The 72,089-nt window shown below is 32.3% G+C and overlaps 1 protein-coding gene, 1 long non-coding RNA gene, 1 other non-coding gene and 1 pseudogene across 3 annotated transcripts in view; all 4 read right to left on the bottom strand.

Annotated features, from left to right (window-relative positions):
- Positions 1-1,384: 1,384 nt before the first annotated feature.
- Positions 1,385-1,456, bottom strand: trnaq-uug (transfer RNA glutamine (anticodon UUG)). Its single transcript has one exon. It is a non-coding gene; the product is annotated as a tRNA-Gln (tRNA).
- A 36,563-nt stretch (positions 1,457-38,019) lies between these two features.
- LOC134327224 (5S ribosomal RNA) lies at positions 38,020-38,128 on the bottom strand (annotated as a pseudogene).
- Positions 38,129-52,571: 14,443 nt separating this feature from the next.
- LOC134326958 (uncharacterized) lies at positions 52,572-58,503 on the bottom strand. Its single transcript, XR_010014658.1, has 3 exons — positions 58,414-58,503; positions 53,152-53,378; positions 52,572-52,979 (listed from the first exon to the last, which is right to left on the bottom strand). It is a non-coding gene; the product is annotated as an uncharacterized LOC134326958 (long non-coding RNA).
- Positions 58,504-71,602: 13,099 nt separating this feature from the next.
- The window catches only part of LOC134326738 (zinc finger protein 300-like), a gene marked incomplete at its 5' end in the record, with an annotated part of 1,034 nt that continues 547 nt past the window's right edge, over positions 71,603-72,089 (bottom strand). The window contains one exon of the mRNA XM_063008911.1: positions 71,603-72,089. This exon is cut by the window's right edge and continues 547 nt beyond it. Coding sequence (XP_062864981.1) covers positions 71,668-72,089 — 422 coding nt within the window.

Below are 72,089 nucleotides of genomic sequence, written 5' to 3'. Positions count from 1 at the left end.
AACGGATATGAGACACAACAACAACGTGTAGTCCCACAGAATAGTGGAAATAAGTAACTGAAAACATCCAGTAAACAACAGTCCTACAGGCACAAACAACCACCTGATAAGTCACCGGAGACCGGCTGTCCAAAGTGGAAGAACGTTCTTTTGGTTTCAGTAGATGATAAATGAAGATACTCACCCCACGTGGGGCTTGAACCCACAACCCTGAGATTAAGAGTCTCATGCTTTACCGACTGAGCTAGCCGGGCTTAAACAGCTGGTCAGAACAGACAGCTCATCGGTCAGACCATCAGAGAGATGTCGGTTTAATTCACTAACATCACGACCAGATTAAGAACTAATTCACAGTTTACAAACAAACAGAATTCAGAATAAGAAACAGACACAGACTTACTGTCGCTGTATTGTATTGTATTATAGTGTTAAATTGTAGCCTATTTTATTGAGATTATGCTTTAATGCTGTATTTTCTTAAATTTATTTAATCCACAATGGTTAAACTGCACAACCCAACAAGTTAAAATAACCCATTATGTGTTTTGTCCAATATTTACACAGTGCTGGTTGCCAAATAACACATTTTCACCTGCATTCGGCATTTCTTTCCTGTATACCAAAATCAGTCACCATTGCAGGTCTACAACACATTACAAAAACACTTGGGACACTTTATTTTTGCTTTCTTTATCTTGCCGGTGTCACGTTGTATTGAAACTAAAATAAATAAATAAAAACTTAACATTTAAAAGCAAGTGTTTAGGTTCATTCATCATCTTAAGACATATTACAAACTAATCAGGCTCATGAAATTTCAGACATTGTTCACGTAAACAAAAATCTCAAGTGGAAGCACAAGGTGATTCATTTATTTCTAGACGGTGCTGTTTATGGTTTTACACTTAAAAACATGAACAGTTAAAAAATAACAACAAACACGACAACAACAATTAAATAATAATGTCACAAATCTGTACTCAAGCAACAAGCTGTAATTTACCTAGCACCACTAGATGGGAACGATCTCTGTACAACATTTTGAACTTCACTTTAAAAGTCAGTTCAGTGTGTTTTACTGTAGTAAGAATAGCTCCACATGTTTTGTATGTAGTGTTTATGGTACTTAAGATGGATGGATAGATGGAAGTTAACATGTAAGCTAACTAATCTAATCTAACATTGCCACCCAGGTATCAAAATCATAACACCACGCCCCACTGTTAATAATTGCACTGAGGTAAGTTTAGGACCCAGTTGGCCGGTAGATGGTGCTGTAAACAATGATTTGCCTTTTGGTGTTAAAATTCGGCATAGAGCAGTCATATGTGGAACACTATTCTCTACTCTGCATTGATAACAGTGGTTTTACCTAAATAAAACCAGGTTCCACCGAGATTTGAACTCAGATTGCTGGATTCAAAGTCCAGAGTGCTAACCATTACACCATGGAACCACACAGTAAGGTCTTACTTAAGCCCAAAAGTGAATAATTAGTCATTTAAGAGCAGGTTGGCTGTTAGATGGCGCTGTAAACAATGATTTGCGATTATATTTGGGATGGAGCAGTCACATGTGGAACACTATAACTACTAGTGCTATTATGATATTCAAGCTGGATGAATGAATGGAAATTAACATGTAATTTAAGGTTACTCTAAACTCTCTGTTGTACTGCACATGCGCTGAATGCTACCATCCTGATACTGCTAATGTTTCTCAATCTTGGACCTCACACCGGGCCCCAAATAAAAGCTGTAAGCTCCCACCGAGATTTGAACTCCGATCGCTGGATTCAGAGTCCAGAGTGCTAACCATTACACCATGGAACCCTGATACCACAAAAACTAAACGTAATGATTCACCATTTGCTAAGTAAATAAAGCCAAAATACACAACTCCAGACTTTACTTTTACATGTCCAGTTATTTAAACTTACGTGATTCATTTAATTGACTGAAATCAATTGAAAAAACTGAGGTAATTTAGAAGTTTTAAAGTTTAGAAGTTAGAAGTTTTTAGAAGTTTTTTTACAGTTAAATAAGGACAAAACAGAGATTGTTGTGTTTGGTAGCAAAGAAAAGAGGACCAGTGTCAGTGAACACCTCAGTTCCCGGGCTCTAAAAACCAAAGACCAAGTCTGAAATCTTGGCGTTCTAATAGACTCAGATCTCACATTCACCAGCCATATAAAAACCATCACCAAAACAGCCTTCTACCATCTTAGAAATATAGCCAAAATCAAGGGTCTAGTGTGCCAACAAGACCTAGAGAAGCTGATCCATGCTTTTATCTCCAGTAGGGTGGACTATTGTAATGGTCTCTTAACTGGACTTCCCAAAAAGACCATTAAACAGTTACAGCTCATTCAGAACGCTGCTGCTAGAGTTTTAACTAAGACGAAGAGAACTGAGCACATCACTCCAGTTCTAAAATCTCTACACTGGCTTCCAGTTAGTTACAGAATAGAATTTAAAGTGCTGCTACTGGTCTATAAATCACTGAATGGGTTCGGCCCAGAATACATCTCAGAAATGTTTAGAGAATATAAACCCAGTAGATCTCTTAGATCCATGGACTCAGGTCAGCTAGTTGAGCCCAGAGTCCAAACTAAACATGGTGAAGCAGCATTTAGCTGTTGGGCTGCATATAACTGGAACAGACTGCCAGGAGATATTAGATGTTCCTCAAATGTAGAAATCTTTAAATCCAGGTTAAAAACATTTCTTTTTTCTTGTGCCTATGATTGAGCTCGAAATTTTTGCCATTACCCTCATTTTACCATATTTCTTTTAGTTTTTCATGCTCTTCTAAATTGTAGTGTATATTTTACTATATTTTCTTTTAGTTTTCATGTTCTTAATTTTTTATCTCTCTTGTTTTAATTTCATATTCCCTAAATTGTAGGTTATACTTTACAATAATTTCTTTTAATTTTTCATGTCCTTAATTTTTTTTTATCTCTCTTGTTTGAATTTCATGTTCTTAATTGTAACTAAATGTTTGCAAGAAGTCTTTCTGAGGTTTTAGATCTCAGGAATGTTTTAATGCTTTTAATTAATTTTTTTTTCCTTATGTAAAGCACTTTGAATTGCCACTGTGTATGAAAGGTGCTATACAAATAAACTTGCCTTGTCTTGCCTTAAATACTAAATAAAAGTAATTTTAGTTAAACATTGCTACCCAAGTATCAAAATCACAACAAAACGTTCCACTGTTGGAAAATTGCACGTCCAAGTTCAGGACGCAGTTGGCCGGTTCCTCCTTGTTGCTCTGAAGCAGATGATTTGATGTTTGTGCACCTGTTCAGGAGATCACAAGTCACTAATGATCACACAGAAGTCACTTAATTTTAATACTGTTTGTTTTTGAAATGAGATCCAACAAGCTCATGGTCAGGTGTCCAAATATTTTTTGCCACATAATGTATCATTACTATTGCTAAGGAGTTAATATGTGTGTCTACATCACTTCATGTATCTATACGTGTCTAACATACTTATCAATTCTGTTAATATTCATAAGTATGCACACACACACACATACACAATACACACACATGCTTCCACATTCACATGTTTTTGCTGTATGTGTTATGTAGATACTATTTGATGTATTTTTAACATTTTATTATTATTTAAGTGAAGCATTTTACAAGTTCACCGGTTTTGTGTTTTGCTTCACGGTATGTATGGTGCATCATTAAACTGTTATACATTATTTATTCTATTTTGTATTAGATGAGATGGTATTTTTAAATGACAGCTAATGATAGTGATCCGACTCTTTTAAGTATTTTGTATAACATATAAAATGTTAACTTCATTAAAAAGAATCGACTCCTTCAGCTTCTAACTGCTCATTGCTGAGTATGATCAACATAGTGAATCGACTCTTTCGAGTCTATTCCTGTCGTTCGACTTAAAGAACCGGGTGAAAGAATCGACTCATTTGATTCATTTGAACGCGCAGATTCTCAAACTGAACTGCGTCTTTCTGCACATGAGGAAGAAATCTATGGAGAGATCTCAAATAACATGAACCTGAAGGTGTGAACTTACATTGTAGAAAAGAAAAACAAGCCAGTAGCAGCAGTGTGCACATTAAACCATTTACAGAAGGATAATTAAGTTTGGCAAACTGAAATAATGGCATGTTTCTGACTAGAATGAGAGGGGCATTAAAATATCTCACACTTCTCATAGAGAACCACAAAGTTGAATCAGTTCATCTGGACACAAGTTTGTTGTAGAGATACGTTTCGTCACTCAATCCGAATGACTTCTTCTTCAGACTGAAGAAGTCATTCGGATTGAGCGACGAAACGTATCTCTACAACAAACTTGTGTCCAGATGAACTGATTCAACTTTGTGCATTTGTGTACCTGGATTATTGAGCATGCATCAACAGTCTCATATGAACGTTTGATGCCCAGGTCAATAGGACCTGCTAGTTAGAGAACGATCACTTGTTTGTTAGTTTAAGTCCAAAAGTGGGTGTGGCCCGCACGGGGATCGAACCCGCGACCTTGGCGTTATTAGCACCACGCTCTAACCAACTGAGCTAACACTTTAGCTAAACACTTTAAGCAAACATTAAGAAAATGTATTCAATTTAATATACTCCATTGTCATTTTATTTATCACTGTCATTTATCAAACTCACATTTCATTGCAGACTTGGCAACCCTGAATATTTGGAGACACTCCCACATGCAGTGACAATGAGCTACTATTGGATATATTTAAACAGACTCATTTGAATGCAATTTTAACTAGTAAAAATTTAATTCTTACTAGTAAGAATTTATTTTCTGATATCAAAAAATACAATTCTTGATATCAAGAATTCAATTTTTGATATCAAGAATTCAATTCTTACTAGTAAAAATTCAATTCTTACTGGTAAGAATTTAATTGTTGATATCAAGAATTCAATTCTTACTAGTAAAAATTCAATTCTTACTAGTAAGAATTTAATTTTTGATATCAAGAATTAAATTCTTACTAGTAAAAATTGAATTCTTACTAGTAAAAATTGAATTCTTACTAGTAAAAATTAAATTTTTGATATCAAGAATTAAATTCTTACTAGTAAAAATTTATTTTCCGACATCAAGAATTAAATTCTTACTAGTAAGAATTGAATTATTACATGTTCTAATGATAATTAGTTGATTTGCATGTGGATTCAAAGGCGGGGCTAACTTGGGTTGTGCTTTTCTTAAAGAGACAACATACCACATGTACTGCAAGCCATTGTACACAAAATAGTAAAGGTTGTACATTACAGATTTTGCAGCATACTCAAGCATTTACATTAAAAAATAAACATGTTTAAAAACTGCAGACTGAAAATACATTTAACCCTTAAATCTATGCTCTACCACGTAATCTACATATCAGTATTAAACCACATTTCTTTTGTAAAGTCCAGGTTTAGTAGATGGCGCTTGGAAACAGATTTAAAAATAAATCTTTTGAAACCAGAGACTGAACGGTCTACTAAATAAATACACATTTATTTGATTCCTCTTTTAATTATAATTATTTTAGAAAAAAAAACCCGGATCTTAGATGTCAATACTGTGAAATAAACATATGGGAGATTTTTTTTCATTAAAGTCAATTATTGATAATTACATTTGATTTCCGATCACCTGCAATGCCTGTTTAAGACAAAGCTCCTGATTCTCAGTGTTTCACATGACCGTGATTTATATACAGTGTAAGAGACGAAAATCTTTAAAAAAAAAAAAAGTGTACAGATTTTTAATTGTGTCCATGCGATATAGCCGCCACAGTAAATATAATGGTGCTTTATGGTAAATGTCTCAAGTCATCTCATGAATTTGACAAAATACAGATTACAGACAGTATAACTGGCATTCTATATCCCCAATAACATGACATTTTACTGTATTTATTTTATGATAAATCACTGTCAGATGTGTGTAATGCCAGGTCTATGGTCAGTGTAATGGGAGTATGGTTGCCAGACACCTGTGTAAGTCATCTCACAGATGGCAACAACAAAGCGCTACAATAACCAAAACTAACAAATTAACTACTTTAGGATTAGCTAAACACTTTAAGCAAACATTAAGAAAATGTATTCAATTTAATATAATCCATTGTCATTTTATTTATCACTGTCATTTATCAAACTCACATTTTATTGCAGACTTGGCAACCCTGAATATTTGGAGACACTCCCACATGCAGTGACAATGAGCTACTATTGGATATATTTAAACAGACTCATTTGAATACAATTTTAACTAGTCAAAATGTAATTCTTACTAGTAAAAATTTATTTTCTGATATCAAAAATTAAATTCTTGATATCAAGAATTGAATTCTTGATATCAAGAATTAAATTCTTGATATAAAAAATTTAATTGTAACTAGTAAGAATTTAATTCTTGATATCAAAAATTTAACTATGAATTGTTGATATCAAGAATTTAATTCTTACTAGTTACAATTAAATTTTTGATATCAGGAATTGAATTCTTGATATCAAAAATACAATTCTTGATATCAAAAAACAAAATTCTTGATATCAAGAATTCAATTCTTGATATCAAGAATTTAATTTTAACTAGTAAGAATTCAATTCTTGATATCAAGAATTTAATTTTTGATATCAGAAAATAAATTGTTACTAGTAAGAATTACATTTTTACTAGTTAAAATTGTATTCAAATGAGTCTGTTTAAATATATCCAATAGTAGCTCATTGTCACTGCATGTGGGAGTGTCTCCAAATATTCAGGGTTGCCAAGTCTAAATAAAATGACAATGGAGTATATTAAATTGAATACATTTTCTTAATGTTTGCTTAAAGTGTTTACCTACTCCCAAAGTAGTTAATATTTTTTAGTTTTGGTTATTGTAGCGCTTTGTTGTTGCCATCTGTAAGATGACATACATTGGTGTCTGGCAACCATACTCCCATTACACTGACCATAGACCTGGCAATACACACATCTGACAGTGATTTTCGTCTCTTACACTGTATATAAATCACTGTCATGTGAAACACTGAGAATCAAAAGCTTTGACTTAAAGAGACATTGCAAGTGATTGGAAATCAAATGTAATTATCAATAATTGACTTTAATTAAAAAAATCTAAGATCTGTCTTTTCCCCCCTAAAATAATCATAATTAATAGAGAAATCAAATAAATGTGTATTTATTTAGTAGACCGTTCAATCTCTGGTTTCCAAGTGCCATCTACTGGACTGTTGCACATTTTAAGTTGGACCAGAGAAACCCCATTAGAAAGTTGTTCATCAGTGTAGTTGACTTTGTAAAGTGTAGATGTGAGAGAGTTGGGATGCAGTAATGAAGTGTTGTTACATTTTACAGCTTTCATACACGTCATTCCATACATTATTAAGACGTCTGCGTTACAAAAGAAATGTGGTTTAATACTGTAACAGTATGTGTTTATGTATGGAACGTATGACGGTTTTATGTTTCAGTACGGAACAGTTAGAGCGACGCACACACATATGTATGCGGGGTTTATACATGTGATAGTTAAAGTTCGTTACTGTTGTACATTTAATGAATATAAAATAAGCTAGTACAACGCTTTAACCGTCCATTCTGTATATTGACACGATAGTTAAGAAAGGGAACAGAGTGAAACAAACACTGATATGTAGATTACGCGATAGAGCATAGATTTAGGGGTTAGATGTGTTTTCAGTGTGCAGTTTTTATACCGTTTTTGAAAATGTTTATTTTTTTAATGTAAATGCTTGAGTATGCTGCAAAATCTGTAATGTACAACCTTTATAATTTGTTTACAATGGCTTGTACATGTGGTTCATGATGTTGTCTTTTTAAGAAAAGCACAACCCAAGTTAGCCCCGCCTTTAAATCCACATGCAAATCAACTCATTATCATTAGAACCTGTAATAATTCAATTCTTGATATCAAAAATTCAATTTTTACTAGTAAGAATTCATTTTTTACTAGTAAGAATTTAATTCTTGATATCAAAAATTTAATTCTTACTAGTAAGAATTCATTTTTTACTAGTAACAATTTAATTCTTGATATCAAAAATTACATTTTTACTAGTGAGAATTCAATTTTTACTAGTAAGAATTTAATTGTTGATATCAAGAATTTAATTCCTGATATCAAGAAAAGGAGGATTAAAAGCTAAAACGGCTTGCCATATTTTTGACATTAAGAAGTGAATTCTTACTAGTTAAAATTAAATTTTTGATATCAAGAATTGAATTCTCACTAGTAAATAGTACTTAATTTTTGATAGCAAGAATTAAATTTTTAATATTGCAAAATCATTTTTTACTAGTAAGAATAAAATTTTTACTAGTTAAAATTGTATTCAAATGAGTCTGTTTAAATATATCCAATAGTAGCTCATTGTCACTGCATGTGGGAGTGTCTCCAAATGTTCAGGGTTGCCAAGTCTGCAATGAAATGTGAGTTTGATAAAAGTAGTCAATATTTTTTAGTTTTGGTTATTGAAGCGCATTTGTTGTTACCTTCTGTGAGATGACTTACATAGATGTCTGGCAACCATACTCCCATTACACTAACCATAGACCTGGCACTACACACATCTGACAGTAATTTTCGTCTCTTACACTGTATATAAATCACTGTCATGTGAAACACTGAGAATCAGGAGCTTTGACTTAAACAGGCACTGCAAGTGATTAGAAATCAAATGTAATTATCAATAATTGACTTAAAAAAGATCTGTTTTTTTTCCCTAAAATAATCATAATTAATAGAGAAATCAAATAAATGTGTATTTATTTAGTAGACCGTTCAGTCTCTGGTTTCCAAGTGCCATCTACTGGACCTAGACTGTTGCACATTCTAAGTTGGACCAGAGAAACTCCATTAGAAAGTAGTTCATCAGTGTAGTTGACTTTGTAAAGTGTAGATGTGAGAGAGGTGGGATGCAGTAATGAAGTGATGTTACATTTTACAGCTTTCTTACACGTCATTCCATACATTATTAACATGTCTGCGTTACAAAAGAAATGTGGTTTAATACTGATATGTAGATTACGTGATAGAGCGTAGATTTAAGGGTTAGATGTATTTTCAGTCTGCAGTTTTAAAACATGTTTATTTTTTTATGTAAATGCTCGGGGATGCTGCAAAATCTGTAATGTACAACCTTTACTATTTTGTTTACAATGGCTTGCAGTACATGTGGTTCATGATGTCTCTTTAAGAAAAGCACAACCCAAGTTAGCCCCGCCTTTAAATCCATATGCAAAGCTACTAAATATCATTAGAACATGTAATAATTCAATTCTTACTAGTAAGAATGTAATTCTTGATATCATAAAATCAATTTTAACTAGTAAGAATTTAATTCTGGATATCAAAAAATACATTTTTACTAGTAAGAATTAAATTTTTACTAGTAAGAATTTAATTCTCGATATCAAAAATTGAATTCCTGATATCAAGAAAAAGAGGATTAAAAGAGGGCTTGCCATACAACATGTTACAAAAACACTTGGGACAGAAGAGCCATAAACACTCTAATTTTTATATATTATAAAATCTGTACCCCAGCAACAAGCTGTAATTTATTTCTATCACCACTAGATGGTGACGATGTCTGTACAACATTTTGAACTTCACTTTAAAAGTCAGTTTAATGTGTTTTACTGTAGTAAGAATGAAAGTATGAGCTGATCTTTAACCAAAACCAAACCATCAGGAATTTGTTGTTAGGAGCTGGAAAAAGGGAGCAGTCTATGTCTTCTAAGGCTTTTATTTATTTATTTTGGATTTATTACAACATCACATCGGCTAGAAAAGTTGTTTTGCAAGGTGTTGCAGGCAGCAATGACGACTTTTCTGGTACATAGGAAAGAACAAATAAATATGACATAATATTAAAAAAAAAAAATCATCAAATAACTCAAAGTTAAATCAGAGGTCTCCTTGTACTGCATTTATTATTAACTAAACTGAAAAAAAAAAACCAAATTAAAATCTTTACCGTTTAACTGACTTTTAAAGTGGAGTTTATAATCATGTGGAGTTCTTCATCCTCATGTAGTGGTGCTACAAATACATTACATCTTGTTCAATAGGTACAGATTTGTTTTATTTATTATTATTATTATTATTATTAATTTGTTGCTGTTTTTTTTTTTTTAACTGTTCATGTTTAAAATGTAAAACCATAAACAGCATCTTGTGCTTCCACTTGAGATTTTTGTTTACGTAAACAATGTCTGAAATGTGACGAGCTTGATTAGTTTGTAATATGTGTTAAGATGATGAATGAACCTAAACACTTGCCTTTTATGCTGTTAATTACTTATTTATAAAATCAAATAAAAGTAAGAGAGATTTTCTGTATAAAGTGTTTGTGGCCGCAGTGAGCGACTTTTCTGGTACATGGTTAAGAAAAGGTTGAATACAGATGATTTGTTGTGGTGTTTTTGTACCAAATGCAGGTGAAAGAGGATCAGCAGCAGCAGCTGGGCGGTGTGTGTGGTTCTCTGTGTGTTTTGTCACTGTTTCAGCCAGTTCATCTAGTCTCTTTGGATCTTTGTACATAATTCTACACATAACTCAATTCAAGCAGCTACATGGCAGCATAAAAACCATTTGAGAGTCTGCACACTTTCATTGAAGTGTGTCTCAGTTTGTTCATGCTCTGTAAAAGCCTTTACGCAGCGTTGATATGAGTTGTTTCTGCTGCTAAATTATTTAAATTGAATTAAGGTGGTGAAGTTGTTACCCAGCAATAAAAATTTATATTTAACCTAACTGTTCAGTACAATGTTTAAGTAGTGCCCTAAGTAGGGAGTTGGTGTCATTTGAGACACGGCCGATAGTCTCTACTCAAAACTGCAGACTGAACGAACTGGCAAAGTTAGCTAAAGAAAGAAATGCTCTGAACAAACCTTTTCTGCATTTTGGACATGCTGTTTCTCACATGTATTTCTCACACGCTTTTTTATCCCCTCATTTGTGTTTTTTAAAGCTTTCTCCATTTTGAACGTAATGCTAAACTAATGTTTTTATTTGATCGGTTGTTGTGATTAGCATTTATTTTAAGGTGAACTATAGGGCACTAGGACCCAGCAGCACTGTTAGTAACAGAGCGATGATTCTTTATATTTCTGAGCGGTACCGCATGTAAACTCTAGATGTCGCTTTTGCACCACTTTCTAAAATACTCCACCCGGACAAACCTGTACTGTAAGTGTCAGGACCCTCCCAGGTGTAGTAAATCAACTATTTAAACAAAGCGCAACAGTTTAGGGAAGGTCCTTTCCTGTTTTACATGAAGAAAGGTTGATTGAAATGAACTCCAGTGTCACAGAGCCCTGACCTCAACTTAACTTGGGATAAAACCTGGGCATCTTTGTCACATCTGGACGTGCACAAATTCCCACATATACACTCCAGAATCTTAATAGTTGTAGCCAAGTGGAGCTTAATGATCCAGTGACACTGACACACTGATATGCAGGCCCAGTTCTGGCTGTGTTAGAGGGAGCAATGCCCACCCCAGTTGCTTTAGTTTAGCCCTAAGCTGGACTCGAATCTAGGGCAGAAAAAGACGCGCTCTGCCCGCCGCGCTACTCAAACAGTGGAGTAATAAACAGGTTGTTATGCTGATAAACCTGCGCACAAACGGCGTCACCAAGGTTAAAAGTGAACACTACTTAAAATAATAACTAAACACTTTCTAATTCCCACAGTAGCAGCAGTTTTCTTCTGTTTCATACACATCACCCTGTCTCAGTCTAATCTGCAACATTTCTCTCCCACTGATAAAATTACGGAACAAAACGTGTCCCGTAACAGTTAAATTGCGACTACGACTAGAATGGTACAAGTACAAGTAGGTTTGATGTTGACTTTTTTATTGTTTTTTTTTTAACTCAGTAACGAAAGTTACTTAAAATGTAGCGAATTACAAATCTTAATACAAAACATACTTAAGTAAAAGTAAAATTACACAAGTACACAAAAAAAACTACTCAACTACAGTAACATCACTAAATGTAATTTGTTACTTTCCACCTCTGTATAAGCCAAACTATGAAAATGTGTGAAAAACAAGTATAAGTAACATCTGTGCCAACATATAAAAATGATAATAATAATACAATTTATTTAAGATAAGATAAGATTCCTTTATTGATCCCCATGAGGGAAATTCGAGTGATACAGCAGCTCCAGTACAGTGTAGAGTAGAGTAAATAAAAATAGAATAAAAAAGAAAAAATAAGGAAAGAAATTTGCTATGCAATGCAATTACTATTATACATCAGTATGGCAATTACTACAATATAATACAAACACTATATATTCTAATATATACATATGTGTAAATAATGGAAACAGAGTCCAGTGCTGGGCAAAAGAGTAGGGGGGATCTTGAGTTATTGTATGGGGGGAGCTGGCTCATTAGTGTGGGGACAGTCTGTGTATTCTGCTATTGTTATGCAGTCTGATGGCGGTTGGCACAAAAGAACGTCTGAAGTGCTCCATCTTGCTTTTTGGTGGAATTAGTCTATGACTAAAAGAACTACCCAGCCGCCGTAGTTCCTCATTGAGAGGGTGAGAAGGGTTATTCAGGATGGCCCTGATTTTGTCCTTTGTTCTTTTCTCACATACCACCTCCAGACTGTCCAGCTGTAGACCCACAACAGAACCGGCTTTCCTGACCAGCTTATTGAGTTTGTTGGCATCTCCAGCCTTGATGCCACCACCCCAGCACACCACAGCAAAAAAGAGGGCGCTGGCAATCACAGACTGATAGAAAGCTTTCAGCAGTCTGTTGCACACATTGAAGGACCTCAGCCTCCTCAGAAAAAAACAGTCTACTTTGTCCTTTCCTATAGATGGCATCAGTGTTATGTGTCCAGTCCAGTTTGTTATTTATATGTACCCCAAGGTACTTGTAGGAGTCCACCCTCTCCACCTCCTTTCCCTGTATGAAAACAGGGACAGGGGGGCTTCTGTTCCTCTGGTAATCTACCACAATCTCTTTAGTCTTGCTGATATTGAGCTTCAGGTGATTTTCACTGCACCATGTAGTGAAGCTCTCAATCAGTCCTCTGTATTCCTCCTCGTTGTCCCTGGTGATACATCCAACAATGGAGGAGTCGTCGGAGAACTTCTGGAGGTGGCAGGAACCAGAGTTTTTAACCAGAGTTAAATCGAAAATCCGAGGTGTAGACCGTGAAGAGGAATGGTGCTAGTACAGTTCCTTGGGGTGCACCAGTGTTGCAGATCACAGACTCAGACCCTGTTGAGAAGGTTTTTAATTTCTTTACTTATCCACGGCTTGTTCTGGTAGCAACAAACCTTCTTGGTGGGTACAATGGTGTCCTCACAGAAGCGGATATAGTCCGTGATGCAGTGAGAGAGGCCCTCGATGTCCTCCCCATAGTCATTCTGGAATAGCTCCCAGTCTGTGTTCTGGAAACACTCCTGGAGAGTCTCCTCAGCTTCTCTGGACCAAACCTTTACAGTCTTTGTGTTTGGCATCTGTTGCATAACCAGTGGCTTGTAGGTGGCCACAAGGTGTACAAGGTTATGGTCAGATTCTCCAAGTGGGGGAAGAGTAGAGGAACTGTATGCCCTTTCCACATTGACGTAAAAGAGGTCCAGGATCTTGTTCTCTCTTGTTGCACAGTTGACATACTGTTTAAAGTTGGTCAGTACAGAAGAGAGGGGGGCATGGTTAAAATCCCCGCAGATCACTGTGAGGGCGCTGGGATGTTGTGTCTGCAGTCCAGCAGTGATTGAGTGAATTATGTCTCTGGCGTTCTTTGCTGCAGCCGATGGAGGGATGTAAACAACAATAGCAATGGCGTGTGAGAACTCACGTGGTAAATAGTACGGTCTTAAACCTACCGCCAGAAGTTCAATGTCCGGAGTACAGATATGTTTCTTCACAGTCACATGTCCGGGATGACACCATTTAGAGTTCACAAATACAGCAAGACCTCCTCCTCTCTTCTTACTGCTTTGCTTTCCTCTGTCTGCTCGAACTAGCGAGAAACCAGCTAGCTCAATATGACTATCCGGTACATTCTCATGCAGCCAGGTTTCCGTGAAGCACATTAAGCTACATTCCTTGTAGGTACGCTGGCTGTTCACCAAAGCTGATAGTTCCTCCGACTTGTTAGTGAGAGACCTTACATTTCCAAAGATGACCAAAGGAAGAAAAGGTTTAGTTCTCCTGTTCTTCTCAATCCTCTCCCGTACCTTCACTCCAGCTCTTTTTCCACGACGGGGTTGTCTCCATATCTCCTCAGGTATGTGAGCAGAGGGGACACCGGCTCCCTTCCGGTACTGCAGAAGCTCGTCGCGGGTGTAGGTTGTCATGTTTTCTTTTTAGAAATAAATACTAATCACTAAAATTAAATTAAAAGTGTACAAAAAGAACAAAAGATATAACAGAAAGAAAGAGCAAAAAGAGCAAAAAAAGCCAAGTATGTAGGAGCTGCTGCACCAGGCTGCTGATCCCTCCAGCGCCAAGGTGTGAATTATGGGCACTTTTGAAAACACTCAAGGACACCTTACAATACCAAACATCAGTACATAATTAATTACACAGATTAAGGGTAGGCGAGTTTAAAGAAATACGTTTTAATATGTTTTGAAACTAGGGATTGAAACAATGGTGCAAATGTCAGGAGCGAGAGAGTTCCAGAGATGTGGGGTAGAGTAGCTAAAAGCTCTAGCTCCCATATGAGGTAGACCAAAAAGGAGAGAGTTACGATAATCAATTTGAGATGTGACCAGGGCATGAACAAGAACATCAGCACTTCTAGGAGAACGGAATGGACGTAGACGATTTATGTTACGTAAATGGAAATTATCAGATCGTGTGATATTGTTAATATGTGCATGAAATGAAAGATTGTGAACCATGTTCTTAATTCTATTAGACAATCAGAGAGAGATGGAGGAGGAAGAGTAGCCGTGGGCACAGTGGACAGGTATAGCTCGGTGTCGTCCACATAACAATAAAATTAAATGTTGTATTTCCTAAAGATACGTCCAATGGGAAGCAGGTAAAATATAAATAGTAGAGGCCCCAAGACAGAGCCCTGAGGGACACCACTAGTAACAGGAGTTACTGTGAACATACTGTACACGTCTAGAAATGTATGAAGAAAAACAGTCAAGCACAGTATCACTAGGACCAATATATGCTAGCCGATCCAATACCTTTTATTTTCAATTCACTTCCACTATTAACTGATAGCATTCACTTACATCAGGCTCTAAACCTCCTGGTTCTACCCACCATTCACTCCACTATGGATAATCACATTAATTCCCAGTAACAGTTTAACCTAAAGATTTATACTTTTATTATTACTATTAACTTATTAATGTTTACTGTGTAATTAATGACCTATTAATTACACAGTATAATTCATTCGTTGTTAACCATTTCTCCCCAACACTCACTCTATATTTTTATATTTTAGCTTGTTTGGTACAATCTGATGAGTCACACTTGTGTCTAAGTGCTGATAAATGAGCAAAGCAGCTCCAACACTTGTGAGCATCATTTCTGTAAAATGTGAATGCGCTGGTGTTTTTTGAGATAACTCTGTTGATTAAAACTCTTTCCACACTGTGAACACTGATACGGTTTCTCTCCAGTGTGAATGCGCTGGTGTTTTTTCAGATTACTCTGTGTAATAAAACTCTTTCCACACTGTGAGCACTGATATGGTTTCTCTCCACTGTGAATGCGCTGGTGTATTTTGAGATTACTCTGCTGATTAAACCTCTTCCTACACTGTGAGCACTGATACGGTTTCTCTCCAGTGTGAATGCGCTGGTGGATTTTGAGCTGACTCTGTGTAGAAAAACTCTTCCCACACTGTGAGCACTGATACGGGTTCTCTCCACTGTGAATGTGCTGGTGTATTTTAAACTCACTCATTGTATTAAAACTCTTCCCACACTGTGAGCACTGATACGGTTTCTCTCCACTGTGAATGTGCTGGTGGATTTTGAGAGATTCCTGTCTGTTAAAACTCTTCTCACACTGTGAGCACTGATACGGTTTCACTCCAGCGTGAATGCGCTGGTGTTTCTTAAGATATTCCTTTCCGTTAAAACTCTTCTCACACTGTGAGCACTGATACGGTTTCTCTCCAGTGTGAATGCGCTGGTGTCTTTTCAGATCACTCTGACGTTTAAAACTCTTCCCACACTGTGAGCACTGATAACGTTTCACTCCAGTGTGAATGCGCTGGTGTATTTTGAGATTACCCTGTGTAATAAAACTCTTTCCACACTGTGAGCACTGATACGGTTTCTCTCCAGTGTGAATGCGCTGGTGTATTTTGAGATTACCCTGTGTATTAAAACTCTTCCCACACTGTGAGCACTGATATGGTTTCTCTCCAGTGTGAATGCGCTGGTGAGTTTTGAGAGCACCCCGGGTACTGAAGCTCTTCCCACACTGTGAGCAGACGTTTCCTTCTTCCTGTGTGGGACTGAGAGAGGTGTTAATGCTGACAGTACCAGAGGATGTTTGCTGATTACTGGAGCTTCTGGTGGGCGTCCGATCCTCATGTTCAGTCTTAATCTTCACCAGAGTCTCATATTTATCATGGTTGCAGCTCTTGATGTGATTGTGGAGCTGATTTTGGGTTGTAGAGGAACGTGGACACGAGGAGCAACAGAAATCCTTGTTCAGTTCTGAAGCAGAAAATAATCAAATACATTTATAACATTATAAATAATCATATACATTTATAACATTATAACTAATCAAATACATTTATAAGATTACAACTAATCATATAAATTTATAACATTATAAATAATCAAATACATTTATAACATAAAAAATCATATACATTTATAACATAAATAATCGAATACATTTATAACATAAATAATCAAATACATTTATAACATTATAAATAATCAAATACATTTATAACATTATAAATAATCAAATACATTTATAACATTATAAAAAATATATACATTTATAATATTATAAATAATCAAATACATTTATAAAATTATAAATAATATATTCATTTATAACATTATAAATAATCAAATACATTTATAAAATTATAAATAATATATTCATTTATAACATTATAAATAATCAAATACATTTATAACACTATAAATAATGAAATAAATTCATACCATTACAAATAATAAATAAATGTATAACATTATAAATAATAAATACATTTATAACATTATAAATAATCAAATACATCTATAACATTATAAATAATGTATTCATTTATAACATAATAAATAATCATATACATTTATGACATTATAAATAAACAAATACATCTATAAAATTATAAATAATCACATACATTTATAACATTAAAAAAAAATCAAATACATTTATAACAGTATTAATAATCATATACATTTATAACATTATAAATAATCAAATACATTAATAACATTATAAATAATCATATACATTTATAACATTATAAAGAATCAAATACATTTATAACATTATAAATAATAAACACATTTATAACATTATAAATAATGAACACATTTATAACATTATAAATAATCATATACATTTATAACATTATAAATAATAAAAACATTTATAACATTATAAAAAAGCAAATACATTTATAACATTATAAATAATCAAACACATTTATAACATTATAAATAATACAATATTGTTATACCATTATAAATAATCAAACACATTTATAACATTATAAATAATCAAATACATTTATAAAATCATAAATAATAAATACATTTATAACATTATAAATAATCAAATACATTCATAACATTATAGTAAAACATATACATTTATAACATTATAAAGAATCAAATACATTTATAACATTGTAAATAATAAACACATTTATAACATTATAAATAATAAACACATTCATAACATTATAAATAATACTGTATATTCATTTATAACATTATAAATAATCAAATACATTTATAACATTATAAAAAAATAAACACATTTATAACATTATAAATAATCAAATACATCTATAACATTATAAATAATCATATACATTTATAACATTATAAATAATAAAAACATTTATAACATTATAAAAAAGCAAATACATTTATAACATTATAAATAATGAAACACATTTATAACATTATAAATAATCAAATACATTTATAACATTATAAATAATCAAACACATTTATAACATTATAAATAATCAAATAAATTTTTTACCATTATAAATAATCAAATACATCTATAACATTATAAATAATCATATACATTTATAACATTATAAATAATCAAATACATTAATAACATTATAAATAATAAATACATTTATAACATAAATAATCAAATACATTTATAATATTATAAATAACAATATACATTTGTAACATAATCAAATACATTTATAACATTATAAATACTCATATACTGTACATTTATAACATTATAAAAAATCAAATAAATTAATAACATTATAAATAATCAAATAAATTAATAACATTATAAATAATTAAATACATTTATAAAATTATAAATAATCAAATACTGTACATTTATAACATTATAAATAATCAAATACTGTACATTTATAACGTTATAAATAATTAAATACATTTATAACATTATAAATAATAAAATACATTTATAACATTATAAATAAATCAAATAAATTAAAAACATTATAAATAATTAAATACATTTATAACATTATAAATAATAAAATACTGTACATTTATAACATTATAAATAATGAAATACTGTACATACAACTCATCTCTTCTCACAACATTTTCATTCTACTTCTTGAACTTATATCTCTAACCTATCCTTACACACTGTTGTTTTTGTTTTGTCTTGTTTTGCGTGTTGTCGTTTGTTTTCACTTTTTATACTGTACAGCGACCTTGAGCTTGGTGAAAGGCGCTATATAAGTTGAACTTATTATTATAATTATTATTATTATAACGTTATAAATAATCAAATACATTTATAACATTATAAATAATCAAATACTGTACATTTATAACGTTATAAATAATTAAATACATTTATAACATTATAAATAATAAAATACATTTATAACATTATAAATAATCAAAAACATTTATAACGTTATAAATAATCAAAAACATTCATAAAATTATAAATAATCAAATACATTTATAACGTTATAAATAATCAAATACATTCATAACATTATAAATAATTAAATACACTTATAACATTATAAATAATAAAATACATTTATAACATTATGAATAATCAAATACATTTATAACATTATTAATAATAAATACATTTATAACATTATAAATAATCAAAAACATTTATAACATTATAAATAATAAAATACATTTATAATGTTATAAATAATCAAATACATTTATAAAATTATAAATAATTAAATACACTTATAACATTATAAATAATAAAATACATTTATAACATTATAAATAATCAAATACATTTATAACATTATCAATAATCAAATACATTTATAACATAACATTATAAATAATCAAATACATTTATAACATTATTAATAATCAAATACATTTATAACATTATAAATAATCAAATACATTTATAACATAACATTATAAATAATCAAATACATTTATAACATTATAAATAATCAAATACATTTATAACATTATAAATAATCAAATACATTTATAACATTATAAACAATCAAATACATTTATAACATAAATAATCAAATACATTTATAACATTATAAATAATCAAATACATTTAAAACATAACATAATAAATAATGAAATACATTTATACCATTATAAATAATCAAATACATTTATAACATTATAAATAATCAAATACATTTATAACATTATAAATAATCAAATACATTTATAACATTATAAATAATCAAATACATTTATAACATTATAAACAATCAAATACATTTACAACCTAAATAATCAAATACATTTATAACATTATAAATAATCAAATACATTTAAAACATAACATAATAAATAATCAAATACATTTATAACATTATAAATAATCAAATACATTTATAACATTATAAATAATCAAAAACATTTATAACATAACATTATAAATAATCAAATACATTTATACCATTATCAATAATGAAATACATTTATAACATTATAAATAATCAAATACATTTATAACATAACATTATAAATAATCAAAAACATTTATAACATTATCAATAATGAAATACATTAATAACATTATAAATAATCAAATACATTTATAACATAACATTATAAATAATCAAATACATTTATAACATTATCAATAATCAAATACATTTATAACATTATAAATAATCAAATACATTTATAACATTATAAATAATAAAAACATTTATAACATTATAAAAAAGCAAATACATTTATAACATTATAAATAATGAAACACATTTATAACATTATAAATAATCAAATACATTTATAACATTATAAATAATCAAACACATTTATAACATTATAAATAATCAAATAAATTTTTTACCATTATAAATAATCAAATACATCTATAACATTATAAATAATCATATACATTTATAACATTATAAATAATCAAATACATTAATAACATTATAAATAATAAATACATTTATAACATAAATAATCAAATACATTTATAATATTATAAATAACAATATACATTTGTAACATAATCAAATACATTTATAACATTATAAATACTCATATACTGTACATTTATAACATTATAAAAAATCAAATAAATTAATAACATTATAAATAATCAAATAAATTAATAACATTATAAATAATTAAATACATTTATAAAATTATAAATAATCAAATACTGTACATTTATAACATTATAAATAATCAAATACTGTACATTTATAACGTTATAAATAATTAAATACATTTATAACATTATAAATAATAAAATACATTTATAACATTATAAATAAATCAAATAAATTAAAAACATTATAAATAATTAAATACATTTATAACATTATAAATAATAAAATACTGTACATTTATAACATTATAAATAATGAAATACTGTACATACAACTCATCTCTTCTCACAACATTTTCATTCTACTTCTTGAACTTATATCTCTAACCTATCCTTACACACTGTTGTTTTTGTTTTGTCTTGTTTTGCGTGTTGTCGTTTGTTTTCACTTTTTATACTGTACAGCGACCTTGAGCTTGGTGAAAGGCGCTATATAAGTTGAACTTATTATTATAATTATTATTATTATAACGTTATAAATAATCAAATACATTTATAACATTATAAATAATCAAATACTGTACATTTATAACGTTATAAATAATTAAATACATTTATAACATTATAAATAATAAAATACATTTATAACATTATAAATAATCAAAAACATTTATAACGTTATAAATAATCAAAAACATTCATAAAATTATAAATAATCAAATACATTTATAACGTTATAAATAATCAAATACATTCATAACATTATAAATAATTAAATACACTTATAACATTATAAATAATAAAATACATTTATAACATTATGAATAATCAAATACATTTATAACATTATTAATAATAAATACATTTATAACATTATAAATAATCAAAAACATTTATAACATTATAAATAATAAAATACATTTATAATGTTATAAATAATCAAATACATTTATAAAATTATAAATAATTAAATACACTTATAACATTATAAATAATAAAATACATTTATAACATTATAAATAATCAAATACATTTATAACATTATCAATAATCAAATACATTTATAACATAACATTATAAATAATCAAATACATTTATAACATTATTAATAATCAAATACATTTATAACATTATAAATAATCAAATACATTTATAACATAACATTATAAATAATCAAATACATTTATAACATTATAAATAATCAAATACATTTATAACATTATAAATAATCAAATACATTTATAACATTATAAACAATCAAATACATTTATAACATAAATAATCAAATACATTTATAACATTATAAATAATCAAATACATTTAAAACATAACATAATAAATAATGAAATACATTTATACCATTATAAATAATCAAATACATTTATAACATTATAAATAATCAAATACATTTATAACATTATAAATAATCAAATACATTTATAACATTATAAATAATCAAATACATTTATAACATTATAAACAATCAAATACATTTACAACCTAAATAATCAAATACATTTATAACATTATAAATAATCAAATACATTTAAAACATAACATAATAAATAATCAAATACATTTATAACATTATAAATAATCAAATACATTTATAACATTATAAATAATCAAAAACATTTATAACATAACATTATAAATAATCAAATACATTTATACCATTATCAATAATGAAATACATTTATAACATTATAAATAATCAAATACATTTATAACATAACATTATAAATAATCAAAAACATTTATAACATTATCAATAATGAAATACATTAATAACATTATAAATAATCAAATACATTTATAACATAACATTATAAATAATCAAATACATTTATAACATTATCAATAATCAAATACATTTATAACATTATAAATAATCAAATACATTTATAACATTATAAATAATAAAAACATTTATAACATTATAAAAAAGCAAATACATTTATAACATTATAAATAATGAAACACATTTATAACATTATAAATAATCAAATACATTTATAACATTATAAATAATCAAACACATTTATAACATTATAAATAATCAAATAAATTTTTTACCATTATAAATAATCAAATACATCTATAACATTATAAATAATCATATACATTTATAACATTATAAATAATCAAATACATTAATAACATTATAAATAATAAATACATTTATAACATAAATAATCAAATACATTTATAATATTATAAATAACAATATACATTTGTAACATAATCAAATACATTTATAACATTATAAATACTCATATACTGTACATTTATAACATTATAAAAAATCAAATAAATTAATAACATTATAAATAATCAAATAAATTAATAACATTATAAATAATTAAATACATTTATAAAATTATAAATAATCAAATACTGTACATTTATAACATTATAAATAATCAAATACTGTACATTTATAACGTTATAAATAATTAAATACATTTATAACATTATAAATAATAAAATACATTTATAACATTATAAATAAATCAAATAAATTAAAAACATTATAAATAATTAAATACATTTATAACATTATAAATAATAAAATACTGTACATTTATAACATTATAAATAATGAAATACTGTACATACAACTCATCTCTTCTCACAACATTTTCATTCTACTTCTTGAACTTATATCTCTAACCTATCCTTACACACTGTTGTTTTTGTTTTGTCTTGTTTTGCGTGTTGTCGTTTGTTTTCACTTTTTATACTGTACAGCGACCTTGAGCTTGGTGAAAGGCGCTATATAAGTTGAACTTATTATTATAATTATTATTATTATAACGTTATAAATAATCAAATACATTTATAACATTATAAATAATCAAATACTGTACATTTATAACGTTATAAATAATTAAATACATTTATAACATTATAAATAATAAAATACATTTATAACATTATAAATAATCAAAAACATTTATAACGTTATAAATAATCAAAAACATTCATAAAATTATAAATAATCAAATACATTTATAACGTTATAAATAATCAAATACATTCATAACATTATAAATAATTAAATACACTTATAACATTATAAATAATAAAATACATTTATAACATTATGAATAATCAAATACATTTATAACATTATTAATAATAAATACATTTATAACATTATAAATAATCAAAAACATTTATAACATTATAAATAATAAAATACATTTATAATGTTATAAATAATCAAATACATTTATAAAATTATAAATAATTAAATACACTTATAACATTATAAATAATAAAATACATTTATAACATTATAAATAATCAAATACATTTATAACATTATCAATAATCAAATACATTTATAACATAACATTATAAATAATCAAATACATTTATAACATTATTAATAATCAAATACATTTATAACATTATAAATAATCAAATACATTTATAACATAACATTATAAATAATCAAATACATTTATAACATTATAAATAATCAAATACATTTATAACATTATAAATAATCAAATACATTTATAACATTATAAACAATCAAATACATTTATAACATAAATAATCAAATACATTTATAACATTATAAATAATCAAATACATTTAAAACATAACATAATAAATAATGAAATACATTTATACCATTATAAATAATCAAATACATTTATAACATTATAAATAATCAAATACATTTATAACATTATAAATAATCAAATACATTTATAACATTATAAATAATCAAATACATTTATAACATTATAAACAATCAAATACATTTACAACCTAAATAATCAAATACATTTAAACATTATAAATAATCAAATACATTTAAAACATAACATAATAAATAATCAAATACATTTATAACATTATAAATAATCAAATACATTTATAACATTATAAATAATCAAAAACATTTATAACATAACATTATAAATAATCAAATACATTTATACCATTATCAATAATGAAATACATTTATAACATTATAAATAATCAAATACATTTATAACATAACATTATAAATAATCAAAAACATTTATAACATTATCAATAATGAAATACATTAATAACATTATAAATAATCAAATACATTTATAACATAACATTATAAATAATCAAATACATTTATAACATTATCAATAATCAAATACATTTATAACATTATAAATAATCAAATACATTTATAACATTATAAATAATAAAATACATTTATAACATTATAAATAATCAAAAACATTTATAACGTTATAAATAATCAAAAACATTCATGAAATTATAAATATTAAAATACATTTATAACGTTATAAATAATCAAATACTGTACATTTATAACGTTATAAATTATTAAATACATTTATAACATTATAAATAATCAAAAACATTCAAAAAATTATAAATAATAAAATACATTTATAAAGTTATAAAAAATCAAATACATTCATAACATTATAAATAATTAAATACACTTATAACATTATAAATAATAAAATACATTTATAACATTATGAATAATCAAATACATGTATAACATTATAAATATTTCAAAAACATTTATAACGTTATAAATAATCAAAAACATTCATAAAATTATAAATAATAAAATACATTTATAACGTTATAAATAATCAAATACTGTACATTTATAACGTTATAAATAATTAAATACATTTATAACATTATGAATAATAAAATACATTTATAACATTATAAATAATCAAAAACATTTATAACGTTATAAATAATCAAAAACATTCATAAAATTATAAATAATAAAATACATTTATAACGTCATAAATAATCAAATACATTCATAACATTATAAATAATTAAATACACTTATAACATAAATAATAAAATACATTTATAACATTATGAATAATCAAATACATTTATAACATTATAAATAATTAAATACATTTATAACATTATAAGTAATAAAATACATTGATAACATTATAAATAATCAAATACATTTATAACATTATCAATAATCAAATACATTTATAACATACCATTATAAATAAACAAATACATTTATAACATTATCAATAATCAAATACATTTATAACATTATAAATAATCAAATACATTTATAACATAACATTATAAATAATCAAATACGTTTATAACATTATAAATAATCAAATACATTTATAACATTATAAATAATCAAATACATTTATAACATTATAAACAATCAAATACATTTATAACAGAAATAATCAAATACATTCATAACATTATAAATAATCAAATACATTTAAAACATAACATAATAAATAATGAAATACATTCATACCAATATAAATAATCAAATACATTTAAAACATTATAAATAATCAAATACATTTATAACATTATAAATAATCAAATACATTTATAACATTATAAATAATCAAATACATTTATAACATTATAAACAATCAAATACATTTATAACATAAATAATCAAATACATTTATAACATTATAAATAATCAATTACATTTAAAACATAACATAATAAATAATCAAATACATTTATACCATTATAAATAATCAAATACATTTATAACATTATAAATAATCAAATACATTTATAACATTATAAATAATCAAATACATTTATAACATAACATTATAAATAATCAAATACATTTATAACGTTATCAACTAATCAAATACATTTATAACATTATAAATAATCAAATACATTTATAACATAACATTATAAATAATCAAAAACATTTATAACATTATCAATAATGAAAAACATTAAAAATTATAAATAATCAAATACATTTATAACATAACATTATCAATAATCAAATACATTTATAACATTATCAATAATCAAATACATTTATAACATTATAAATAATCAAATACATTTATAAAATAACATTATAAATAATCAAATACATTTATTACATTATAAATAATCAAATACATTTATAACATTATAAATAATCAAATACATTTATAACATTATAAACAATCAAATACATTTATAACATAAATAATCAAATACATTTATAACATTATAAATAATCAAATACATTTATACCATTATAAATAATCAAATACATTTATAACATTATAAATAATCAAATAAATTAATAACATTATAAATAATTAAATACATTTATGAAATTATAAATAATCAAATACTGTACATTTATAACATTATAAATAATCAAATACTGTACATTTATAACGTTATAAATAATCAAATACATTTATAACATTATAAATAATCAAATACTGTACATTTATAACGTTATAAATAATTAAATACATTTATAACATTATAAATAATAAAATACATTTATAACATTATAAATAAATCAAATAAATTAAAAACATTATAAATAATTAAATACATTTATAACATTATAAATAATAAAATACTGTACATTTATAACATTATAAATAATGAAATACTGTACATTTGTAACGTTATAAATATTCAAATACATTTATAACATTATAAATAATCAAATACTGTACATTTATAACGTTATAAATAATTAAATACATTTATAACATTATAAATAATAAAATACATTTATAACATTATAAATAATCAAAAACATTTATAACGTTATAAATAATCAAAAACATTCATAAAATTATAAATAATCAAATACATTTATAACGTTACAAATAATCAAATACATTCATAACATTATAAATAATTAAATACACTTATAACATTATAAATAATCAAATACATTTATAACATTATGAATAATCAAATACATTTATAACATTATAAATTATCAAATACATTTATAACATTATAAACAATCAAATACATTTATAACATAAATAATCAAATACATTTATAACATTATAAAAAATCAAATACATTTATAACATTATAAATAATCAAATACATTTATAACATTATAAACAATCAAATACATTTATAACATAATTAATCAAATACATTTATAACATTATAAATAATCAAATACATTTAAAACATAACATAATAAATAATGAAATACATTTATACCATTATAAATAATCAAATACATTTATAACATTATAAATAATCAAATACATTTATAACATTATAAATAATCAAATACATTTATAACATTATAAATAATCAAATACATTTATAACATTATAAACAATCAAATACATTTATAACCTAAATAATCAAATACATTTATAACATTATAAATAATAAAATACATTTATAACATTATAAATAATCAAAAACATTTATAACGTTATAAATAATCAAAAACATTCATGAAATTATAAATATTAAAATACATTTATAACGTTATAAATAATCAAATACTGTACATTTATAACGTTATAAATTATTAAATACATTTATAACATTATAAATAATCAAAAACATTCAAAAAATTATAAATAATAAAATACATTTATAAAGTTATAAAAAATCAAATACATTCATAACATTATAAATAATTAAATACACTTATAACATTATAAATAATAAAATACATTTATAACATTATGAATAATCAAATACATGTATAACATTATAAATATTTCAAAAACATTTATAACGTTATAAATAATCAAAAACATTCATAAAATTATAAATAATAAAATACATTTATAACGTTATAAATAATCAAATACTGTACATTTATAACGTTATAAATAATTAAATACATTTATAACATTATGAATAATAAAATACATTTATAACATTATAAATAATCAAAAACATTTATAACGTTATAAATAATCAAAAACATTCATAAAATTATAAATAATAAAATACATTTATAACGTCATAAATAATCAAATACATTCATAACATTATAAATAATTAAATACACTTATAACATAAATAATAAAATACATTTATAACATTATGAATAATCAAATACATTTATAACATTATAAATAATTAAATACATTTATAACATTATAAGTAATAAAATACATTGATAACATTATAAATAATCAAATACATTTATAACATTATCAATAATCAAATACATTTATAACATACCATTATAAATAAACAAATACATTTATAACATTATCAATAATCAAATACATTTATAACATTATAAATAATCAAATACATTTATAACATAACATTATAAATAATCAAATACATTTATAACATTATAAATAATCAAATACATTTATAACATTATAAATAATCAAATACATTTATAACATTATAAACAATCAAATACATTTATAACAGAAATAATCAAATACATTCATAACATTATAAATAATCAAATACATTTAAAACATAACATAATAAATAATGAAATACATTCATACCAATATAAATAATCAAATACATTTAAAACATTATAAATAATCAAATACATTTATAACATTATAAATAATCAAATACATTTATAACATTATAAATAATCAAATACATTTATAACATTATAAACAATCAAATACATTTATAACATAAATAATCAAATACATTTATAACATTATAAATAATCAATTACATTTAAAACATAACATAATAAATAATCAAATACATTTATACCATTATAAATAATCAAATACATTTATAACATTATAAATAATCAAATACATTTATAACATTATAAATAATCAAATACATTTATAACATAACATTATAAATAATCAAATACATTTATAACGTTATCAACTAATCAAATACATTTATAACATTATAAATAATCAAATACATTTATAACATAACATTATAAATAATCAAAAACATTTATAACATTATCAATAATGAAAAACATTAAAAATTATAAATAATCAAATACATTTATAACATAACATTATCAATAATCAAATACATTTATAACATTATCAATAATCAAATACATTTATAACATTATAAATAATCAAATACATTTATAAAATAACATTATAAATAATCAAATACATTTATTACATTATAAATAATCAAATACATTTATAACATTATAAATAATCAAATACATTTATAACATTATAAACAATCAAATACATTTATAACATAAATAATCAAATACATTTATAACATTATAAATAATCAAATACATTTATACCATTATAAATAATCAAATACATTTATAACATAAATAATCAAATAAATTAATAACATTATAAATAATTAAATACATTTATGAAATTATAAATAATCAAATACTGTACATTTATAACATTATAAATAATCAAATACTGTACATTTATAACGTTATAAATAATCAAATACATTTATAACATTATAAATAATCAAATACTGTACATTTATAACGTTATAAATAATTAAATACATTTATAACATTATAAATAATAAAATACATTTATAACATTATAAATAAATCAAATAAATTAAAAACATTATAAATAATTAAATACATTTATAACATTATAAATAATAAAATACTGTACATTTATAACATTATAAATAATGAAATACTGTACATTTGTAACGTTATAAATATTCAAATACATTTATAACATTATAAATAATCAAATACTGTACATTTATAACGTTATAAATAATTAAATACATTTATAACATTATAAATAATAAAATACATTTATAACATTATAAATAATCAAAAACATTTATAACGTTATAAATAATCAAAAACATTCATAAAATTATAAATAATCAAATACATTTATAACGTTACAAATAATCAAATACATTCATAACATTATAAATAATTAAATACACTTATAACATTATAAATAATCAAATACATTTATAACATTATGAATAATCAAATACATTTATAACATTATAAATTATCAAATACATTTATAACATTATAAACAATCAAATACATTTATAACATAAATAATCAAATACATTTATAACATTATAAAAAATCAAATACATTTATAACATTATAAATAATCAAATACATTTATAACATTATAAACAATCAAATACATTTATAACATAATTAATCAAATACATTTATAACATTATAAATAATCAAATACATTTAAAACATAACATAATAAATAATGAAATACATTTATACCATTATAAATAATCAAATACATTTATAACATTATAAATAATCAAATACATTTATAACATTATAAATAATCAAATACATTTATAACATTATAAATAATCAAATACATTTATAACATTATAAACAATCAAATACATTTATAACCTAAATAATCAAATACATTTATAACATTATAAATAATCAAATACATTTAAAACATAACATAATAAATAATCAAATACATTTATAACATTATAAATAATCAAATACATTTATAACATTATAAATAATCAAATACATTTATAACATAACATTATAAATAATCAAATACATTTATACCATTATCAATAATGAAATACATTTATAACATTATAAATAATCAAATACATTTATAACATAACATTATAAATAATCAAATACATTTATAACATTATAAATAATAAAATACATTTATAACATTATAAATAATCAAAAACATTTATAACGTTATAAATAATCAAAAACATTCATAAAATTATAAATAATAAAATACATTTATAACGTTATAAATAATCAAATACTGTACATTTATAACGTTATAAATAATTAAATACATTTATAACATTATAAATAATAAAATACATTTCTAACATTATAAATAATCAAAAACATTCAAAAAATTATAAATAATAAAATACATTTATAACGTTATAAACAATCAAATACATTCATAACATTATAAATAATTAAATACACTTATAACATTATAAATAATAAAATACATTTATAACATTATAAATAATAAAATACATTTATAACATTATAAATAATCAAATACATTTATAACATTATAAATAATCAAATACATTTATAACATAACATTATAAATAATCAAATACATTTATAACGTTATAAATAATCAAATACATTTATAACATTATAAATAATCAAATACATTTATAACATTATAAACAATCAAATACATTTATACCATTATAAATAATCAAATACATTTATAACATTATAAACAATCAAATACATTTATAACATAAATAATCAAATACATTTATAACATTATAAATAATCAAATACATTTATAACATAACATTATAAATAATCAAATACATTTATACCATTATAAATAATCAAATACATTTATAACATTATAAATAATCAAATACATTTATAACATTATAAATAATCAAATACATTTATAACATTATAAACAATCAAATACATTTATAACATAAATAATCAAATACATTGATAACATTATAAATAATCAAATACATTTAAAACATAACATAATAAATAATCAAATACATTTATACCATTATAAATAATCAAATACATTTATAACATTATAAATAATCAAATACATTTATAACATTATAAATAATCAAATACATTTATAACATAACATTATAAATAATCAAATACATTTATAACATTATCAATAATCAAATACATTTATAACATTATAAATAATCAAATACATTTATAACATAACATTATAAATAATCAAAAACATTTATAACATAACATAACAATATACCATTATCAATAATCAAATACATTTATGACATTATAAATAATCAAATACATTTATAACATTATAAATAATCAAATACATTTATATTAATATATTATATTAATATAATAATATATAATATAAATAATATATAATATATTATAATATTAATATATTATATTAATATTAATATACATTTATAACATTATAAATAATAATATACATTTATAACATTATAAATAATAAAAAACATTTATAACATTATAAAAAATTAAATACATTTATAACATTATAAAACATTATGTATTTGTAACATTATAAATAATTAAATACATTTATAACATTATAAATAATCAAATACATTTATTACATTATAAATAATCAAATACATTTATATTATTAAAAATAAATACATTTATAACATTATAAATAATAATATACATTTATAACATTATAAATAATTAAATACATTTATAAAATTATAAATAATCAAATACTGTACATTTATAACATTATAAATAATCAAATACTGTACATTTATAACGTTATAAATAATCAAATACATTTATAACATTATCAATAATCAAATACTGTACATTTATAACGTTATAAATAATTAAATACATTTATAACATTATAAATAATCAAATAATGTACATTTATAACATTATAAATAATCAAATACTGTACATTTATAACGTTATAAATAATCAAATACATTTATAACATTATAAATAATCAAATACTGTACATTTATAACATTATAAATAATCAAATACATTTATAACATTATAAATAATCAAAAACATTTATAACGTTATAAATAATCAAAAACATTCATAAAATTATAAATAATCAAATACATTTATAACGTTATAAATAATCAAATACATTCATAACATTATAAATAATTAAATACACTTATAACATTATAAATAATAAAATACATTTATAACATTATAAATAATCAAATACATTTATACCATTATAAATAATAAATACATTTTTAACATTATAAATAATCAAATACATTTATAACATTATAAATAATCAAATACATTTATAACATTATAAATAATAAATACATTTATAACATTATAAATAATCAAATACATTTATAACATTATAAATAATCAAATACATTTATAACATTATAAATAATAAAAAACCTTTATAACATTATAAATAATCAAATACATTTATAACATTATAAATAATCAAATACATTTATAACATTAGAAATAATCAAATACATTTATAACATTATAAATAATCAAATACATTTATAACATTATAAATAATCAAATACATTTATAACATTAGAAATAATAAATACTGTTAGTAATTGTTAAACTGAGATCTGATGCTAAAGTCCTGTAACGTGATTCATCCTGCATTCATCATTTCCTGCTCACACTGATCTGCATGAGCACAATACAAGCTTTCACTGTATGATGCTTCATCCCAGGTTCCTCTGATTCTATTCAATCCAAATCTTATTTTACTCAAGATAAAAAATATCTTACTGAGTTCATATTTATCTTCAGGTTCTTCCTTCTTCACAGGCTTCATCTGGAAACCTCCACACTGTTGGTCCTCTGGGGTGAGGTGTTCCTCAGAGGTGACGTGTTCCACAGGGATTAAAGATCCTTCACCTGAAATTCATCAATATGTGAAGAAGAAACTCAACAACTGGAGGAAACTGAAGGTTGTGGGTTTAGTTTAGGGATGCACCGATCCGATATTAAGGTCGGATATCGGTCCCGATATTACCAAAATGAGATGGATCGGATATCGGATAATCAGGCCGATCCATGGGTCCGATATTTTCACTCTAGTTCGTTTGCGACGCATGCTAAGCCCATACAGGACGCGCTGCTGACGTATGGTGTATAACACAAACAAAAACAACAACATGGAGCGAGCCAAAGAGTCAGCTGCATGGAGGTATTTCACGCTTGCTATGCTGCTAAGTCAGGTTATTCGAACGCGTTACATAGCGATTCCATCGGGTTTAGCATTTAGCATCTTGCCATTAAAAACAATGAACTGAGGTAGCACAGCGCTAACGCTAACATCAATATAACATTTCATGTACCGATAACGGTTACATTTCCTGACAAGCTCGAACTTGCAAATAAAAACACTCGGTACAAGTTTATACAAGTTAAAAATCAGTAATATTTTATTTACGTTTGATAATAACTCCATTCGTTTCTCCGCCCCGTCAGCCATGTTTATTTTATTGTAAGAAAAGCGCACCCGACCCACAATTAATGCTGGGATTGCTTTGGTCACCAAGGCAGCGCCGGATGCTTACTCGATGAGTGAAAATAACACTGAAATATTAAGATGCCTCAGTAGTGAGGATATTGTTTATTATTTTATTGACAAATAAATAGCAGTTCAGTACATCTATATCTGTGTTAATTATATTTTGTTTTGCAAACTTAGTAATGTTTAAGTCGATCCTGACGCCTTAAATCTTTCCCACATAATAAAGTATGCGGTTTATTAATTCAACAATGGTATCGGATCGGTATCGGGTATCGGCCGATATGCAAAGTATATGTATCGGATCGGTATCGGAACTGAAAAAGTTGGATCGGTGCATCCATAGTTAAGTTACCACAAATAAATACTACTTAGATCCAGACTGGAAGCACATGACAGTACGGTACAGTACAGGTTCTAATCCCACTATCCACATGTTCTTATTATTTCTACTATACTAACCATACTGTACTGTACTAACATGGCAAACTGCTCCACATTTACTTACAGAAGTAACTTCCATCTTCTTCCTCCTCCTTTTTTATTAGTTTCTCTTGGAATCCTTCATCTTGTAGATCTATGGGGGTGACGTGTCCCTCTTCTGCTGACTGCATTATTAAAAAATCTGACAGGCAGACGGACAGATAGACAAATGTACTTTATTCCCTATTAAAGAGAAATCCAGGAAAATTATTTTAGACTCTTTAACTGTTTATTTTTAATGCTGTGAGGCTGTAAACAGAGTGAAAATGTTGAAACTATTGTGGGACAGCAGCATCAGACAGAAAATACTTCTAATAGAACTTTTTGGGTTGGTTCCACAGACAGGGATTAAGCCTAGTCCTAGACTACACAGCATTTTGAATGGAGATTCTCTATTTAAAGCTAAATGTAGTCCTGGACTATAAATCTTAATCCCTGTCTGGGAAACAACCCTTTGAGTTTGGTGGAAGTGGTTTTGTGGCCCAAAGTGAAATGATTAAGTCTGATGTTCTTTACATCTAGTTTCTCATCCACTCCCAATAACAGTGCTGTACTAATACTTTTAACTTTGACTATAAACCTGTAAAACAACCTGTAAACAAAGCTACAAGAACTCGCTGTTTGTATAAAACATTAAAAACTGTAAACAAAAAAAATGTGAGGCGTTTATATCAAAATGTTAGATTTAATAAACTCTGAATCCGTTACAATCCACTGATTCATCGGTTCAATGAATCGGTTCATCAGTACTGAATCATGTGTGATGCTAACAGTTAGCGGAGCAGCTAATAGTTTGTGTGTTTAAAAAAAACTGGAGTTAAAGCTCCTCAAATCCTCACAGTGATGTTTTATTATGAACTCTAGTTTTATTATTAATTAGAATGTGGTTATAATTAAATATAAGGGTTATAATTAAATACATATTTTACTTACAGATGAGGCTCTACAGTACAAACACAGCAGCTTCTTGTTCTTCTTATGATGTTTAATGGCGGTTGGCAGAACAACTTAAGACGCACAAGCGCCACCAACTGGACTGGAGTTGAACAGCAGCTTAGCAGTAAAACGTATCTCTCAGCTAGTGTGTTGGGGGGAACGCGGTACAGTCACGTGATTACTTTTTATCTGTAACGAAGTAATGTAACGCGTTACAGTTAAAAATTTGTAATGACATTACAGTTACTGTGATGAGGGATCAGTCGTTCCCGAACAAACCGATTCTATTGAACGACTCTTTGAAATGAACTAAAGGAACCGAGTCGCTCCTCTAGTATAAGGACAAATAATTAATGAATAAACTTGTTTAATGATGTTAAATCTGATTGATTCATGGCGTGTATGTTTTAAAGCAGAAACAAACTCAGGCACATCTCTGCACAAGAGAGGATTTTTCTGAAACTAAATAAATAAAGTAAATAAATGGATTTTGTTTGTAGATGTGATTCCAGTATACAGTATTTGTTTGGGTTTAGAATGTAACGTGAAAGTAAAGTAATGAGGAACGAGATTACATTTTCCAGGATGTAATGAGTAAAGTAATCCCATTACAATTTTAGTTAAGTAATAAGTAATGAGTAATGGATTACTTTTTTGAGTAACTACCCCAACACCACTCATGTAGCTTTAGAGAGGACTACAGTCAGTCCTAGACGTTCTTCCAAGCAGTTTCTCTAATGTCATGTTTTGTTTTCCAACTCACACATTCACACCAGTAGAAGTTTAAAAATAACACTACAACCCAACTAGTCTATAAGCACAAGAGGATCCACAAGAGGATCCACGTACAGAGGACTGATTCAGGACTTCGTGGACTGGTGTCTGCAGAACCACCTCCAGTTAAACATGGGCAAGACCAAAGAGCTGGTGGTGGATTTCCGCAGGTGCAGACCCACTTTACCATCAGTGAACATCCAGGGAATGGACATTGAGAGAGTGGACTCTTATAAGTACCTGGGTGTTCATCTAAATAACAAACTGGACTGGTCAGTTAACACTACTGCACTTTATAAAAAAAGGTCAGAGCAGACTGTACCTACTCAGGCGACTGAGTTCATTTGGAGTGCGGGGGGAACTCCTGAGGACTTTCTTTGACACAGTGGTGGCATCAGCCATCTTTTATGGAGTGGTATGCTGGGGCAGCAGCATCTCTACAGCGGACAGGAAGAGACTAGACAAACTCATTAAGAGGGCCGGCTCTGTCCTGGGGAGCCCCTTAGACCAAGTGCAGGTGGTGGGAGACAGAAGGATGTTAGCCAAGCTCCAACGACTCCCACCCCATGCATGAGACACTGGCAGCACTGGGCAGCTCCTTCTGTGACCGGCTGCTTCACCCCAAATGTGAAAAGGAGCGGTACCGCAGGTCCTTCCTTCCAGCTGCTGTTAGACTGTATAACCAGCACTGCTCCAAGCAGATCACACACACACACACTTTAAATTATTCATAACAATATTTGACTTTTTTCCCCATGTGAAATTATTACAATGTGCAATATTTCTCCCAGGTGCAATTATTTGTAATTATTGTAAATATTTTTTTCCTGACTTATTATTATTATTATTATTATTATTATTATACATTGTTCCTCTTATTGTCTATCTTTTTATACTGAGTGCTGTACTATCCCTTTGCTGCTGCAACGATGGGAATTTCCCCACTGTGGGACTAATAAAGGATGATCTCATCTTATCTTATCTTATCTTATCTTTATAGACGGTGCTGTTTATGCTTTTAAACTTTAAAACATGAAGAGTTTTTTATTACAACAAACACAACATCAATTAATAATGATAAAAATAAAATAATAATAATAAAGTCACAAATCTGTACCCAAATAACAAGCTGTAATTTATTTCTAGCACCACTAGATAACGACGATGTCTGTACAACATTATAAACTTCACTTTAAAAGTCAGTTGAATGTGTTTTACTGTAGTAAGAATGAAAGTATGAGCTGATCTTTGTGTCATTGTGTAGCTTTGATGAAGAAAAAGCCACTGGGTCAGTGTGTAACAGGAGGTTTGGAGTGAAGGTGGGTGTGTGTGGATGAAAGCCTACAGCACCTGATATTCCCAGGCGGTCTCCCATCCAAGTACTAACCAGGCCAGACACTGCTTAGCTTCCGAGATCAGGTGTTCTCAGGGTGGTGTGGCTGTAAGACAGAGAAGCTGTAATCAAGCTGCTTCTTATAGACGTCCGTCGTTCAGCCTTTCACTCCGCTGTGTGTCGTCTTTTACTTTCTCTGTTCTACACGCAGCTTTTCAAATAAAAGATCCTGAAACAGAGACAAAACACACAGAGAACCACACACACTGCTCAGCTGCTGCTGCTGATCCTCTTTCACCTGCATTTAGTACAAAAACACCACAACAAATCATCTGGATTCAACCTTTTCTTCACTAGGATTTATATGAACTGGGTTTTATGCACTAGGAGATGGTGGGATAATTAAATGTAAATATGAGTATTTCTTTTAACAAAGGAGTTTAGCTACCACTAATTTGGTCTATAGATAAACACAAAGAACAAAGACTCTTGATGGTAGAACAATGCAACACTGTTCAGTCCACAGCCCTCCATTCACACCTTCTCATGTACATTCTGGTGGAGGACGGTTCATTATTTGCTAAGTGGAAATCATCTAAAGACTAGAATTTTGGAGTGTAGACCTAGAAGTGTTAAAGTAAGAGGCTATTCATTTATGAAAACTTTGCAAACACCATAAAGACCAGGGTAAAATTTTTCAACTTGAAAGTAAAAGTTGTTCTGTGTTTATTAAAGTAGATTAGACATTTGATGATTAATGATCATATTCACACCATCATATACATTCGATAATTGAAGTAAAACAGTTCTAGTGGATATTAGTAAAAAATGAAACACGACTTCAGTCACAAAAACGTAACTTCTGTGTGACCGTACTGGTGTCTATTAAAGATGCTGCTTCCAGTAAAACTTCATCTGCACTATAAGCAGCAATATGGGTCATCCTCTTATGTGAATGCGTTGGTGTGGTGTACTTAAAGAATATTCCTTTCACTAAAGTTCTTTTCAGACAGTGAATGGTGATACGACCTCTCTCCTGTGTGAATGCGCTGGTGTTGTTGGAGAATATAATGTGCAATAAAATACTTCCCACACTCTTAACAGTGATGTAGTTTCTCTATGTGAATACGCTGATGCCATTTGAGACTATTTTCATGAGCAACAATCTTTCCACACACTGAGCAGTAATACGGCTTCTCTCCTGTGTGAATACGCTGGTGTTTTTGAAGGGTACTATGTTCAGCAAAACACTCTCCACACTCTAAGCAGTGATACGGTTTCTCTCCTGTGTGAATACGCTGGTGGTTTTGGAGGTTACTCTGTTGAGCAAAACTTTTTCCACACTCTGAGCAGTGATACGACTTTTCTCCAGTGTGAACACGCTGGTGTACCTTAAGAGCATTACTGTAAGCAAAACTCTTTCCACACTCTAAGCAGTGATACTGTTTCTCTCCTGTGTGAATACGCTGGTGTACTTTAAGAGCATTACTGTAAGCAAAACTCTTTCCACACTCTGAGCAGTGATGCGGTTTCTCTCCTGTGTGAATACGCTGGTGTACTTTAAGAGCATTACTGTAAGCAAAACTCTTCCCACACTCTAAGCAGTGATACTGTTTCTCTCCTGTGTGAATACGCTGGTGTAATTTAAGGTTACTGCTTTGAGTAAAACTCTTTCCACACTCTGAGCAGTGATATGGTTTCTCTCATGTGTGAATGTGCTGGTGTCTTTAGAGCGTACTCTGACGAGAAAAACTGCTTCCACACTCTGAGCAGTGATATGGCTTCTCTCCTGTATGAATGCGCTGGTGTTTTTGAAGGGTACCCTGTTGAGCAAAACTCTTTCCACACTCTGAGCAGTGATACGGCTTCTCTCCTGTGTGAATGCGCTGGTGTTGTTTGAGATGACTCTGTTTAATAAAACTCTTCCCACACTCTGAGCAGTGATGGAAGTTCTTCATGTTTATGCTTTGATAAGACTGTAGAAACTGTTTCCTTGGAAAGCAACAGAAACAAAGAAACAAGTTGATTAATTAGAATTACTTTTACTACATTAATACCACAATAATATTAAACCCATCACCTAGTAATAAAAACATTAAATTCACTTCATGTCTAAGTGAGAATCTGAATTCAAAGAACATCAGAATAAAATACTTATAAATACTGCAGATATTAATAATTAAATAACTATAAATAACTTAATATAAATAAAGATATAAGAGATCTGACTTTCTCAACATCAGTCCTGCACCAAGCAAATCTAATCCAGTTCATGACAGGACTAATAATTAGCTCACAAGTGTAAATCTTTGGTGTGCTGGGAGTAAAAAAGGCTTCATAAAACACCACAATTATGAGCAAAAAGCTATTTTAAACAATCTGAATATATTAACCTAATAATATTAAATAACATAATAAAATAAAAATAACAACAAATGCAACATAAATGTAAAAGAAACAAACAAGAAAAACCTTCACCTTCCTGTTAGAATCCTGGCAGCCACTTTAACAAAGCTGGTGTCTCCAGCAGGTCGTTTCTAATTAAGAACGTGCAGAAGATCCTTCTTACCAAGTGACTCAGCTACAAGTCTAGAGTTTAGTCCTTAAATAGAGCTGAGGACAAAGACCCAAGACGAGTTAAAACTCTGCATTGGTCAATCATCAGACAACCATTCACACCTTCTTGTGTGAAATACTAGCTCATTATCTATGGAACGTGTGCAAATGATGTAGATGGTGCCACAAAGCATGATGGGTGAAGTCAAACTACACCTATTTATCTGAGCAGAGAAGTTATTTACATTTAATCCTAAACACAAACAAGGAATTGAAAGGCTATTCTGTAAAGTGAAATGACATGAACTTAGATAAAGCTTTTATGATAAGAATCTAAGTCATGTAAAATGCTGTATGTATATTTGTGTGCATTAGTTTCTACTGTATATGAGGAACAATAAGAAAACTATAAGAGGAAACACCCACCTATAGATTTATCTGTATTTATGGTGTAGAAATATGTGAACTGTTGGATTTACTGAAGCACTTTCTACATTCTGAGCGGTGATACGAGCTCACTGAGGAAACATAAAGATTAATAAAGGGAAGGAAACAAAACCTGAAAATAAAAGCTTTACCTTCCGTTCAAATCCTGTTCAAACTGCTGAGAATGAGAGCAGTTCATAACTACAGGAACACAGACTGTACTTGTACTCAGTCTGTTTACCTCCAGCAGCAACTGGAACCAACGCCAAACAATTCAACTCTACCCAGGGATGCCAAGTCCAGCACAAATATCCAGCTCAAAGTCTGTCTAAACCCATCCTTCACATGCTAAAACTAGCAGACCTTGTTTATAGGTATGTGACCGCAAATCCTCATTAAAAACATTTTGTACGGTTTGCAATGAAAGCTTTTAGACAGCCGTGACACATTTTGAAAGTAGCCCAATTTGGCTGGAAAATCGTGAGAGTTGCCAGGTTCAGCCTGGTCTAAAATCAACCCTGAAGCTGAAACTAGCCCAGAATCCAGGGTGTCACAGATATTGGTGAAATGACAAATGATCGATCAGTACTACTAGTAAATCTTTTATTATTAATAATAATATACTTTCATTTTACATTACGATTGATAGTTTTTTGTGATGTATTTTGTTTACATTGGTATTACAGCTAGTAATATTTTATCATTTAACTTTTGGTCATTTTATATGCGAGACATCCCCAACCGGCCCGCATGAGGTTCGTGGCAATTAAAAATTAGATGTAAATAAACGTACATCAATCATGCATTACAACAGGATTGATTTTGACGGGAGTGCTATATCTTTAAATTATCATAAGTTTTGATCGTAAGTTTGATACGTGTGTGCGAGTGTTTCCAGCTTCACCGTAATGTGAACAGAAGGAGTTTTTAACAAGACATGAACTTCTGAAGTATTTATTAACTGAAGTCAGGTGTAACGCTGGTTAAGGATCAGAATTTAGGCTCTAAATCGCTGTTACGATACTAAACAGAAATATAAGAAAATTTTTACTATGCCTACTTCTAATTTTCTGATTGTAACATCTAAACATTAACAGCTTATAAGAACTGTACAATCTACTGCTTTTCATAAAGAGTGAGCAGTCATAGCCTAGTGGTTAAGGTACTGGACTAGTAATTAAAAGGTTGCTGGTTCAAGCCCCACCACTGCCAGGTTGCTGCTGTTGGACCCTTGAGCAAGGCCCTTAACCCTGAATTGCTCAGACTGTATACTGTAACTGTATTGTAAATCGCTTTAGATAAAGATATCTGCTAAATGCTGAAAATGTAAATAAAGAGATAAAATTAATATTGAGCAGAATTAAGTTCACCTTATTGGTCCGGCCCTCCACAACAGTCCCAGTTTCTTGTGTGGCCCCTTGGAAAATTTAATTGCCCACCCCTGATTTAAACCCTATTTTTTTGGTACACATTTCTATAATGTATTTGTATTGTTTGTTTGTTTATTAAGATTTTAACGTCATGTTTTACACTTTGTTTACATTCATGACAGGAACGGTAGTTACTCATTACACAAGGTTTGTCAGTTCACAAGTTCATATCAAGCACAGTCTTGGACAGCTTAGTATCTTCAATTCACCTCACTTGCATGTCTTTGGACTGTGGGAGGAAACCGGAGTACCCGGAGTAAACCCACGCAGACATGGGGAGAACATGCAAACTCCACACAGAAAGGACCCGGACCGCCCCACCTGGGGTTCGAACCCAGGACCTTCTAGAATGTATTTGTAACCTACATGTTGTATACTATCATTATGAAGTGGAATTGTTCTGTGTAAACAAGTAGATTCCTTTTAATAACAATAACAAATCACGTAATCAAGATTATTCCATTTAATAACAATCTAAATTAAAATGGGAATGAGCTTAGATTATGTTTTAGTTGACTTTAAATTTAAAGTAAAATCATAATGTCCAGTTATTACCAAACCTTTTATTTTAAAGCCTGAAATTCTATCCTAAATAGTTCCGCCAGACGCTTTTACCGTAATGTTTAGTATACGCACATCTTCACAAACAATGTGGGAGCTGATTTGACTGAGCATTTTGAAGTGGAGGCTTGACCGCAGAAGTAAATCACACAGTTCACAGACACACAAGTGCAAAGTAAATATTTCTACACCATAAATACAGATAAATCTATAGGTGGGTGTTTCCTCTTATAGTTTTCTTATTGTTCCTCATATACAGTAGAAACTAATTCACACAAATATACATACAGCATTTTACATGACTTAGATTCTTATCATAAAAGCTTTATCTAAGTTCATGTCATTTCACTTTACAGAATAGCCTTTCAATTCCTTGTTTGTGTTTAGGATTAAATGTAAATAACTTCTCTGCTCAGATAAATAGGTGTAGTTTGACTTCACCCATTATGCTTTGAGGCTCCATCTAGTTCATTTGCACGTTCCATAGATAATGAGCTAGTACTTCACACAAGAAGGTGTGAATAGTTGGCTGATGATTGACCAATGCAGAGTTTTTAACTGGTCTTGGGTCTTTGTCCTCAGCTCTATTTAAGGACTAAACTCTAGACTTGTAGCTGAGTCACTTGGTAAGAAGGATCTTCTGCACGTTCTTCATTAGAAACGACCTGCTGGAGACACCAGCTTTGTTAAAGTGGCTGCCAGGATTCTAACAGGAAGGTAAAGGGTTTTCTTGTTTGTTTCTTTTACATTTATGTTGCATTTGTTGTTCTTTTTATTTTATTATGTTATTTAATATTATCAGGTTAATATATTCAGACTTTTTAAAATAGCTTTTTGCTCATAATTGTGGTGTTTTATGAAGCCTTTTTTACTCCCAGCACACCAAAGATTTACACTTGTGAGCTAATTATTAGTCCTGTCATGAACTGGATTAGATTTGCTTGGTGCAGGACTGATGTTGAGAAAGTCAGATCTCTTATATCTTTATTTATATCAAGTTATTTATAGTTATTTACTTATTAATATCTGCAGTAATTATAAGTATTTTATCCTGATGTTCTTTGAATTCAGATTCTCACTTAGACATGAAGTGAATTTAAGGTTTTTATTAATAGGTGAAGAGTTTAATATTATTGTGGTATTAATGTAGTAAAAGTAATTCTAATTAATCGACTTGTTTCTTCGTTTTTGTTGCTTTCCAAGGAAACAGTTTCTACAGTCTTATCATAGCATAAACATGAAGAACTTTCATCACTGCTCAGAGTGTGGGAAGAGTTTTACTACGCAGAGTAATCTTCAACGACACCAGCGCATTCATACAGGAGAGAAACTATATCACTGCTCAGAGTGTGGGAAGAGTTTTGCTCATAAAAATAATCTCAAACGGCATCAGCGTATTCACATAGAGAAACTACATCACTGTTAAGAGTGTGGGAAGTATTTTATTGCATATTATGTTCTCCAACAACACCAGCACATTCACACAGGAGAGAGGTCGTATCACAGTTCACTGTCTGAAAAGAACTTTAGTGAAAGGAATATTCTTTAAGTACACCACACCAGCACATTCAAATAAGAGGATGACCCATATTGCTGCTTATAGTGCGGATGAAGTTTTACTGGAAGCAGCATTTTTAATAGTTTTTGTGACTGGAGTCGTCTTGAAAAGCACCAGCGCATTCAGAGGAGAAAATAAAATGATACTCCACTACTGCATGTACAGAAAAAGCTATGTGTACTTTCTTTTTCTACTAATATCTGCTAGAACTGTTCTACTTCAATTATCAAATGTACATGATGGTATGACTATGATTATTAATCAAATGTAATGTGGTGTAATGTACCAACCTCAGATCTGAATCTGTTTTATTCATTATTCAAGTTTAATCTACTTTAATAAACACAGAACAACTTTTACTTTCAAGTGGAAGATTTTTACCCTGGTCTTTATGGTGTTTGCATAAATTCTTCATATTATGGATGCTAAGTTTTCATAAATGAATAGCCTCTTACTTTAACATTTCTAGGTCTACACTCCAAAATTCTAGTGTTTAGATGATTTCCACTTAGCAAATAATGAACCGTCCTCAACCAGAATGTACATGAGAAGGTGTGAATGGAGGGCTGTGGACTGAACAGTGTTGCATTGTTCTATCATCATGAGTCTTTGTTCTTTGTGTTTATCTATAGACCAAATTAGTGGTAGCTAAACTCCTTTGTTAAAAGAAATACTCATATTTACATTTAATTATCCCACCATCTTCTAGTGCAGGGGTGTCAAACTCATTTGTCAAATTCATACAATATATTTATATTGTACATCGTATATCTACATTTATATTGTCCTCCTTTACCACAGACACGGCCTCATGACACAAGAGATGCACCGGTTTCTCTTCCTAAAGCACAAACTTGTATTCGCTTTCATTAAATTTCCTCATTCTGCTTCATTTTCTCTTCTTGTACAGTGTATCACAAAAGTGAGTACACCCCTCACATTTCTGCAAATATTTCATTATATCTTTTCATGGGACAACACTATAGACATGAAACTTGGATATAACTTAGAGTAGTCAGTGTACAGCTTGTATAGCAGTGTAGATTTACTGTCTTCTGAAAATAACTCAACACACAGCCATTAATGTCTAAATAGCTGGCAACATAAGTGAGTACACCCCACAGTGAACATGTCCAAATTGTGCCCAAATGTGTCGTTGTCCATCCCTGGTGTCATGTGTCAAGGTCCCAGGTGTAAATGGGGAGCAGGGCTGTTAAATTTGGTGTTTTGGGTACAATTCTCTCATACTGGCCACTGGATATTCAACATGGCACCTCATGGCAAAGAACTCTCTGAGGATGTGAGAAATAGAATTGTTGCTCTCCACAAAGATGGCCTGGGCTATAAGAAGATTGCTAACACCCTGAAACTGAGCTACAGCATGGTGGCCAAGGTCATACAGCGGTTTTCCAGGACAGGTTCCACTCGGAACAGGCTTCGCCAGGGTCGACCGAAGAAGTTGAGTCCACGTGTTCGGCGTCATATCCAGAGGTTGGCTTTAAAAAATAGACACATGAGTGCTGCCAGCATTGCTGCAGAGGTTGAAGACGAGGGAGGTCAGCCTGTCAGTGCTCAGACCATACGCCGCACACTGCATCAACTCGGTCTGCATGGTCGTCATCCCAGAAGGAAGCTGACGCACAAGAAAGCCAGCAAACAGTTTGCTGAAAACAAGCAGTCCAAGAACATGGATTACTGGAATGCCCTGTGGTCTGACGAGACCAAGATAAACTTGTTTGGCTCAGATGGTGTCCAGCATGTGTGGCGGCGCCCTGGTGAGAAGTACCAAGACAACTGTATCTTGCCTACAGTCAAGCATGGTGGTGGTAGCATCATGGTCTTGGGCTGCATGAGTGCTGCAGGCACTGGGGAGCTGCAGTTCATTGAGGGAAACATGAATTCCAACATGTACTGTGACATTCTGAAACAGAGCATGATCCCCTCCCTTCGAAAACTGGGCCTCATGGCAGTTTTCCAACAGGATAACGACCACAAACACAACCTCCAAGATGACAACTGCCTTGCTGAGGAAGCTGAAGGTAAAGGTGATGGACTAAACCCAATTGAGCACCTGTGGCGCATCCTCAAGTGGAAGGTGGAGGAGTTCAAGGTGTCTAACATCCACCAGCTCCGTGATGTCATCATGGAGGAGTGGAAGAGGATTCCAGTAGCAACCTGTGCAGCTCTGGTGAACTCCATGCCCAGGAGGGTTAAGGCAGTGCTGGATAATAATGGTGGTCACCAGTGATGGCATAGTTACCTGGAAAAAGTAATCTGATTACTGATTACTGATTACTCCTTTAAAAAGTAACTTAGCTACTTTATGGATTACTTGATTTTAAAAGTAACTAAGTTAGATTACAAGTTACTTTATTAGTTATATAATGCGGAATATTTCAAAGATATTCCTTTGCAATACTTTATCATTTGGCTGCCAACTTGTGTGTACTGATGAGACTCAATTGAATCCCAGAACATGCCAGTGTGAATGCATGGAAAACAAATTTTAATTTTCTTTCAAGAATATGATACAGACTGACCAACACTATTACGCTAAATCAGCATTGAAAATTGACTTTACTTTTAATAGCCTTCTACAATGCTGGAGCTTCTTAAAACGGAAGATTTTCTTTTAAATAGAAGTGTTATTTACCTGCTATTAAATTGTTTTCCAACAAAATCCGCCCAATTTGGCGGATATTCGCCCAATCTGGCAACACTGGAATGCGCAGAAAAGCTGGCGCTTTTACTCGTAGCGCGCCACGAATACTACTAAATAGTACTACTGTACTTCTGTAATGGTGTTGGTGGTTGACATTTATGTTGAGTGTATTACTGCACTGTTTTGGTGAAGAACTACTCATCTGAGGTGCGCTGCTCCTGCGTGCAGAAATGCTTCCGCAAAAAAATTGCCGGCAAAGCGGTGGTGGGGGGGCCAGAGGGGTGGCCGAAGATTACTTTATGGTGGCCATGGCAACCACTGGCCACCCCCTGGCCAAGAAGAAAGCAAAAATATCTTTTCACTAAGGAAAATGACAAAAATAGTAACGCACAGTAACTTCGATAAGTAACTTTAATCTGATTACTGGATTGGAAATAGTAACGCGTTAGATTACTCGTTACTGAAAAATGTGGTCAGATTAGAGTAACGCGTTACAGACCATCAGTGGTGGTCACACAAAATATTGACACTTTGGGCACAATTTGGACATGTTCACTGTGGGGTGTACTCACTTATGTTGCCAGCTATTTAGACATTAATGGCTGTGTGTTGAGTTATTTTCAGAAGACAGTAAATCTACACTGCTATACAAGTTGTACACTGACTACTCTAAGTTATATCCAAGTTTCATGTCTATAGTGTTGTCCCATGAAAAGATATAATAAAATATTTGCAGAAATGTGAGGGGTGTACTCACTTTTGTGATACACTGTACATGTTGGGATTATCTACTGGTGGGAATGGGGTCACTTTGCGGGTCACAAAATCAGCATGCGTTTAGGGAGATGCAGTTTATGTAGGATATTACAGTGTATTTTAATATGATTGTTCTCCCCGCTCTAAGAGCCCCCCCCCCCCCCCCTTTCAGCTAGACAGACAGACAGACAACTCCCTGATACACTGTGTGCATCAGAATGTAGTAAAACTACATAATAGAAACAATAAAAACAATAAAGAACAATAAAGAATCCATGTCACTTTGTACCAGATGTAACACTGTAACTACAGCTATGTGCATGTACTGTATTAATACAGTACATGCACATAGCTGTAGTTACAGTGTTACATCTGGTACAAAGTGACATGGATTCTAGCAAAGGTCAAAGTTAGTTGCCATGACTACGACAGCAGTTTCCACTTAAAGGTGCTGGAGTCCCATTAAATTATAAGTGCGTCTCTATAACGACTCGAACCATCACAACAATCGTATGTCATTTAACCTCGCGGGCCTTGAGTTTGACACCCCTGTTCTAGTGCATACAACCCAGGAAAAAGTGATGGAATCATGAGAAAACACGGCACCATTAGTACTTTGTGAAGGTGTGAATGGTTGGCTGATGATTGACCAATGCAGAGTTTTAACTCGTCTTGGGTCTTTGTCCTCAGCTCTATTTAAGGACTAAACTCTAGACTTGTAGCTGAGTCACTTGGTAAGAAGGATCTTCTGCACGTTCTTCATTAGAAACGACCTGCTGGAGACACCAGCTTTGTTAAAGTGGCTGCCAGGATTCTAACAGCAAGGTAAAGGGTTTTCTTGTTTGTTTCTTCTACATTTATGTTGCATTTGTTGTTCTTTTTATTTTATTATGTTATTTAATATTATTAGGTTAATATATTCAGACAGTTTAAAATAGCTTTATGCTCATAATTGTGATGATTTATGAAGCCTTTTTTACTCCCAGCACACCAAATATTTACACTTGTGAGCTAATTATTAGTCCTGTCATGAACTGGATTAGATTTGCTTGGTGCAGGACTGATGTTGAGAAAGTCAGATCTCTTATATCTTTATTTATATCAAGTTATTTATAGTTATTTACTTATTAATATCTGCAGTATTTATAAGTATTTTATCCTGATGTTCTTTGAATTCAGATTCTCACTTAGACGTGAAGTTAATTTAATGTTTTTATTACTAGGTGATGAGTTTAATATTATTGTGGTATTAATGTAGTAAAAGTAATTCTAATTAATCGACTTGTTTCTTTGTTTCTGTTGCTTTCCAAGGAAACAGTTTCTACAGTCTTATCAAAGCATAAACATGAAGAACTTTCATCATTGCTCAGAGTGTGGGAAGAGTTTTACTACGCAGAGTCATCTCAAACAACACCAGCGCATGCACACAGGAGAGAAGCCATATCACTGCTTAGAGTTTGGGAAGAGTTTTGCTTTCAGTAATGCTCTTAAAGTACACCAGCGTGTTCACACAGAAGAGAAAACATATTACTTCTCAGAGTGTGGAAAGAGTTTTGCTCAACAGGGTTACCCTTCAAAAGCACCAGCGTATTTACACAGGAGAGAAACCGTATAACTGCACTGAGTGTGGAAAGAGTTTTACTCAAAGTAGTGCCCTTAAAGTACACCAGCGTATTCACACAGGAGAGAAACCGTATCACTGCTCAGTGTGTGGAAAGATTTTTGCTCATGAAAATAATCTCAAACGGCATCAGCGTATTCACATAGAAAAACTACATCACTGTTAAGAGTGTGGGAAGTATTTTATTGCACATTATGTTCTCCAACAACACCAGCGCATTCACACAGGAGAGAGGTCGTATCACGTGTCTAAAAAAAGAACTTTAGTGAAAGGAATATCCTTTAAGTACACCACACCAGCGCATTCACATAAGAGGATGACCCATATTGCTGCTTATAGTGCAGATGAAGTTTTACTGGAAGCATCATTTTTAATAGACACCAGTACGGTCACACAGAAGTTACATGTTTGTGACTAAAGTCGTGTTTCATTTTTAGATTTACACTTGAATTGTTCTACTTCAATTATCAAATGTACATGATTGTATGAATATTATCATTAATCATCAAATGTAATGTGGTGTAACGCAGGGGTTTTCAACCTGTGGGGCGCGACCCCCTGGGGGGGCGCGAGTACTTCTCTGGGGGGGCGCGAGTGGCTGACTGGGGGGGCGTGGCATTACGAGATTATCATTATGAAACGGTGGCATCCGCGCTTGAGCCGTGGTTCATCAAGGGGAGGGGGGGCGTGGCGATAGCCACGCTGGCATCAGTGCTTGAGCTGTGCTTCAACAAGTGGAGGGGGGCATGGTGCAAGGGGGGCGCAAGTCGCGCTTGGCTCACGAAGGGGGCCGCATGCCTAAAAAGGTTGAAAACCCCTGGTGTAATGTACCGACCTCAGATCTGAATCTGTTTTTATTCATTATTCAAGTTTAATCTACTTTAATAAACACAGAACAACTTTTACTTTCAAGTGGAAGAATTTTACCCTGGTCTTTATGGTGTTTTCTAAGTTTTCATAAATGAATAGCCTCTTACTTTAACACTTCTAGGTCTACACTCCAAAATTCTAGTCTTTAGATGATTTCCACTTAGCAAATAATGAACCGTCCTCAACCAGAATGTACATGAGAAGGTGTGAATGGAGGGCTGTGGACTGAACAGTGTTGCATTGTTCTATCATCATGAGTCTTTGTTCTTTGTGTTTATCTATAGACCAAATTAGTGGTAGCTAAACTGCTTTGTTAAAAGAAATACTCATATTTACGTTTAATTATCCCACCATCTTCTAGTGCATAAAACTCAGTTCATATAAATCCTAATACAGACTGCACTGAAATAACATTTAAAAATAAATAAATACTATTGTTGTAGTTCAGGTGTTTTCTTATCATGGAGGTGACCAAGTGTTTCTTTATTGAGGAATAAATGTATTTGTTAAACTGTAAATTCCACCCGAGTCCTCTGTGTGATGAGTGTTTGGTTTTGAATCTGATGTCAGCAAATGTGTCCATGGTTGTTAAATGCGATGTCTAAACTCACGGTCAATGTATTTGTATGTAGGCTTGAGCTGGAGTGACAATATAAGATAGATGTAAAGGACTGGGTGGGTAATAATTCAAAATAGTTCTTTATGTAACCTGAAATTCTATTCATAAATTATAAGAGAATAAAAACTAAATCATTAACAAAGAAGATTGGAGAGGAGAAGAAAACAGGAGAGGAAAGAACAGAAAAGAGTAGAAGTGAAATTCAGACCTTTTAGTATTTAAAGTGTTACTATTTAATGTAATAAGAGCTAACAATACTGCTACTAGGTCCCACCGTCACTCTCGTAATCACAGTGCTGCTGGTGAAGAAATGGTTGAATACAGATAATACAAATAAGCTTAGCAGGGCCGGGCCTGATTAGTACTTGGATGGGAGACTGCCTGGTAATACCAGGTGCTGGAAGTTTTTATCCACACACACCCACCTTCACTCCAAACCTCCTGTTACACACTGACCCAGCGGCTTTTTCTTCATCAAAGCTACATAATGAGACAAAGATCAGCTCATACTTTCATTCTTACTACAGTAAAACACATTCAACTGACTTTTAAAGTGAAGTTCAAAATGTTGTACAGACATTGTTGCCATCTAGTGGTGCTAGAAAAAAATTACAACTTGTTGAATGGGTACAGATCTGTAACGTTACTATTATTATTTTATTTTTATAATTATTAATTGTTGCCGTTGTGTTTGTTGTAATAAAAAAAAACTCCTCATGTTTTAAAGTGTAAAATCATAAACAGCACCGACTATAAAGATGAATCCTCTTGTGCTTATAGACTAGTTGGTTTGTAGTGTTATTTTTAAGCTTCTACTGGTGTGAATGTGTGAGTTGGAAAACAAAACATGACATTAGAGAAACTGCTTGGAAGAACGTCTAGGACTGACTGTAGTCCTCTCTAAAGCTACCTGAGCAGTGTTGGGGTAGTTACTGATGTATCTGGAAGTTACACAGACAATATTTTATTCAGATATCCCTTTTCATAATCTCATATATGGGTTATTGTGGAGAATGCATTATTTTGTAGAAGGAGGCTGTGTTGGAATATTCCTACACTTCTGGGAGATTCTACATTCCATAAGGAGGCCAGGGTGTATTCTGTTACACGAATCCACATCTGGGATCCATTCTTAGACATCCTTAGTCCATACAGTTCTGTTATTCTATAGAAAGTATATCAATCATACAGAGGCCCTGGCTGTCAGTAGGACTGTGGGAACCTCTACTGAGTTGTAAGAAAATGACACACCTAATACATTAAATATGTTTTTTGTCTGAATATTCAAGTATAGAAGGAGAAGCAAATGTCATTGGAGTCAGAGAGAGAAGATTCGACTACATGCTCTCTCTCCGGACAAAGTTGATCGATCGATACGGTTTCATTCTTGTAACGGATTCAGAGTTTATTCATTATTAAATCTAACATTTTGATATAAACGCGTCACATTTTCAGCTTTGTTTACAGTTTTTAATGTTTAATGTTCTTGTAGCTTTGTTTACAGGTTGTTTTACAGGTTTATAGTAAAAGTTAAAAGTATTAGTACAGCACTGTTATTGGGAGTGGATGAGAAACTAGATGTAAAGAACATCAGACTTAATCATTTCACTTTGGGCCACAAAACCACTTCCACCAAACTCAAAGGGTTGTTTCCCAGACAGGGATTAAGGCTGTGAAACCAACCCAAAAAGTTCTATTAGAAGTCTTTTCTGTCTGATGCTGCTCAGTCCCACAATAGTTTCAACATTTTCACTCTGTTTACAGCCTCACAGCATTAAAAATAAACAGTTAAAGAGTCTAAAAGAGTATTCCTGGATTTCTCTTTAATAAAGTACATTTGTCTATCTGCCTGTCAGATCTTTTGATAATGCAGTCAGCAGAAGAGGGACACGTCACCCCCATAGATCTACAAAATGAAGGATTCCAAGAGAAACTAATTAAAAAGGAGGAGCAAGAAGATGGAAGTTACTTCTGTAAGTAAATGTGGAGCAATTTGCCATGTTAGTACAGTACAGTTTGGTTAGTATAGTAGAACTAATAAGAGAATGTGGATAGTGGGATTAGAACCTGTACTGTACCGTACTGTCCTGTGTAGAAGTGCTGATACTTCCAGTCTGGATTAAATCTAAGTAGTATTTATTTGTGGTAACTAAACCCACAACCTTCAGTTTCCTCCAGTTGTTGAGTTTCTTCTTCACATATTGATGAATTTCAGGTGAAGGATCTTTAATCCCTGTGGAACACGTCACCTCTGAGGAACACCTCACCCCAGAGGACCAACAGTGTGGAGGTTTCCAGATGAAGCCTGTGAAGAAGGAAGAACCTGAAGATAAAGATGAACTCAGTAAGATATTTTTTATCTTGAGTAAAATAAGATTTGGATTGAATAGAATCAGAGGAACCTGGGATGAAGCATCATACAGTGAAAGCTTGTATTGTGCTCATGCAGATCAATGTGAGCAGGAAATGATGAATGCAGGATGAATCACGTTACAGGACTTTAGCATCAGATCTCAGTTTAACAATTACTAACAGTATTTATTATTTATAATGTTATAAATGTATTTGATTATTTATAATGTTATAAATGTATTTATTATTTATAATGTTATAAATGTATTTGATTATTTATAATGTTATACATGTATTTGATTATTTATAATGTTATAAATGTATTTATTATTTATAATGTTATAAATGTATTTAATTATTTATAATGTTATAAATGTATTTGATTATTTATAATGTTATAAATGTATTTTATTATTTTCTGCTTCAGAACTGAACAAGGATTTCTGCTGCTCCTCGTGTCCACGTTCCTCTACAACCCAAAATCAGCTCCACAATCACATCAAGAGCTGCAACCATGATAAATATGAGACTCTGGTGAAGATTAAAACTGAACATGAGGATCTGACGCCCTCCAGAAGCTCCAGTAATCAGCAGTAATCAGTGCTCACAGTGTGGAAAGAGTTTTAATATACAAAGTAATCTCCCAAAACACCAGCGCAGCCGCTCAGGTGGCGCAGCGGTAAAAGGAAACGCGCTGCAACCAGGGCTGGATTCTGAGAAGCGTGGTATCGAATCCAGCCTTGCTTTACCGGTTCGAAGCTGAGTGGCTATATGAGCAACGATTGGCCGGTTGCTCATGTGGGGGGTGGGACAAAGAACCGGATGTGGGTCTCTCTCTGTCAGAATGCGATTGCGTTCTCTGCCGGCTGATTGGAGGCGCTTACACAGAGATGGGAGAGGGTGCCCTTAGGGTGTGTCTCTCCGCATGCAACGCTAGGTGGCGCCAAACTCGTCAATGTGTGGGTGGCAAAGATGCATCTGGCTGCTGCTCGTGTTTCGGAGGGGATACGGGTTAGCTTCAATCACCTCCGTCAGGGCAGGGTTCGGCATAGACAGAGAGGAAGCACGATGCTAATTGAACAATTGGATGCGCTAAAAGGAGAGAAAAAGGAGTTAAAAAAAAAAAAAAAAAAAAAAAAAAAAAAACACCAGCGCATTCACACTGGAGAGAAACCATATCGGTGCTCACAGTGTGGAAAGAGTTTTAATATACAGAGTAATCTCAAAAAACACCAGCGCATTCACCCTGGAGAGAAACCGTATCAGTGCTCACAGTGTGGAAAGAGTTTTAATATACAGAATAATCTCAAAAAACACCAGCACATTTACACTGGAGAGAAACCGTATCAGTGCTCACAGTGTGGAAAGAGTTTTAATAGACAGAGTGCTCTCAAAAAACACCAGCGCATTCACACTGGAGAGAAACCGTATCAGTGCTCACAGTGTGGGAGGAGTTTTAATCAACAGAATCATCTCAAAAAACACCAGCGCATTCACACTTGAGAGAAAACATATCAGTGCTCACAGTGTGGGAAGAGTTTTAATATACAGAGTCATTTCTAAAGACACCAGCACATTCACACTGGAGAGAAACTGTGTGGAATCCGATACTAACAGAGTCTGTACTAGATTGGAGGAAGTACGCAGTGCTTTCAGTACAGAAGTAACAACACCCCTACGTACTACGTCCTCCATCTTACCAACGTCAAGTGATGACGTAATATCGCCATGGTTACAGACCACCATAGTTACAGACAAGCCCCACTTGACAATTTTTTAAATAGTTATCATTTTTTGTTATTTAGGGTTGTATACAATAATATTTTTTTTTATTTTGTTTATCTTACTTACACCTCTGTAAACAGAGGACTTTCCGTTTCCCCCAAATTCTTGTTTTTTCTTCCGCTTCACAGCTACGGTTGCATTATGGGATACATTATGGGTTGCATACTCGAACATGGCTGCCCAAGAAGTAGGTCATCTGGGTACTTCTCGCGTACCTTTTTATGAATACTGTGTATTTGGACATACTAACCACTCTCGTGTATTATTGAGTATGGAAGTATGCAATTCTTTTTTTGTATTTGATGCGATTTTGTATTTGATGCGATTTTGTATTACATGCTTGAATCATGTTAGCTCATGATGCATTAAGTTAAATGAATTTGCACATGTTGGCTTATTAGTATTGAAATGCATAACTTGGAATAATATGCATATGGACTTTAAACTTAAATATCATTTGATATTCATTTATTGATGTGCTGAAGTTTATAAATGTGTTGTTTTTACTTCTTGTAGTTTTACCCTACTTTCAGTTTGCCATTAAACAGAGTTGAACTAAACATCTTCTACAGCGTGGTGATTGGTGGAGGAGTTATCTATCTGCTGGTTATGCAGGGCGTATAAAGGTGGCAGAATAGAGTTAATACACCAGCGCATTCACTCTGTAGAGAAACCGTATCAGTGATCTCAGTGTGGAAAGAATTTTAATCAACATTGTCATCTCAAATTACACCAGCGCATTCACACTGGAGAGAAACTGTATCAGTGATCTCAGTGTGGAAAGAGTATAATCAACATTGTCATCTCAAATTACACCAGCACATTCACACTGGAGAGAAATTGTATCTGGACTCTGTAAACACTGTAAAACACAGGAATCAGACTCAGATGATCAGATTGTAAAAGGTCTAGGAAAGAAAGAACAGAGTTAGAGAAGCATGTTGGAGAACTAAACATGACATTAGAGGAACTGCTTGGAAGAACGTCTAGGACTGACTGTAGTCCTCTCTAAAGGACTGCTGTTCAACTCCAAACAAGCCATTATTTCAATTTGCCAAACTTAATGACCCTTATGTAAATGGTTTAATGTGCACACTGCTGCTACTGGCCTGTTTTTCTTTTCTACAATGTAAATTCATACCTTCAGGTTCATGTTATCTGAGATCTGTGTTTTGTTAATTCATATGAATGCTGTGTACTTTGGTCAGTGGAAGTAGTTTTATAGCTTTATAAAAAACATTGTACTTACTTACTGTTTCCATTCTTGCAGGAGTGTGGGTTTACCTTCCACTGCAATAGTGAGGCATGTCCAGCCCTGCTACACAAACTGTCATTTTTGTCCCTGTTAAAAACTTTAGCTTAGTTAAAGCAAATAAAGACACATTTAAAATGTTCATTTTTTTAATACAGGTTTAAAGTTGCATAAAACAAATGTTTGTGCAAATAATATAAAACCAAAGTACAAAATAAACATTTCACTTATTTTAATTATCTCACAAATCACTTCTCAGTTTCAAAGGTAAAGGCAGCAGCATATTTTAGATCAGAACAGCTATTAACATTAAATATCACTAAAGAGGAAATCCTGAAGACAGCAATGTAAACCTTTCATTTAAATACAAGCTGCAGTAAAGTTACATAGTTGAACCATGGTAAAAAAAAGAACCTCACAGTTGGGTTTTTGTAACAACTCAGCATAACCCAACAAAATTAAACATTAATTATAGACAGATATATGAGATAACTTGATAACATGAACTTAAACGTATGAACTTACATTGTAGCAAAGAAAAACAAGCCAGTAGCAGCAGTGTGCACATTAAACCATTTACAGAAGGGTCATTAAGTTTGGCTAATTAAAAATAATGGCATGTTTGACCTGAATGAGAGGAGCATTAAAAAGATCTCACACTTGTCAGCGACAACGTTTGAAGCCCAGGTCAATAGTACACGACAGTTAGAGAAGGCTCACTTGTTTGTTAGTTTAAGTCCAAAAGTGGGCATGGCCCATACGGGGATCGAACCCGTGACCTTGGAGTTATTAGCACCACGCTCTAACCAACTGAGCTAATTGGCTAGCCCACATGTTCACTGTAGATCTTTGTATATAATTCTACACTAACTCAATTCAACCAGCTGCATGGCAGCACAAAAACTATTTTAGATTCTGCACACCTACAGTGAAGATCTGTAAAAATGAGCGGCTCCTAAACTGAATTTGGTTGTTATTGCACCAGAAATGCAGCAGTTTCATGTTATTTTATTGATCCGAGATCTCAGTCCTGCTTGAGACATCGCTGTCTAGTCATTTCTTATGATCAGACTTTCTTCATACACATCTAAGAGGTTTTATGGGTTCTTATATGTGTGAACTATCTAAACTATATATTTCTTAAAGTTCTTGACTGAGCTTGACGCCGCCAACCAGTGACTGGAGCAGATACGACTCAGGTCCTGCACACAGTAAGTAGTGCTGATACACAGTACCAGCCTGCACACCAGAGGGGCTCCAAACATCAAGTTTTCACTCATTAAATCATGTTTGTGAACTTTGTGGAATGAATGTAGGATTTGTACGTGTAGATTCTGGGTTTTAGGAAGTTGAGCTACTGTTAATATTCTTTCTCAGTTGAACTAAAAACCTGAATTGATGTTTTAACTGTTCATTAAGACTTCACTAAGAGTTATTACCATCAAGCAAATGTAAAGCTTAATTCTATATGAAGAGCATCTGTTTCCAGATAATATACACCGAGGTTTAAAGCATAATGGAGCAGGTTCAGTAATTGTGTAGTAGTTTAAAAGTGACAGTAAGTCTGTGTCTGTTTCTGTTGTTTATTTTGAATTGTGTTTGTTTGTAAACTGTGAATTAGTTCTTAATCTGGTCGTAATGGTGGTCTGGTGGTCTGATGGTCTGATGAGGCCAGTGATAGCTCAGTGGTTAAGGTACTGGACTAGTAAACAGAAGGTTGCCACTGTTGGGTCCCTAAGCAAGGCCCTTAACCCTCAATTGCTCATTGTGTTCCACTCATTGTGTAAGTCACTTTGGACAAAAGCGTCTGCTAAGTGCTAAAAATGTAAATGTAAATAATGGTCTGACTGATGAGCTGTCTGTTCTGACAAGTTTCTTCATTTTATACTTATAGATGTCACTCAACATCTATAAAACAATCATTTACTAATAAAGCAGTATCTGGACTTACCTTGTGGGCGTGACCACCCGGAAGCAGAAGCGTCGCCCGGCGTCCTCGCAGCTCTGGACCGAACAGCAGGTCTTCAGCCAGCACCATGAAGTCACGCTGGGGGAATAGAACATAAAACCTTCTTATTTATACAGTCGATGATATAAACACCGGTGAAATCATCCCAGACGTAACCGCAATGGGGGCGGTTTGGGACACAGTCCGGCACAGAAGTCTGCTGTGATGCGCCAGAATTATGAGAGTCTGAGTCCAGCAGAGAGCTGATTTAGATCATGTAAAGTCATGTGACCTACCTTAAACCTCTTCTTGTAGAGAAGCTGATTGTTCTGTATGATGAACCACCGCCTGCAGAGATCAAACACATCGTGTGTGTATATATATATGATATTGAGTGTTTAAATATAATATTGTGTATATATATTCCTAATATACAGTGGTGCTTGAAAGTTTGTGAACCCTTTAGAATTTTCTATATTTCTGCATAAATATGACCTAAAACATCATCAGATTTTCACACAAGTCCTAAAAGTAGATAAAGAGAACCCAGTTAAACAAATGAGAAAAAAATATTGTACTTGGTCATTTATTTATTGAGGAAAATGATCCAATATTACATATTTGTGAGTGGTAAAAGTATGTGAACCTTTGCTTTCAGTATCTGGTGTGACCTCCCTTTGCAGCAATAACTGCAACTAAACGTTTCCGGTAACTGTTGATCAGTTCTGCACACCGGCTTGGAAGAGTTTTAGCCCATTCCTCCGTACAGAACAGCTTCAACTCTGGGATGTTGATGGGTTTCCTCACATTAACTGCTCGCTTCAGGTCCTTCCACAACATTTCGATTGGATTAAGGTCAGGACTTTGACTTGGCCATTCCAAAACATTAACTTTATTCTTCTTTAACCATTCTTTGTAGAACGACTTGTGTGTTTAGGGTCGTTGTCTTGCTGCATGACCCACCTTCTCTTGAGAGTCAGTTCATGAACAGATGTCCTGACATTTTCCTTAAGAATTATCTGATATAATTCAGAATTCATTGTTCCATCAATGATGGCAAGCCGTCCTGGCCCAGATGCAGCAAAACAGGCCCAAACCATGATAATACCACCACCATGTTTCACAGATGGGATAAGGTTCTTATGCTGGAATGCAGTGTTTTCCTTTCTCCAAACATAACGCTTTTCATTTAAACCAAAAAGTTCTATTTTGTTCTCATCCGTCCACAAAAAATTCTTCCAATAGCCTTCTGGCTTGTCCACGTGATCTGTAGCAAACTGCAGACGAGCAGCAATGTTCTTTTTGGAGAGCAGTGGCTTTCTCCTTGAAACCCTGCCATGCACACCATTGTTGTTCAGTGTTCTCTTGATGGTGGACTCATGAACATTAACATTAGCCAATGTGAGAGAGGCCTTCAGTTGCTTAGAAGTTACCCTGGGGTCCTTTGTGACCTCGCCGACTATTACACGCCTGCTCTTGGAGTGATCTTTGTTGGTCGACCACTCCTGGGGAGGGTAACAATGGTCTTGAATTTCCTCCATTTGTACACAATCTGTCTGACTGTGGATTGGTGGAGTCCAAACTCTTTAGAGATGGTTTTGTAACCTTTTCCAGCCTGATGAGCATCAACAACTCTTTTTCTGAGGTCCTCCGAAATCTTTTTTGTTTGTGCCATGATACACTACCACAAACATGTGTTGTGAAGAGCAGACTTTGATAGATCCCTGTTCTTTAAATAAAACAGGGTGCCCACTCACACCTGATTGTCATCACATTGATTGAAAACACCTGACTCTAATTTCACCTTCAAATTAACTGCAAATCCTAGAGGTTCACATAGTTTTGCCACTCACAAATATGTAATATTGGATCATTTTCCTCAATAAATAAATAACCAAGTATAATATTTTTGTCTCATTTCTTTAACTGGGTTCTCTTTATCTACGTTTAGGACTGATGATGTTTTAGGTCATATTTATGCAGAAATATAGAAAATTCTAAAGGGTTCACAAACTTTCAAGCACCACTGTATATATATATATACAGTATATATATATATATATATATAAATCCTAATATATACACTAAGCATCAGTATACAGACCTGTTCCAGGTTTTAAACACACTCCTGGTCCTCTTAAACAGAAACCCCTCCATCAGGAGCGCTTCCTGGGCCCCCGTGCTGCCCCCGTGACCCGGGTCGCCCCCGGAGGATGCCCGGGAAGGCGCCCCGCAACACAGCACACGCAGAAACCTCTGTCTCAGAGAAGCAGCCATCGTAAATGAGGAGAAAATCAAAATGCTGCTCCTGAAGAGCACAGGTCCAGATTGTGATGTCACAGCGTTCCGAGGGAGCAGAGTGAATTTACCTTTACCATATATGGGCATGACTGGATTCATGTGACTGCACATATACTGACTTGATTTCCACTGTGGGACGGCTTCTGGAGGGTCCTGGGTTCGATTACCGGGTGAAGTTTGTTCTCCCCATGTCCTGGGGGTAACAGGGTACCCTAGGTGTGTGTGTGTGACACACCCTGGTACTGACACACCCCCATACCATGACACACCCTGGTACTGACACACCCCCATACCATGACACACACTGGTACTGGTACTGACACACCCCCATACCATGACACACACTGGTACTGGTACTGACACACCCCCATACCATGACACACCCTGGTACTGACACACCCCCATACCATGACACACCCTGGTACTGGTACTGACACACCCTATACCATGACACACCTTGGTACTGGTACTGACACACCCCCATACCATGACACACCCTGGTACTGGTACTGACACACCCCCATACCATGACACACCCTGGTACTGACACACCCCATACCATGACACACCCTGGTACTGACACACCCCCATACCATGACACACCCTAGTACTGACACACCCCATACCATGACACACCCTGGTACTGGTACTGGCACACCCCATACCATACTGGCACACCCCCATACCATGACACACCCTGGTACTGGTACTGACATACCCCCATACCATGACACACCCTGGTACTGGTACTGACACACCCCTATACCATGACACACCTTGGTACTGGTACTGACACACCCCAATACCATGACACACCCTGGTACTGGTACTGACATACCCCCACACCATGACACACCCTGGTACTGGTACTGACACACCCCCATACCATGACACACCCTAGTACTGACACACCCCCATACCATGACACACCCTAGTACTGACACACCCCCATACCATGACACACCCTATACCATGACACACCTTGGTACTGGTACTGACACACCCCCATACTATGACACACCCTGGTACTGGTACTGACACACCCCCATACCATGACACACCCTGGTACTGGTACTGACACACCCCCATACCATGACACACCCTGGTACTGGTACTGACACACCCCATACCATGACACACCCTAGTACTGACACACCCCCATACCATAACACACTGGTACTGACACCCCCCCATACCATGACAGACCCTGGTACTGACACACCCCCATACCATAACACACTAGTACTGACACACCCCAATACCATGACAGACCCTGGTACTGGTACTGACACACCCCCATACCATGACAGACCCTGGTACTGGTACTGACACACCCCCATACCATGACACACCCTGGTACTGACACACCCCCATACCATGACAGACCCTGGTACCGGTACTGACACACCCCCATACCATGACAGACCCTGGTACTGGTACTGACACACCCCTATACCATGACAAATCCTGGTACTGGTACTGACACACCCCCATAACATGACAGACCGTGTGTGTGTATTATGTGTGTATAAGGTGTGTATATAAGGTGTGTGTATAAGGTGTGTGTATTATGTGTGTATATAAGGAGTGTGTATAAGGTGTGTGTATTATGTGTGTATATAAGGTGTGTATATAAGGTGTGTGTATTATGTGTTTATATTATGTGTGTATAAGGTGTGTATATAAGGTGTGTGTATAAGGAGTGTGTATAAGGTGTGTGTATTATGTGTGTATATAAGGTGTGTGTATTATGTGTGTGTATTATGTGTGTATAAGGTCTGTATATAAGGTGTGTGTATAAGGTGTGCGTATTACGTGTGTGTATTATGTGTGTATAAGGTGTGTGTATAAGGTGTGTATATAAGGTGTGTGTATTATGTGTGTATATTATGTGTGTATAAGGTGTGTGTATAAGGAGTGTGTATAAGGTGTGTGTATTATGTGTGTATATAAGGTGTGTGTATTATGTGTGTGTATTATGTGTGTATAAGGTGTGTATATAAGGTGTGTGTATTATGTGTGTATATAAGGTGTGTGTATTATGTGTGTATAAGGTGTGTGTATAAGGTGTGTATATAAGGTGTGTGTATTATGTGTGTGTATTATGTGTGTATAAGGTGTGTGTATAAGGTGTGTATATAAGGTGTGCATATTACATGTGTATAAGGTGTGCGTATCACGTGTGTATAAGGTGTGTATATACGGTGTGTGTGTATTACGTGTGTGTATTATGTGTGCGTATTACGTGTGTGTATATACGGTGTGTATATAATGTGTGTATAAGGTGTGTATATAAGGTGTGTGTATAAGATGTGTGTGTGTGTGTGTGTGTGTGTGTGTGTGTGTGTGTGTGTGTGAGAAAGTGCGCCCCCTGTGATCAAACTTAGAAAAAGTGTGTATCGGGTTTTTAAATGCCACACAACGTATTATTAAGGTCAACACTATTATATTGTTGCCGTTTCTTGTGTGTACAACTTCAGAAAACACAAGTACATCCTCAATTAATTAATTATAAATGAAATACTGCAAAATACTGTAAACAGAAAGCAAAATAAATGTAAAAACAAACAGTATTAACACAGTGTGACCTCTGGGTGATCTTTTTAGCTAGTTGTTTTTCTGAGAAGCTTCTTAAGAGACTTTGAAGTGTGTGTGTGTGGGAACTCAGTAAAAGAGCATTTATCTCAGTCGATGTTCCGGTTCATCTCAGAGCTGTTGAGTGGAGCTACGGTCAGGGCTCTGTGCAGGACACTGGAGTTTCTTTAAACCACATCCAATTCGGTGGTACTACCACAGTAACTTCAAAGCGACTTACAGTATTGTGACACTATGTTGTCTGAGCAATTGAGGGTCAAGGACCTTGCTCAAGGGCCCAACATTAGCCACCTGGCAGTGGTGGGGTTTGAACAAGCAACCGTTTGATTACTAGTCCAGTACCTTAACCGCTGGGCTACAATTAGGCTAGGCTACAACTGCCCCTTTTAATAGTGATAAAGGACACACACCATTCACAGCTTTTGCTGTCTACATTAAACCAGCACAGATTCCCAAGATGCAGTGCAGTTGTTTGGTGTACCAGCGGCAATCTGAGCTGGTAGCAACCATAGTGGGTTGCAGTAAGGCAGTACAGATCACTGGTGCCATGGAGGGACCTGCGCCTATAGAATAGTCTAATATGGGTGGCCCTTACCAAAATCTTTGAAGCTGAATTTCAGGAAGCACCCGAGGCCAGCTAACCTGCGACACCAACCCCACCACAGAAAGTGATGGTGAGGTGAGAACTGGGGCAACATGTCACAGAAATTCCCAACTGCAGTTAAGGAAAGCCTGGTGCTGGACAACTTAATACAACTTTCCACTTTGGACAACTGTGACCTGCCTGCCACAGCAATTTCACCTGGGTAACTCCAGCATGTTCCAGCACCGCACTGCACTGAAGAAGTAGACACCATCTTTACTGATCATGCCACCAAATCACAAAAAGCTGCAGTAAAAGTGGAGCTGAGAGAACAAGGCCATAAGAGCATGGGTGTTATTCCACCATTATAAAGAAACAGGCAAGCTTAAAGTGCTATGTCGGCTCAAAGGTACATCTGCGGAGGCGCTGGTAGACACGAACCCGACGATAAGCCTGATCTGCTCAGGAGAACACCAGCACAGCGGTGAAGAGCATGTAGAGACTGATGAAAGCTACACCACTGTCAAAACCACTCTGTCTGGACTGAAATTAGTGTTAAATCAGCGCCGGCCGTCAACCAGCTGAAGAACAGAGCCAAAGTCGCCACAGCCAAAAACAGTTGCCATTCAGTGGCCATTAAAAAAAGCTCTGCCTCTGCTTCTCCAGTGGTGGAGCAGCAAAGAAAAAAAAGACAAAAAGTGCAAAAAAAAGAGCTTATTCACAAATTTTGTAAGTAAGATAAACAAAATAAAAATTTTGTTATTGTGTACAACCCTAAATAACGTTAATATCAGCGCAAAAAGACGATAACTATCCAACATTTTGGCGAGTGGGGCTTGTAATGAGCTCTTAATGTAACTATGGTGATATTACATCATCACGTCCTCACGTCATCACTTGACGTTGGTAAGATGGCGAACGCAGTACGTAGGGGTGTTGTGTGCATACTGCACACTTCTGTACTGAAAGCGCCACGTACTTCTTTACCGGCTGAGCGCTGCGTACTTCCTCCAATCTAGTACGTACTCTGTAAGTATGAGATTTCAGATGCAGCTTAACATCACCTCAGTGGGGGAGGGGTAATCTTTTCACTACAAACAACTCAACTTGTTGATAGCAGTTTACTTTACTTTACTATTGGGCTGTTTGTGCCACGTTAATATGTGTGTCTGTGGTAATTTGCGTTTCTTAAAAGTGCAGGAAGCAGAACGCTGATTAACAGAACAAAATAAACACAGCCAGAGACTGTGTCAATTCTGATATCTTTTACATTTACATTTTCAGCATTTAGCAGACGCCTTTATCCAAAGCGACTTACATTACAGTTACAGTATACAGTCTGAGCAACTGAGGGTTAAGGGCCTTGCTCAAGTGCCCAACAGCAGCAACCTAGCAGTGGTGGGGCTTGAACCAGCAACCTTTGGATTACTAGTCCTGTGCCTTAACCACTAGGCTACGGCTTGCCCTACACACTTGCTCCATATGCCCTAGCATAGTACACTTAACATTCTTAAAGGGCCAGTCAATTTATTGGTAATTCACATTACATGACAGGTCAGACGTTAGAAAACAACATTCTTTTTCTTACAATAACCTAGTTATTATGTGAATTAAAAGGGCAGGAAAAACTACGGCAGACACAAGACAGAACAGGCATAACATTTTTATTATTTTATCAGTTGAACTGATAAAAAATTTTGATTTCGTTCACGATAATACCGGTATAGTTGTAAACTCGACCTGATTTTTGCCATATTGCGATATTGTTAGCAAACATGCGTCACTCGCTCTCAAGCATGTAACAGTGAAATAATGGCAACCAGTGCAGAGAGTAGTCCCGGAGTTAGCACTGAGGATGAAATAGTCCCTAATAGGGGAGCTACATCCCTAGTGTGCAAGTTTTTTGGATACAGAAGGTCAGACTCCAAACAAACATGTAATTTGCAAAACGTGCAAAAATACAATGTGGCAACATCACATTTACTTCAGCACCTAAAGCAAAGCAAAGTGTGGGTCACTGTGTGAGTCCGAGAATGATGTGAGAACAAGCACTGTGTCTGTGAACGAACAGAATTCACAGGTTACTACACAGGTTACCACACAGGTTACCACACAGGTTACCTTCTGAGAATGTTTAAAACCCAAAAGCGCTAAGCGGAACGCTTTCCTTCACATATGAGCATGGAAACTAAATCACTGAGTCAAGAAGCCAGAAACGACTCTCTTCAGATGAATGATTCATTGTAATCGAATCAGAAAACTGTGCTCTTATCTGTGGTAAAGATTCATTCGTGTTACTGACTCTGTGGGCAAACAACTCCGATTCAAGAGATTCAGATGTATGAATCAATCAGAGCTTCCGAATTTAGACTTTGGGTGGAATTTCAAGCTCTCTCTTCATTGGTTGTTGTATAATTGACCGACACACTTTCATTATGCAATGACAGGAAATCATGATCACATATTAAACGTTTTGGGGATTTTTTGATGCTCATTTATTCGCTGAGCAGCCTGTTAATGTAAGTGCTCTGGTTATAGGAGATTCTCAGCTCCGACACGTGCGTATTGCGACCCCCATAGAGACACCAGCAACCATAGTCACCTGTATTCCGGGGGCCAGGGCGCCCGACATCAGAGCAAACCTGAAAGTGCTGGCTAATGCTAATCGTAGATTTTCGAAGATTGTTATCCACGTCGGCACTAATGATGTTCGTTTACGGCAGTCTGAGGTTACTAAGAGTAATGTTAAAGAGGTGTGTGAGTTAGCTAGGTCAATGTCTGAGGCAGTAGTGTGCTCTGGCCCCTTACCGATTCGACCCAGTGGCGAAACCTACAGCAGGTTGTTGTCGCTGAACCGCTGGATGTCTAAATGGTGCTCAGAAAACTGCATCGATTTTGTAGATAACTGGTCCACCTTTGAGGGAAGGCCTGGTCTTTTGAAGCGGGATGGTGTCCACCCCACGTGGGAGGGTGCTGCTCGCATTTCTTGCAGCATAGGTGACAGGCTTTACCACCGCGTTAGTGTAGCGGCAGATAGTGTTAAATGACTATCCAGAGCCAAGACCAGGCAGCAGACTAACAGGCCTAACCGACTGTCTGCGAGTCGCCATCGGACGTCACCCGGAATCCTTAGGTCACAAACCATTGAGACTGTGTCTGTTTACCGTGGCAGGTGTAAGCCAAAACAAATTAAAAAAGTATGTCATAATAACTTAATTAAAATTAATCTAAATGAGCATCATGAAAACCCTAGTAAAGTTAAACTAAAGTTAGGACTTCTAAACATCAGGTCACTTGCATGCAAAACAGTAATTGTAAATGAAATAATTACAGATAATTGTCTTAGTGCCCTGTGTTTAACCGAGACCTGGGCTAGACCTGATGAGTATCTAGGTTTAAATGAAGCATCTCCTCCGGGTTACAGTTATGAACATAAGCCACGTCTTAGCGGTCGTGGTGGAGGAATAGCCGCAATTTATGATAAAGACATAGGTCTTACTGTAAAATCAACTCCCATAACAAACTCGTTTGAAGTTCTTATCTCTGACATAACCAATAAATGTTCATCTGATAAAAATAGTATGTTTAAACTGGTTACTGTTTATCGACCCCCTGGTCCTTACTCAGAATTTCTTAACGAATTTGCCGATTTTCTTTCTAAATTAGTCTTATCAACTAAGAAAGCTGTAATTGTTGGTGACTTTAATATTCATTATGAGGATAAGTGTAATCCACTCAAAATTGCGTTTGATTCTATTTTAGAATCCTTAGGCATCACCCAAAATGTAACAGGACCCACTCACCGCTGTAAACATACCTTAGATTTAATACTTACTTATGGTATAAACATAGACAACCTGGAAATTATACCACAGAATGACTTAATCTCTGATCACTCCCTACTAATTTATGAAGTGTCCCTGTCCAATAATATACAGCAACCACATCGTTTTAAATGTAAGCGCACTATTACATCTGCAACTGCAGCAGCGTTCATAAACTGCCTACCAGAATTACCAAATATATCAGCATCAGAACCTAAAGAACTAGATCAGGCAACTCAAAACCTAGAGACCGTACTGCGCACAACCTTAGATAACGTAGCCCCACTCAAAACTAAACTGATTAGGGAGAAAAAACTTGCTCCATGGTACAATGACCACACATGCGCACTTAAACAAGCAGCACGGAAATTAGAACGTAAGTGGCGTCACACTACACTGGAGGTGTATAAGATTGCTTGGAAAGATGCTCTAACTGAGTATAAACATGCACTTATAAAAGCTAAATCTGTATATTATTCATCCCTAATAGAGAAAAATAAAAACAATCCTAGATTCCTTTTTGAGACAGTGTCCAAATTAACTAAAAACGTCAATGAAACTGAATCTAATATACCGCCTGACTGTACCAGTGATGATTTTTTAAAATTCTTTAATGACAAGATAGAAAAAATACGACTTCAGAGTCAGAGTGTGTCACTTGCCAATGTTAAGTATGGACTCACTCCGAGCAGCATTGGTGATAATAGTAACGAGTTAATCCAACTAAATTCCTTTAATCCAATCTCCCAAAATGAACTAACTGTGTTGATTAAATCATCTAAGTCATCATCGTGTATACTCGATCCTGTTCCAACTCGTTTACTTAAAGATTTACTCCCAGCTATTGTAGAGCCCCTGCTTACATTAATCAATGCATCACTTAGCCTTGGGTATGTACCTAAATTGTTTAAAAGTGCTGTTATTAAACCCCTGATTAAAAAACCTAATCTTGATCCACATGTTTTATCTAATTATAGGCCAATTTCAAACCTTCCTTTTGTCTCAAAGATATTAGAAAAAGTCGTTTCCAAACAGTTATGTTCTTATTTGAATGAAAATTGTATTCATGAAAAATTTCAATCAGGATTTAGACCCAACCATAGTACCGAAACCGCATTAATTAGAGTAGTTAACGAGTTGTTAATGTCTTCTGATAATGGATGTGTCTCTTTTCTTGTTCTATTAGATCTTAGCGCAGCGTTTGATACGGTCGATCATAACATTTTACTGGAGAGGCTAGAAAATACAGTAGGTGTTAAAGGACTCGCACTCTCTTGGTTTCAATCATATTTGACTGACCGCTCTCAATTCGTTTATGTAAATAATAAATGCTCAGAAACTACAAAAGTAAAGTGTGGTGTTCCACAGGGGTCGGTACTTGGACCGCTATTATTTACACTCTATATGCTTCCACTAGGTGAAATTATTCATAAACATGGCATAAACTTTCACTGCTATGCAGATGACACACAGCTGTATATATCAGCCAAACCAAATGATACTGACACAATCAGTAAGATAGAAGATTGTGTAAACGACATAAAAAACTGGATGTCGTGTAATTTTCTTTTACTTAATTCAGATAAAACAGAGGTTTTACTTGTTGGCTCTCAAGCTGCAAGAGACAAGTTGTCTAACCTGGTGCTAAACTTAAACACGTTCTCTGTTACTCCCAGCCCAGATGTAAAAAACTTAGGTGTCACACTAGATTCAGATCTTTCCTTTGATACACACATTAATAATATTACTAGAGTTGCTTTCTATCATTTGCGTAATATCTCTAAAATAAGAAATATACTATCTGTTAATGACGCCGAAAAACTGATCCATGCGTTTATAACTTCTCGGTTAGATTATTGTAATGCTCTTCTAACTGGATGCTCTGGTAGATCCTTAAACAAACTCCAGTTAGTTCAAAATGCAGCAGCTCGAGTGCTAACTAGAACTAAAAAATTTGATCATATCAGTCCTGTTCTATCATCTCTACACTGGCTGCCAGTTAAATTTCGCATTGATTACAAAATACTTTTACTAACCTATAAAGCGCTACATGGTCTGGCTCCACAGTATCTGAGTGAGCTTATTAATTACTACAACCCAGCACGTCCACTTCGTTCACAAGATGCAGGGTTACTTATAGTTCCTAAAATTAAAAAGACCACAGCTGGTGGAAGAGCATTTTCTTACAAAGCTCCACAACTCTGGAATAATCTTCCTGCCTCTGTTCGGTATTCGGACACAGTCTCAATGTTTAAGTCTAAACTGAAAACATATTTATTTTCTCAGGCTTTTGATTAGTATAGACAAAGGCGCAGAGCTTGGGGGTTCTTGGTCATAGAAACTTGTGGTGATCAGGGATGTTGGGTCGCTGTCGTTCTGCCTCTCCTGTCCGATCACTCCGGTTTGGGTAGGAGAGGTGGGCGCTGATGTCCTGTGAAAGCCTTCATGACCTTGTTACCTGCTCGCTCTCCCTTTTAGTTATGCTGTAATAATTAGGGCTGCCGGAGTCTAAAACTCTCTGTAAAACTGTTTGTCAACTAGCATTGTACATTATTAACTACATTCTCTGTTGTTTTACCCCGAGGGCATTCTGATGGAAACCTGTTTACCCGCCGAGGTTAAGGATTAAAGTCGAGACTGCCGGGACAACGATGCTGCTCCTGTCAGATGTGACGGGTCTGGAGTAATTGCAACGACAAGAAATCACTACAGACTTTATTGAAGACTAGAGCGGATAACAACTCTATTATTATTTAATTGTTTATTTATCTATTTATTACCACTGTATGACTTTTAGATCATTCAATTCTGTGTTTGTATGATTTGTGTAAATCGTGTATTTATTTAAAGTATCCTCCAGACCACCCAAGAAGGATGGGCCCTGCTGAGTCTGGTTCCTCTCAAGGTTTCTTCCTGTAATTTTCAGGGAGTTTTTCCTTGCCACAGTCGCCCTCGGCTTGCTCAACAGGGGTTTTTGTATCTGTTGGTCCTGGATTTTGTAAAGTTGCTTTGAGACAATGTATATTGTAAAAAGCGCTATATAAATAAAGTTGACTTGACTTGACTTGACTTGAAGTAAAATGGAGCAGAAATCTAATTGTGAGATTCTGCTGGTTTGTTTAATATAAATGTTGTCAATATTAATACAAATACAGCCTGTAATAATACAAAATGTAAACACTAATTAGTCAGAATTGATCAGAACTACAATGTTTTGTGTTTTTAAGAGAACATAAACAATATAAGGTAAAATACGGGCGGTGGCCTGCCATTGTACTTTAAGTTTACATTATATACGCATTATATCACCACTTCTCAAAAGCATATGGAGATTTTTAGCCATATCGCCCGGCCCTACTGGAAGTGATGCTTAATTTAATGTACATTTAATAACATTTGTACCTTAAATTTCCTGAGTGTCTGCAAAACAAAGGTGTTCTTATATATCGCTTGTTCTTATATATTGTCATCGCAAGAATATCCCAAAATATCGTGATATTTTTTAAAGGTCATATCGCCCACCCCTAGTGTTGTGTGCATACTGCACACTTCTGTACTGAAAGCGCCGCGTACTTCTTTTCCAACCGAGCGCTGCGTACTTCCTCCAATCTAGTACAGACTCTGTTAGTATGCAATTCTGGATGCAGCTAATGTTTCTCTCCAGTGTGAATGCCCTGGTGTACTTTAAGAGCACTCTTTGTATTAAAGCTCTTTCCACATTGTAAGCACTGATACAGTTTCTCTCCAGTGTGAATATGCTGGTGTATTTTGAGCTCACTCTGTCTAGTAAAACTCTTTTCACATTGAGAGCACTGATACGGTTTCTCTCCGGTGTGAATGCACTGGTGGATTTTGAGACTAGACTGTGTATAAAAACTCTTTCCACACTGTAGGCACTGATACGGTTTCCATCCAGTGTGAATGCGCTGGTGTATTTTAACCTCACACTTTGTATTAAAACTCTTTCCACACTGAACACTGATATGGTTTCTCTCCAGTCTGAATGCGCTGGTGTATTTTAACCTCACTCTTTGTATTAAAACTCTTTCCACACTGTGAGCACTGATACGGTTTCTCTCCAGTGTGAATGCGCTGGTGTGTTTTGAGAGCACTCTGTTGATTAAAACTCTTCCCACAATGTGAACACTGATACGGTTTCTCTCCAGTGTGAATGCGCTGGTGAATTTTAAGATGACTCTGTTGATTAAAACTCTTCCCACACTGTAAGCACTGAAATGGTTTCTCTCCAGTGTGAATGCGCTGGTGGATTTTGAGATGACTCTGTTGATTAAAACTCTTCCCACACTGAGAGCACTGATACGGGTTCTCTCCACTGTGAATGCGCTGGTGGATTTTAACCTCACTCTTTGTATTAA

Source organism: Trichomycterus rosablanca, chromosome 14 (assembly GCF_030014385.1).
Source record: "Trichomycterus rosablanca isolate fTriRos1 chromosome 14, fTriRos1.hap1, whole genome shotgun sequence".
In the NCBI taxonomy this organism is placed as follows: Eukaryota; Metazoa; Chordata; class Actinopteri; order Siluriformes; family Trichomycteridae; genus Trichomycterus; species Trichomycterus rosablanca.
This window is presented reverse-complemented; position numbering and strand designations above follow the sequence as displayed.